The following is a 67,674-nucleotide window of genomic DNA, read 5'->3' as shown; positions in this document are numbered from 1 at the left end:
GATTTTTTCCATAAGAAATATCTGTATAGGATGGTATTGTTTTTCCTCTTCAGGAATCATTGCCTAAAATGGGAAGCTGTTTGTTTAGGTGATCCATATTTTAACTACTGCTGTACAAAGGGCAGTGCTGGCTGAACTGACCTTTGCTGGCATTCCTTTCCCTTTTGCCAGGCAGGTAGGATTTGTGCTAAAGTGACCTTTGCTAAAGGGACAGTAAGGCTAAGATTATACATTTCCAGAATAACTCGGCATTAAGTAGCTCAGAATGAGGGGTGAGAGTTTTCAGCCACTCCTCTACCCACACAGTGTGCCGGTGTGTTTTTCCGAAGAGCTCAGCAAACCGAACAGATTTTGGGAGTAGAGATTTTTTAAAACTCTACTTAAGGTTTCTTCGTGCTTGAGAATCCTGCCCTAAGCTCGTTCTAAAATCTGCCTGTAAGAACTGTGCTGAGCTTGGCTGGAAAGTCTCTTTTCCTGGCCAGGGCAATAGCGTTTATGATGTAGAATTGTCTAAAGGGCGCTGCGTGTGGCCTTCTCAGGATTACCTAGACATTTCTTCTGATGTCATGTAGAAATGTGATTCCCCTCACCCTCCAAATGCATTGTATTTGGACACTACATTCCACTTCCAGCATGTTTGTGTTGTGTGTTGGGAACTGGCAGTAATTTATTTTTATTTTCAATGCAAGAGTTGGGTAACTGCTCACTGTTGAACACTGGGTTAGGAACAATGGTGGCCAGCCTATGTTGTTTCTCTGCCAACTGCAATTTTTAAATGGAGAAGGGAACTGACACACCTCGAATGTGAGAATTCATCGCCCAGAACAAATGTGTGGGTCAACATGTGTTTTATTTTTCTTCTGCTTCTCTCACGTGTAGTGAGGTTTCAGGAAAGTATTTTTCAGTTGCGCATTTTTTCTTTTTGGGCCCATTTGTTCTGTTGCTCTCGCTGAATGTCACATACCCACCATTTTTCTGCATTATTCTAGAGAGAGGAGAATGTCAACATTTTGAGAGAGGACACTTGAAGGGCAAAATGAAGCAGGCTATTTTATGGCATGGGTTTACAGAACCATCTTATGACTTCTGTGGCTGCATTTCCTCTCATATGAATTCTCTTGAGATACAGCTGCAGAAAGTGTGTGTGTGTGTGTGTGTGTGAGGGAGGTGGATCTACTGAATGCACTTTGAAAATGTCATCAGTAAAGTTAACGTAAATTTCTTCTCAAGATCGAAAAATACATTAGGGTGGAGTTTCATTTTCTCTTCTGCCTCCAGAAACCCAAGATTTCTGGCAGTTTTCTTGAAGGACTGTGCTGGTATGACTTCGATGGCCAATATGTGGTCCCTGAGCCAGGTAGTCAAACTGGCTCCTCTCCGTTCTGTCAAAGCAGGACTTCCCTAGGAGGGGAAATGGGGTCCTGTGCCATACAGGGGGACAGTTTGGTGGAGGGGGTGTGCTGGGGGACTATGAGAACCAGGAGCAGTAAGGTGTATTGTGCTTGTCTGAAGAGGAAGTTAACAGCCGAGTGAGCAGTGTTTGTAGCCACAATACAGAAAGCTGGTTTTGTGGTAGCTGCTGTACCTGGAAGGAGGCGTGGAGGGGTCATGGCCACACACACACACACAAATACAGGTGCCATTTAGAGGGTTAGGGAGGAATGGAGTGCTTCTGGCTACCTTGTGGTGCTGGGGCTGTCTCCTGCCCGGCAGGTGTTGTCGTGGTATGGGCCACTTTTTGCACATTCAACCCAGCCCATGTGCTCTTGTTCCTCTCCATCTCCTGCACCCACCTCTGCTGGGTGTCCAGAGCTGGAGGCTCGCTGGACCTGGGCTCCTCAGCTGCACCAGGAGTATCCCTCACCAGCTCCGCTGATGAAGCGAGGGTAATAAGGAAGGTTGATAACCCAGCCCACAGCGCAGATCCCTCCCTTGCATCCATGGTGGCCTTGGATGCTGCAGGGAACCAGGGGGTTCCCTGTCCCTGCCCTGAGCACAGAGGGTTATGTGCTACAGGAAACTCCACCACAGCTTCCTAACAAACATCGAGGAGACCTCTTGACCTCAGCTTGCACCCTCCGTACCTATTTCTTCCCAAAGGAACAGGCAGTTGGGAAAGCTGCTTCACCTTGGAGATCTTACTGGTTTGAGGCTCAGCATGCTAAGGTGGGACAGGGGGAGCTGCACCTTCTCTGAGGATAGTTTTGTAGTGGTGGAGCGGGCCGAGAACCAGGTCTAGCAGAGTTTGCATCCATACCTGCCAGATGGGATCAGGGCACACACACTTTCTAGTCTGTGCATTGCTTCCCTGGTAAGGAAATATTTTGTTCCCTACAAACTAGAGGCCAAGTGCAAACTGATGTGACAGCAGTATGGACGAGGGACTGATGCAGAGGGCTTACTAGTATGGTAGCTCGGGTGCTCATCGGGTTGTTAAGGGGCTGAAAGGGATGCTTTCAAGCAAATTCTTGTGATCAAAGTTATTAATGAGAGAAGAAAAACTGAAATACTTAAAACTGTGCTGTTGGGGTTTTCCCCTTCTTTATGTGTGTGGGTTTTTTGCACTTGTCCCTTACAGAGAAAACAGACGGAGCAGTTTCATTTTCCATCTCCAGAAAGAGCTGTGTGATGTAACACCCCGACTGATAACCACAGCCGTGACACGCTGCCAGTCGCTCTTCTCGGTTTTCTGTAAATGTGAGACTGTCACTTGTGGAATGCTGTGAAAGCAGAAACTCCTTCCTCCCCCTTCCCCCACCCCCCTCCTTTCCCTCTTCCCCCTCCTCCTTTCCCCCTTCCCCCTCTACTCTTTCTTTCCTTTCCCCCCCTACTTTCCCTCCCCCCCTCCTCCTTTCCCCTCCCTTCCCCCCTTTCCCTTTCCCCCACTCCTCCTTTCCTCCCCTTTTCCCTTTTCCCTCTCTCCTCCTTTCCCCCCTTTCCCTCTCTCCTCCTTTCCCCCCTTTCCCACTGCCCTCCTTCCCCCCCTTTCCCACTGCCCTCCTTTCCCCCCTCCTCCTTCCCCTCTCTTTTTCCTTTCCCTTTCCCCCCTCCTCATTCCCCTCCCTTATCCCTTTCCCTCTCTCCTCCTTTCCCCCCCTTTCCCCTCTCTCCTCCTTTCCCATCCTCCCCCCCTTTTCCCTCTCCTCCTTCCCCTCTCTTTTCCCTTTCCCCCCTCCTCATTCCCCTCCCTTTTCCCTCTCTCCTCCTTTCCACCCCTTTCCCCTCTCTCCTTCTTTCCCTTTCCCACCCCCCTCCTTTCCCTTCCTCCCCCCCCTTTTCCCTCTCCTCCTTTCGCTTCCCTGCTCTTTCCCTCCCCCTTCTCCTTTCCCTCCCTTTCCTTCCCCTCCTTTCCCTTTTCCCCCCTCTTCCTTCCCTCTCTGTTTCCCTTTTCCCCCCTCTTCCTTCCCTCTCTGTTTCCCTTTTCCCCCTCTCCTTTCCCTCTCCCACCCCTGTCTTTTCCCTTCCTCCCCCCCTTCCCCCTACTCCTTTCGCTTTCCCCCTCCTCCTTCTTTCCCCCTCCCCCCCTTTTCCCTTTCCCCTCTCTCCTTTCCCTCTCCCACCCCCCTCTTTTCCCTTCCTCCCTCCCCTTCCCCCTCCTCCTTCTCTTTCCCCCTCCTCCTCCGCCCCCCCTTCCCTCCCTTTTCCCTTTCCCTTTTCCCTCTTTCCTCCTCCCCCCCCTTTCCCTTTCCCTTTTCCCTCTTTCCTCCTCCCCCCCCTTCCCCCTTTTCCCTCTTTCCTCCTCCCCCCCCCTTTCCCTTTCCCCTCTTTCCTCCTCCCCCCCCCTTCCCTTTCCCTTTCCCTTTTCCCTCTTTCCTCCTCCCCCCCCTTTCCTTTTCCCCTCTTTCCTCCTCCCCCCCCCCCTTCCCTTTCCCCTCTTTCCTCCTCCCCCCCCCCCCCCCCTTTCCCTTTCCAACCCCCTCCTTTCCCTTTCCCCTCCCCTTTCCCCCAGCCCCACGGCCTCAGGCCGTGCCGAGCAGGCTCCGATGCCAGCCCCGGTCCTCTCCTCCCGGGGATGCCGGTGCGGGGTAGCTCGCATCCCCCTCGGCCTCCCGCCGCCGCGCCGGGGGTGCGGAGCGGGGGATGCGGGCCTCCGCCCCGCATCCCCCGCTCCGCACCCCCGGCGCGGCGGCGGGAGGCCACGGGCATTCCCGTTGGGGCGGGCCGGCAGCGGCGCTCCGCCCCCGCGGGGGCGGCATCGGCCCTATAAGAGTCGCAACGGCGATCAGGGGCGACCAGAACCCGTGCTGCCATTCGCTGCTCGGGTCCGTTCAGCCAAGCACAGCCCGGCCATGCTGCTGCTCCGTGTCCCGCCGGTGCTCCGCGCCGCCCTGTTGCTCGGCCTCCTCCTTCTCCAAGCCGTCGCCGCCGAATCGGTGAGTTCCGTGGGAGAGAGAAGGGCGTCTTCCCCCCCCCCCCATCTCTCTGCACCGGTAGGGAAGGGTGCTCCTGGTACCGGGGGGGGAGGCTCTTACAGTGGGTCGTGCTCGCCCGAGGGCTAATGCTACCGGTGCCCGACCGGGGCCATTTGCCCTTCTCTGGGGGGCAAAATGAGTTAATGGCAATAGGGCAGTTTCCATTCCCTCCTCCGGTTTCCTTGTCTCCTTCTTGGCTTGTACGCTGCTTCCTCCGTTTGATGTCAAAGCAGCGTTGTCCTGGCCCGTGTAAGACCCCCTGTCCTGTCACAAGCTGTCCTGGTGGCTGTGCCGTTCCTCACATATCCCTTATTTCCCCCTACGCGCTGGTGAGCCTCCTCTTGCTCTTCCGTAATCGGGCTCGGTGGAATTAGAGCAGTTCAGGGTACAAGGGTACATGATAGAAACAAACTGCTCTCCATTACAGCTTTGATCTCCAACTGCTGGTCGTGGACTTAAGTCCTCTAATCCCTCTTTTATTGTGAATGTATGATGGGTTAGATACATGCAGGGTGTTACAGCGCCTGGGTAGGCTTTCCAGTCTTACCTGTGTTGGGTTGTGCCGGTACCCGGTGTCTTTCTGTGTGTACCAAACCTTCCTCACTTTCACATGGGAGAGAAAAAAAGATTCATTACCATGGAGGGTTTAAGAGCCTCTTAAATATATAATGAGGCAAAACAATTTGGATGCTTCAAGCTGGGCACATGTGGGATCTTCTCGGTGAAGCAGAGATTTTGGGATTCTGCCTTCCCTGCTGTTTATTTTGTGTGTGTGTGTCGGTCCTGCTGATAGCGCAGTCAGGGCAGATTCCTCTGCCAGGCTGAAAGAGCTGCAGAGATTAAGGTAACTGCGGGAGATCAGGGGGTCTCCAAACAAGGTTTAATCATCCACATTGCTTCCTTCTGGGCAGAAGGCTGGGTGGGCAGATCAGAACTGATAAGTGTCTGCTGCTCCATTGCTCTTTAATAGGGACACGGGGTTGGGGGGGGTTGCTGTTGAGTAGGAAACTCCCACAGAGAGCATCTGTAGTAATTGTCAGCTACTCTCTGCTAAGACCAACCAGCTCAAATCCACTTTACGCTAATCTGGTGTCTTTATCCCTGCTATTAAGCACGTGAATCGCTCATTTGAGAACTGGCCCAAACTAGTAGGGCAAACCTTTGGGGCACACAGCATCTGGAAGTTGCATTGACCATGTTTGGTATGAAATGCAACTTGGTGTCCCTGGGGAATGGAGTGGTCTGCAAGCATCGGATTTCTGCAAAGACAACAAATTTTGCACAGATGTATTCTGTAATCCCTTATATAGAACTTGTATGGAAGATTTGTCCATATCTTTTAAGCTACCTAAGATGGAGCGTGCACTTGAGAAGTAACACTGTCCTACTATAAAGCCTTATCCAAACAAATTGTTTGGGTTACGGGCTGCTGGGGAGGAGACAGTGATGACACACTGTTTGGGAGAGTTCTGCTGGTGCTCCTCCCATATTTTTTTTTACTTTCTTTTTTTAATAGCACTCCCAAAATGTGCAGTGCTGCACAGGATGTGGCTCTCAGTTTTTCGGTGCGGGCAGGGTGAAGACAGGTAGCTGTTTCTTAACAAGACAGGGATTGTATTTCTCCTGCTTATGTAAGAGCATGGCTTCAGAGAGTGATTTGGTGCTTGAATATTTCCCCAAGCCTGTACAAACAAAAATGCCTTGGCTCCTTTCCTCCTGCCTGGCTTTCTGGTGTAGATGGGATTTCTCCACGTGAAGCAATTTCGGATGTGTAAGAGGGTGGGGAATATTACTGAAATGCCGAAATGTGACGTTGGCGCTTGGGCTGTGGGTGGGTTGTGTTACAACAGCTTCGTGTGAGAACAGCCTCCTGTTCCCATGGGTTGGGGGAGAGCCTGGAGCTGAAGCCCAATGTCTCCTGGTGGTCCCCAGCCCTCTCCGGTTGAGTGCTGTAGAAAGCAAAGGCTGTGTGAGGCTCTGCTTGTGCTGTGTGAGGATGAGGTTCATGCAGAAGAAGCTTTAGGGGCCTGCAGCTGGGGATGGGCAGAAAGCCACCAGTGTGGCCAAGAAATGGCATCAGGGGCTTGACAAAGGACTTGAGGCCTGCCTTGCTTGGCCAGAGTAACATCCTTGAGCATTTCTTGCATCTAAAGTGTCCCTGGCAGCACAGGAGGGAAACAAGGGATATTCCCCTGCAGCAGAGGTGTCTGCTTGGGCTGTTCCTGCGTTCGAGCTGCAAGAGGGCTCGAGTGCCCTGAGCCCAGCAGGGCCATAGCACTGCTGATGGCTTGCGAGCTTGTTCCAGCAGTTCTACTTTTCTGCCTTGAATTAAGCAGGAAAAGCCTCCATGCGGCCCCACATCATGTGTGTCCCCCCAGCAGTGCAGACAAGCAAAAATCCAGACCAGAAGCTGCCGGCAGAGGGTTGCTCAGGGAGAGGGGGGAGGCTTCGTGCTGTTTGTGAGCTCTGTTTGCCGGTTTAAAGCAATCGTGCTTGGAAGCCTCCTGATTGGCAAAGCTGGTGTCTTGTTGATGATAGCTGTGTTTGGAAAGTAATGCAGCATTATTAATGTTAAAACCGGTTTGGCTTGTCCTGCTGCCATTGATCCCCGAGGCCTGTTCTTTCTGCTCTTTGCCCAGTTTCTCATCTGTCCCTCCCAATCAAATCAAGACATTGCTATCTGCACGTTTTACTTTATTTTACCTTATGACTTAGCAAACTCACGGGGCAGCTGAACGTGTAGAGCAAATCCTTGCTTTGCTTCAGCCTCCCTAGAACATAGAGCAGGAAAATTACAGTGTCTAAGGCAGTGTCTTAGCGCTGAAGGGAAGGAGCCCATGACTTCTGGTAGCCAAATCTAGAGCTGGCTACCAGAGTCAGGGTGCAAAGCCTGTAATGTATAGAAAGAAGTAGCCTCTCTAGCACGTAGTACCTCATCGAACTGCATGCACAGCTCGTGGGGTGGGAGTCTGGGGGTGCATGGTCCCCCTGCAGCCCAGCACCTTGTCCATACCAGCTGTGGAGGTCCTCAGGCGGGTGGCAGCAGTCACCTGGCGGTGCCTGGGGCACTGTCAGGGAAACAGCACTGCTGCCCAGTTCTCCTCTGTCCAAAGCGCCTGACAGTTCCCATGCTGGAGAACATTTTCTTGTGGTTCAGAGTTTTCCGAACAGCTTACGCAAGAGGCAAATCAGGGCTAATCTTGGTACTTCTCAGACTCACAATACCAGGGACTCATTCGCTCTAGGAAGTTGAGGCTGTTGGCCAACACGATTGCCCTCTTTCCTGCCCCTCCTGTTGTCTCCCAAGGCCCTGGCACTTCGAGGTCCTGCAGACCTGCCCATATCCAGTCTGACAATCCTGAAAATGTTTTTTTCTATGTGTCCAAAAGCTTGGAGAGGAGCCTAATGTGACCTTGCCATGGTTTTCCTATAGTGGCTTACTGCCCTCTTGGTACACTTGTGTCCCACTTCCACCATGAGCTGGAAGCTGCTAACCTGACTTTCAGAGTGACGATGGAGAGGAGGGCACCTGGCTACCTGCTGGGCAGGCAGGCTTCAGCACAGATCCTGCGGCTGCTTTTCCCTTCCCTCCGACTCCCGGTGCTGGTATATGCTCTGTTGAAAATGTGCTGGCTTTAAGTTGTGTTGCATTTTGTTCTCCCTCAAATGGATGGATTGATGGCTCTGTCTTTAACACTGTTTCATTTTTTTAATTCAGCGGTAGTGACTGTACCAACAAGGGGAAGCCCGGTAACTGTGGTTCTATGGTCTGCAATGTACCTGACTGAGATTACTTGGTTGAGTTATTGTGGCTCGTTGATCCCACAGAGCTCCCCAGTTATCACTTCAGCTAGATAAAATGGGAATGTCCATCTTTCAAAACACTTCCTTGCTCTTGAGTTAACACTCTACCCTCTTCAGCCTGCTCTTAGATCCTCGCAGCTGCATTCTCCCCCTCCACTCGGTACAGCTTGTCCCTTTATGCCCTCTAACAGCAGCGGGGTTGTGCTGCTCTTACAGCCTCAAAGGAGAAGCTAATGTTGTTGAAGCACTACAAAACCGGCAGGGACAAACCCTGCGCACGCCTGACCTCCGGGCCCGCCATTGCGGAGCATGTGTGGCTGTTTGTTTGAGACTCGGTGGAATGCAAACGCTTCAGATTAAGGATTCAAATGATTTGCACTAGAATGAGACTCTTGTGATGAGACTTGGCTTGGTGGCTCTGAAGAGACAGGGCAGCCTAGTTAAAGAGTTTAACTTGTGATAAGCCACTGCTCCGAGCGGCTATAAAAGATCCTATGTTAATGAGCTGTTAGGGCAGCACGTCTAGAGTAGTTCAGACTTCTACTTTAATTGGGTTTTTTTGTTGTTGTTTTTAAGCATGTGCCCGAATGGTTGTCCAGTGAATGCTGCTGCCTCTTCCCAGCTCTGCTGTGTATCACCGTCAGCCTGACTCTCAGCAGTCATGCTCTGACTCAGGGTTTCTGGCACTTGCCTTGCCTGGCAGCTCCCCCGAGCCACTGCTGTCACCCTCTGAGTAACAGCCCTGGCCCCTTACCCAAAGCAATGACTCAGGCTTTCGAGGCGCTGCAACACAGAGGTGGATCTCTTCTTACAGGGGAAGAAAGGCAAAATTAGTGCTGGTTGGCAGAGACGGTCTGTCCTGCCCTCGACACCAAGTGCCGGCACTGCTGCCCCTTGTCTAATCTGCTGGGGGCTGTGGCTATGGTGGGCAAAAAGCTATCGGGCTCTGACATACGATTGCTGCCAGTAGCCAAGTTGGCGTTGGCAAAGGCAGATCAGAAAACAGCCTTGTCTTGAGCGGCCACTAACTTGCTTTGGCAGCGCTGTGTTGGTTGTGTTCTCAGACAGATACAGCTGGAAACAAGAGTTGCACGGGGGAGAGAGGAAAGCAGCGGTATTATCTGAAATGACTGAAGGCGTTCGAAGCAAGCTAAAGGAGCGGAAAGTCTTGAAAGAGGGGGTTAAATGCTTAGTCCTGAATCTGGAGAAAATGTCAGCGTAGGAGGGGAAAACACACAAGATGTAGCTGTGTCCCTCTCAATTTCTGAAGGCTGGCTGACTTCAAAAATGCACTTCTTGTAAGAGTCTTAAATTTGCTGAAAATACGCGCTCTTGTCAGTTATAGCCTTAAATCCTTTGAGGCTGAGACTCTGCTTATAAAATGCCAAGTGGCTCTTGTTAGACAAATTATTAGGATAACTTAAAAATCAAAGCAGTTAATTCAAATCTCAGAGAGACACTGCTTGGGGCTGGAAGGAGACTGGGAGACCTGTAGGACTGTTATGTTACCCAAGCAGCCAGTGTCATGTCAAGTGAAAACAAGGTCTCTTCTTGCTTAAACAAATTGCGTTCTGTCAGAGAAAGCAAAGCCTGCCATGGGAAGGATTTCTGTCTTCTGATCTTGCTCTGCCTTAGTTGCTGAAGGGGAAAAGGTGTCTCTACCACAATACAGCAAAAACTGTGCCACTGTTCTTTGTAAAACTAATACAAAGCGATGTGGCCTTGGCCTGTTCACCTTGCTGGGAGGCTAACCCTGCCTCCTGCCCTTCAGCTGCCACTACAGTCAAGCTATAGCAATAAAAAGAAGTGCTACCATGCATTAATGACTGTGAAAGTGCCTTGGACTTGGACCAAAAGTGCAACATGCACAGCTCAGTAACCAGAAATCCTGGTGCATGAGGTGAATGCAGGGAGTGTGGCTGGAAGGAGGGTGCCTGGTGTGATGGAGTGCTGCCCCCTGGCCTGGAGAGGAGTGGGACCCACAGGTGGAGGGATGATGGATCCCAGCCAGCATGCTGCTAGGAAGGTGGCAGAAGCTTTTTTTGTGGGCTAGTGTCCCCCTTTAAAAACAGAAGCTTCTAGCAGTCACTCCCTCAAATGGAAATACAGTCCTTACTGATGTCAGGAGCATTCGCTTGGAAGACTCTGTTCCCCAGCGAGATAAATATTTGTTACAAATCCACAGTGTGCAGTGTAGCAGACTCTGGAGCCAGGATCTTGCAGGAGACTGTTTATGTGCGGGCTGTTCTTGGCGCTAATTCTAAATTTCCTGAGGCTGAGTATGAGGAGCTGGTCCTGTGCGTTGGTTGCTAAATGACTTGCTCGTCCAGCCCAGCACACGCTTTGCGCAGCCAGGGAAGGAGTGACCAAAACAAGAGCTGGGTCCCTCTGCTCCGGGCTGTGACACTGTGGGTGCAGAGACGTAGTTGGGGAGGGCTGGAAAACTGCTGCCAGCTGCTCATCACTGACTCGGAGAGGGGAGGAAGCCTGGCTGGGAGACCAGAGCTCTCTCAGAGAGGAAAACACTCCCAGGAGTGACAGGTTTCGCAAAGTACGGCCGCATTATCCCCAACAGCACACTCTGTGTCTGCTGCTTTCTGAGGCCAAGCCAACCTCTGCACGAGTCAGGAATGTCTCTATTAAAAAAAACAAAACAAAATCCCCACACACGTAAAAGCTCAACCTCTGTATCTGTAGCTAACTAGGAAAATCCCTGCTGTTGAAATGTTTGTTTGTATAATGCTTACATGGGTATAGCCTGATAGTGGAGTGGCAGGGACACACCATCTCGAGTGCTTTTGTGCTGATAACTTCCTCTGCTACAGTGTTGTTTTTTTTTTTTGCTGGTAGCTTTGCCAACAGGGCAAAACTCTAAATAGCATAACTCTGTTGGCAGAGCTCAACCGCCTGGGCTAAGCCTAAATCTTTGGGCTTCTTTGGGCTACTACTAGATTAAAATGGATTGTGGGAGGGGAGGCATTTGTAGGGTGCAGCATTGGGAATCTTGACTGTACAAACAAGCTGAGATTAGCTGTGTGGTGAGGCAGCTAGGAAAGGCACCCTTTGAAGTTGGGTGTCTGCCCGGCTTAATTTTGCTAACATTCTGGCATGAGGGAACATAAAGATCCCGAAAATGCACGTCTCGCACTTCTTGCCAAGTGGAAATTCTGCTTGTGTGCATGTCCAGGGAAATATTGGGGTGCAGCTGTATTCTAGGAAAGGGCAGTGAGGGCAGGCCTCTCTGCGGGGTGAGGGGGAAATACGATGTATGAAGTAGCCCAAGCCTGAAGTATCAGCATGAGGAATCATCCTTGATGGAAAACCTGCTTTGCTTCTGAACTGGGATCTGGGCAGGGAAGTATATGAAATACCTGTGATCAGGTTTGTAAATACCATAAAAAAAAAGTAATCATTTTATGAACTAGGTGTGTATCACTGCCCATGTCCGGGAGAACCTTTCAGGGTCAGGAAGTGTCTCTGCTGCAGTTGTTTTCCTCCCAAGTCACATGAGAGCTCCTGCTTTCCCCTCCTGCAGTTTTCCTCTGAACTTTATCGTTATTTGCTGCGGGGCAAGTGATTGACACACAGCCATCTGCAACTGCCTGCTGAGCTTTATCTCCTCTGGCTGGAGGGGGAAGCAGCCGTCCCCTTCCCACTTGGGCTCTGCAGGTCTCTGGAGCTGAGCGTCGAGTATTTAGAGCAGCTATTTTGCAAGCATCGCAGCGAACAGATCCCAGCGTGTGGCTGCCTGGCAAAGGACGTAATCTTTATGGCTTTGCTCTTGGTTGATAATCAGGCAAGAGCAGTTAAACAAGAATTCATTCCTTTGTAATCTCTTTGTCCTCCTCCCACTGGCTTCTATGGCCCGAAAGGCACGCGCGGACGGGGTGGGCTGAAGAGAGTGGGTTGTGTGTAAGCGAACACGCGGGTGTGAAAAGGTAACTGAGGTTTGACTTTGTGAGTGCAGAGAAGCCTATTTTGAGCAAGCAGAGCCCGGGAGGATTCGTCCCTGCTGCAGGGAAGGCACCCGTGACAGCGTGTTGCTCTCTGGAGCCTAGGATTAGGGTGTAATTGTCACGGGGATTATGCCTCCGCTGCCGCATGAGCCCCCAGGAGAGCTGCTTGCGGCCACACAGCTTAAAGAATCACCCGGGGAGTGGGGGCCAGTGGGGGGGTGACCCGGGCTGAGGCTGTGCTGGTGCTGGACGTGCGATACTGCGCCTGCCCCGTGCAGCACATGGGTTGCCCGGTGTGAGCGCATGGGACTGGTGATGTCGCTGCAGGGAGACGGGTACCTGCTTGGACAGGGACTGGGGATGCTGCTCTTAACTCATCTTGAGTGAGTGACACTTTTGCCAGCCAAACAGTTTCTCAGCCTGCATGTTGGTCTTGGCTTATTAAGCAAGTCCCTGCACCTTGCCTGTATTACTGAGTGCAATTCAACAAATAAATACTTTTTTTTTTTTTCCCCCCCTCTTTAGTAAGAGGCACAAAGAGATATCATGCAGTAACTGGTCCTGGGGTACTGGAGATACAGTGCTGTCTCCCGCTGCCAGCCAGGAGCTGCTTGCAAGCCTCGGTCTGTGCTTCTGATTTCCCCTTTAGTCCTCAGAGGTGCTTTGGATTTACCTTTGCAGCTCACTGTGATGGGAGTGCTCCAGTACAGTGGCTGTTGGAGAGGACATGGGCAAGGCTGGCTTTGCCCAAAGCCGCTGTGGTCCTGCTCTAGGACTGCTTGAAAAATGTTAAGCAAAAGCAGGGTAGTATTTAACCATGTCTGGAAGCCTTGGGGTGAGCCTGTCATGCAGCTAAACAAGCACATGTGCCTGGATGGAAGCTGATTAACTTCCGTCCCTTGGCACAGAGGCCAGTCCAGGCCGTGTGTGCTGTGAATTATGTGGGACAGACTGACCAGGGACGAGCAGGAGTTAAAATGGTACCCTCCAAGCATGGGAGTTAGCACAAGTGGATTTGCTGCCATGGCTGATGTGTTGAAGGGAGTTAGGTGTGACCTAGATTGAAATAGCGATATTTGCTTTGCTCTCAGGACAAAAGTGACTTTTGTCTTTTTTCATTTTTTTTCCCTTCCACGGAGCTGGAGCCTGGAGGGAGGGAAAGGGAGTAAAGGGTGGTTTGAGGGGAAACATAGACCCTTCCCTTACTAGTCTGGCAGGAGCTGCCTCTGCCGGAAGCTCATGTCACTTCTAATAACATTCTTTTAATGCTTATTAGGATGGGAAGATAGAGCTGTCTTTGCCTGTTACCTCGCTGTGTGCCCCCCTCCCTCAGAGGTCAGCTCGCACCCATCTGAGCATTTCCAGCGTTGCTTGGTTCCTCCACTCCCCTGGTTTCGGGGGCTGGTGTGCTTTGAGGGGCTGAGCTCAGCTCAGCACTGCTCCTTTGCATGCTTTGCGTGAGCTTTAAAACCTTCCTGGTTTGTGTGTTCCTGCAAGAGTTCGATGGAAGGGAAGTGTATGGAAATCCCCTCTCTTGGGTTTGGTGTTTTACAGAGCTTTGCATTCTTGTGCTGGAAAGGCCCTATTGGATTCGGTGCTCTTTGGCCCATGATGCAGGACAGCACGAGGGCCAGGCTGGTGGCTTTGCAAGAATCATCTCTTGATAATAACCAAGCTCCAAGGCTGGGCCATGCAGGCAGCTTCTCGTGTTGTCCAGGAGCCCATTCTTGTTCAGTTGATCTGGATGTGCTATCATGGTGGTGTAAGGTGACATCTGCCTGTGATGGCACAGGTCTGGGAAAGATGTTTTGTGTAATACTGCTCACGAGGTGATCCATACAACTGTCCCCTAGTACAGAGCCCCTAACAGAAGCCCCAGGAGCCACTTGTGTTTATCTGTCCCAGTAGGCTACAAAGAATTAACAGGTCTGCACCTCTGCCCCCTCTTCTGCTGCCTCCCAGCCTGGCCCAGCTCCATGTGCTTTTTTCTAGGAGCAAGGTGAAAGTCAGCCTTTCCTGTTGACTCCTAGACTTGCGTACACAGCGCTGGGGAGGGAGATGCAGGAGCGAGCGCTGGGTCTCCACGCCAGAATTATAAACTTGATAAAAGAGCTCTCTGCGCTTTGGGTGCCTGAGTCTCTCCGGGTCTAACTCCCTTTGCATCTTGCTGGCTGTGACCCTTCAAAGAAGCTTTTAATGAACTCTGCTGTGTTTCATCAGAGACAAGGGCCAGCCATAAAAGCCAGTTTCGTGTCTGAAAAACTTTGTCTCTGCCCCAAAACATCATTTGGGTTTTGGTGGGTGGTTTTTTTTTTTCTTGGAAAAGTTTTGCAAAGGCTGTGGTGAGGACGTGGAGCTGCCTGGGTTTGTTACTTCCCAGAACCAGCCAGAGGCTGGGGAAGTTCACACATCAGACAGAAACTTTGCTTGCTGCCCCAATGAATAGATGCTCTCGCTTTGAGAAGAAGCTAGTACTATGCTGGGGCTGTAAGGGAAGGCTCCAGGAGCACAAAGTGAAGTGGGGTGGGCTAGGGATGGAGCCCTGCAAGGCTGCAAGCCCCTGCCTGGGGTGCCAGGGGTGCAATTCCTGTGCCTGAACTGAATAAACAGTGTCTGGCTTCATCCAGTAGCGCAGCCTCTCTCGGCCTCAAACACGAGACCTCTGTGCCCAGCTTTTCCAGGAATGACGCTCATAGTTCACGTGCCTGACGTGCTGGTTGTCTGGCAGGGAATAAACTCTTATTTTTTTGCCACTGGCAGGCAGGAAAAGCTTCTGCTCCCTAGCACATGGGTTAATCCCCCATGGTGCTTACTGGGGATAAAGCTGCCTGACGTGAGGAAGAAATCCTGGAACCAGACTGCTGCAGAAAAGGCTGATTTCTGTACAAGACCCCTCCTAGAGAGGAGTGTATTAATAATAGCTGGGCTCAACTTCAGCTGCTGGGGCGAGGTGGGGCTATGCAGCCGCCCAGTCTGACTCTCCCAGTGAGTCCCTGGCCCGGCTCCAGTGCTGGGATGGCAGGTGGTGGAAAACAGACTCTGGGCAGCGCCGGTGCCCTTCTCCAGCTGGCTGTTGCAGAAGGTGTTAAGCTGAATGTGGCCGGAGACAACTTGTCAAGGGCTGGCTGTCATCCTGCGGCAGACTCCTAGCTTTTTCCTCTTGGCTGTAACCTGCCAGCCGAGAGGAAGCATGGGCACCTTCTGTGGTTCGTCTTCACCTGGTAGGGAAGCTGTAAGGAGGACCAAATCCTCTTGGAAAGGGATGCATTTTTAAAGTAGTCCTAAGAGCTCTCTGTGTGGCACTTGGGAAGCCCAAAGCCGTTGCTGTTAAGTCTGTGAAAGTGCCTGTGTGCCCTCTCACAGGTGTGTATGTGAGGAATGTGCCTGCTCCAGACCTGCCCTTGGAGCACGGCACTCCGGTGTTAACTCTTCCCGGGCTGTCCATGCCCCAGCTCCCAGGAGGAGCCTGCTCCCAAGGAGAGCATGTCTCAAAACCTGGAGGGTAGGTACAGAGATGCCCAGCAGCCCTCTGAGTTCCCTGGCAGAAGAGTTTGTAAAATGAAGCTCACTGCCCACAAGAAAAGTTTCCTGTACGTTTTGAGAAGCTCTCCTGGCTTCCAGGAACTCCCCTGTCCTTGCTCAAGAGTATGATGAAGAGTGAGTTCAGGGAACGCTCCCACATAATCTTATTTACGCTTGTGAGTCAGTAATTTCCTTATGTCCTCTGGCTTGTAAACACTGTCTGTCCTGATTTAAATAGGGTTTTCTGATAGCCAGACCTGGTGCGTTCCACAGTATGTACTAATCACCGTGGCTGTCTGCCACCGCTTTGCTTGCGGCTGGGCTGATCTGATAAGGCCAGTGGGCTGTCCAACCACTCGGTGGCCTAAACGTGGGTTTTCTTGAGCCGCCCTCGTTAGGACATTAGCTGGCCGTGATTCATAACGAAGTATGGCTTGAGCTGGCACAGGGGTGTGGCTTGGCACGGCGCTTTTGCCAACATTGATCTGCCCTGACACAGCAGCCGGGTTATACAGATCTGCAGCGAACGTGCTCCCCAGTGCCCTGGCTCAGGTGAATGGGAATTGGGCTCTTCTTGCCCCTTGATGAAATGGCCAGAAGCTCTCACTCTCATGGGAACAGCTGCTGTGTGCTGGCAGCAGTTTCCATGGCAGGTCTGGCTTTGGCCAGCCTTCATGTATCTTGAAATGAATTTGCCTTGGAGCAAGTGATCCATAACGTTAGGAATGCCTGGTTCCAGGCTGGGAGGGGATTTCTTCCCAGCTGGCCTCCTTCCCCAGCCCCCTTGCCATCGCCTAGTGCCAGGCTTGGGCAGAGCGGAGACAGGGGGTCTAGGAGGAGAGCTGGCCTCAGCACTTCATGCCCTCCAGGCTGTTCATTTGGTTATCCTCCAGCAGAGTTGCTGGGGAAACCAAAGATGCCTCAATAAGCACATCCAGTAGCCACCGCTCCATATGTGAAATGAGAAACATCTTATGCTGACCACAAGACCTTGTTTGTGGCAAAACCAGTATGCTACTGGGCTGGGAAATCTGGGCTGGAAGCAGGGCTGGGGCTGTGGGCACAGGAAGTTGACACATGGCTTATGGCTGATTGTTGACCTTCACTTGTGAGATTGATAGCGGGTGTAATTCATCAGTCAGTGTCACCTCTGGGCTGTAGGATGGGCCACACATGGCCAGGTGAGCAGGAAGGCTGGTCCCAGCCACTGGAGCTGCAAAACCCCTTATCTCCTCCTCAGGGTCTCACTGTTGCTGCCCTGATGAAGCAGCAAGTGTTGGGGCTGGGTTGGTGCCACCCAGCTCTAATTGTCCCAGCGAGTCTCTGCTTTTCATCCCCTGTGAGGCAGTAGCTCGTGGTAAACCTGTACATTAAGAAGAGCCTTCAGATGTGCAGGACTGGAACACATTAAAAATGCTCTCCTGGGTTGTTAAACCTTGAGCCCAAGTTCTGGGAGACACTCAGGGAATGTGTTCCCAGTGTTTCTGTGGGGACAGCATGGGAAAATGCTGACAGTGTAGCCCCTGGCTGTGGGACCCATCTGCCTGCATTGTGCTTCTTGCTGCAGGGTAAGGGGTCGAGTCCCCCACCACGGTGATGACTTCATGGCTGTGGAAGCATCTGGGGCTGGTGTTGAGCAACCCAAGAGCTCATACCTGTGGTACCCTCATCCTGGCTGGCCCCGGGGCTGTGGGGCGAGGAGAAATAGTTCTGGGGAAATTGCATAACCTTGGTGAGGGCAGGAGGCTTGGGCTTGTGGCTCCTTGAAACCAAGCGCAAATGAGCTCTGGTGTTTTAAGTGGCCGTTGTGGCCAAAGAGCTGATTCTCTGGGAGGCTCTCCTGCGCTTTGGCTAATGTGTGTCCGTAGCTGCAGCCACCCAGCCACCAGATCGTGGACTTCATTTTACAGACTTGTTTGTTTACATGTGTTTTAAGAGGTGAGGCAGGGGAAGCTCTTCCTTCGGGCAAGTCATTACTGATAGCAAGTGCTCACATTATATTGCACTGCAATTCAGCTGAACTGACAGGCCAGGTTTTAACCCTTGGGTGATAAAATAGGTTTGTTCTCAATACAAAAAGCAACTAACTGTCGTGGTGTGAAGCTTCAGTGCTTGCAAAAAACTGACCTATAGGTGCCAGGCTTTTTTTCTGGGAATAGTGAGTCCTCCCAGATCCTCTCATCACAAACTGAAGGTATTGCTTTTCCAAATGCTTTTGCTACAAACTCCTGACCAAGATCCTGTTGTGTTATTTTCACCCTGTGGGTTCAAGTGAACCTTCTGAATCCGTAGCCCTCAGGAAATTCCACTCACAGGCAGGCACTCACTTCTCTTCTGAAAAATTCTAGGGGAATTCAGCTATTTCCAAGCTGATGAAGATAATGCTCTTGGTGGAGAGGAAGTTCAGCATTTAATGTTCTTCTGATGGAAGTGATGTGCTCAGCACAGGCTCTGAACTCCTGACCTTTTGTGAAATGCTGCTCAGGAGTTACTTGATGCTAATTGCTTCTCAACCTCTGTTTTTCAGGTGAGAGAAACTGAGACCATGGACGCCGGATGGCTTGACTACCTTGCGTCTGGAGACTTGCCAGATGATGAAGACATTGGCGAATTCAGACCTCACTTAACATCTGATGATTTGGATCTAGATGAGGCTTCTGGGTCTGGAGGTAAGTGGGAAAGGGGGGAAATGGGTCTTCCTCAGTTGATGCTGTGAAATTCTTCCCAGTGCCACCAGTCATGAGTGATGGGCTAAGTGTGCAGCCAGAGGGAACTACAGTGTCAGGTGGAGATGAGAGAGCCTTGTGAGTCGTAGGCACTCACAGATGAGAGCAGCGAAAGTGTTTGTACCGTGATGTTGAATCACTTGGGGAGGAGGACAAATGGAGTCCAGCCAAGCTTGTCTCATTGCAAGTGAAAAGGCATTGCACTGGCTGGACCTCTTTCCTGTTGAACTCCAAAGAACTTCTGAGACACTTGAAGGGAGGGAGGGGGGGAATTTAAAAAAAAAATAAAATCTATTGTTGAGGTAGTGTTAAAAAACTTAAAGTTAGTGTCTCAGCTGAGGCCAAACAAGGTAAAGGACTAACTGGTGTTCAGGTGAACTCTCTGTGACATGCAAAGCCTCCCTGCCCAAACCAGTTTCTGTGCTCTGCGTCCCCTTTATGTGAACATTTATTCTCTGAGAGGGAAAGAACAAGTGCTGAAATGGGTGCCTGACATGTTTGGGCAGAACTCGTAACTAGAGGGTTGGCGAACCACCCTTTGGTGGGGGTAGGTGGCAAGAGCATTGCCCTCCATCTGCATTAGCTCAGCAAGCTATGGCAGACCTGCTTTGCAGGGCAGCTCCTGAGAATCTACAGCAGAGGCCGATGGATCCGGCTGAAGAGCCCTCCCCTGTGAGAGGTGTTGGCCTTAGGATTACATCTCATGGTCTTGTGCAATCAAAGCCATTAATTGGTGAAAGTACTAGTAGATAAGAGGGAATTGTAGTCAGAACATGAGTCCTAGTTTGTCTGCAGTTGCTGGTGTTACAGAAAGTGTCTGAATTCTGGGAAAATAGCAAATAGTAAAAAGAAAATTGTGTCCTCTTCTATTTCTTTTAAACTTTATTTCCCTGCTTCCTCTGCAGACTACCCAGACTCCGAAGATGCCATGTATCTGACCACCATGGATACTCCTGTGGTAGGTATTGCCTCTGCATGTTTTAAACAACACGTAGCTTCTCTGGTGTGTCCATGAAGGTTTCTGAATACCCTTCCCCCTGCAAGACGTGGTATCAGGATGAATCTACCTGCATGAGCAGGAACTGTGTACTCGTAATGCACTAAGCAAACTTTCTTTTCCCTGCACACCCTTCTATTTTTAATTGTGGGCAGGCTAGGTGCTGCTTGCTGATGGGTGTGGTCTGTCTGTATTCTCTAGATATCTGACAACTATATCCCTGGAGATACCGAGGGAAAGATAGAAGGTGAGAACAAAAACACGATGGTGGACAATGAAATCATTCCAGACAAAGCTGTACCTGTCGAAGAGAACCTGTCCAACAAGATCTCCATGGCAAGCACAGCCAACAGCAGCATCTTTGAAAGAACAGAAGTCCTTACAGGTAATGCTCCACCTTGTCCTGATAAACCATTAATACTGTAAATCAAAATGGCTTCTGTCATTCCCTGTTTCTCTGGGGAGCAGTTCCCTGCTGACGAGGGAAGTGAGATGTGTTACCTCTGGGACTGCCTGTAGCAGGGTGACTTCTCCCTTCTAGTCCTTAAACAGCAGAATGTGTTTACCAAGTGCCTGGCTGGGGTAAACAGCTTGTTTTTGAGCCTGCCAGCTGACTGGTGGCTGAAATGCCACGCAAATCACGTGGCAGCTGCTCTGCACCCAGATATGCCTCTCACTGAGGGAGTATCGGGCCATAAATCAGTGACATCATGGACTTTCATATCAAATGCAGGCATTTTCCTTCTAACCTCTGCCCAAATCCTACCTCTTCTGAGCCTTGCCAGGAACCAAACAATTCCTCTGAGGGATTTCAACACCTTGTCAACTGTTACGAATTTATGTACCTTTGTCTAGAGCAAAGCCAAGTGACTGGCTTCCCCTCAGCCTGTGGGATAGCTCTGTCTCAAGGTACGCTTCATCCAGCACTTGGCCTGATGGTCCGAGTCCAAACCTCAGCACATCTTGCTGATCTGCAGCCATCCTTCCAGCTGGAGGAGGGACTGGGAGAGTGGATTGGAAGGCCACATAGCAAAGAAGTTGATTTAGTGCAATGAGGAGGTGTCACAGCAAAGGAAAAACCACTGAAGCCTTGTGGCTGCCCTTGGTGTGAGGAGAGAGAGAATCTTGGTGGCTGTTTGTGGGTTTTTGTTGGTGGGGGTTTTTTTGGAGGGAGGTGGTGGTGGTAGTGGGATATTGCTTTTTAATTGAAACACAGAGTCCCCAGAGTGCGCTCACACAGGTAGTTAAAAACTATTTGAGTCAGAGCTATACCATTTTCCTGGAGTTAAGAGTGTTTGTGGGTTGTGGTGGGGATTTTTGGGGTGAGGTGTGGGGTTTTTTTGTTGTTTTGTCTCTGTGAGCGGAGGATGTCTCTCTGTCAAAACTTCCTTCTTGTGCTAAACTGGAATATTAACACAAACTGGTTAGTGTGGGATGTGATTATTCTGTGGTTGGATGAAAAGCAATTTCTGGCCTTTTCCAATAACATCTGTTGTCGCTGCAGATGCCAGCACATACGGTGAGAGGCACATGGAGGGCATGGACTCTGGAGGCAGTTCTGGGGGCTGGCACTCTTGAAGCAGATTTTTGGGGTGTAGCTGATGGTTTAGAGTTGTCCAGGAGTTTACGCTTATTCCATGCTCTTTTTCCCTCCCCAGCTCTCATCGCAGGAGGGGCGGTGGGCCTCCTCTTTGCCATCTTCCTTATCCTCCTCTTAATCTATCGCATGAAGAAAAAGGATGAAGGCAGTTACGACCTTGGGAAGAAACCGATCTACAAGAAAGCCCCTACAAATGAGTTCTATGCTTAAAGTTCTATGCAGCACCCTGTGCCCATCAAGGGACAAACAGACTGGATGGAAACACTGTGCCCTCAGATGAGATGTGCTGAACAAATCTCTTTTTGGATTGAATTTCAAAGTGACTTTGAGAAAAAACAAACTTCCTACGTGACCCTTCCCATCCTGCTCAGCTAACAAGGGCCCAATGAAATACAAAGAGTCTGAAAAAAAAAAAAAACAAAACCAAAACACCTCAGTGTATTTTTTTGTCTAAACCTAGTGTAAAAAGAATAAAGATGCCAAATTTTCTGCTTGATTTCATAGAAGGTATGTAAACACAAAACAGACTGTATGGAAGCAAACACCATGTGTTTGCATCCAGTGTGCTGTACTCAGATTGGCTGCTTCTATAGAAGGTGGCTTTTTTTTTTTAAAAAAAAAAAAAAACCTTGCTCATAGTTGTCTTCCAGCAGGCTCTTGACGTGAAGCGTTTTTTGTGGAGAACTATTTATGAATCTCTTACACTACAGATAACGTTGCCTTATCAGGGAGCAAAAGGCCCAGAGGGGCTCAGAATCCGTGAATGCCGTAAAGGGCCTATGGGAATGTCTTCCCCAGGAGACTTGTGTCTCTTCCTGTCGGCCCCAGGCAAGGGTCATTAATCCATGAAATCAGGACAGCCAGTTCTCTCTGGCTATGACGGCACCCTTTCCTTGCCTTCAATCTCTTACCTTTTTTAAGGATTGCTTGTAGGATATTTTTTTATAACAAAATTTTAAAGAAAATAGCCTAATGTTTATATAAAAGTTTGTAGAAATTGTTTTGAAATAATAAAAAAAAATTCTACTTTTTTAATTTCCTCATTTATTTTTTCAATCCCTTTGTGTTTCCTTTGGCCGGGCATTTCTCTAGAGATGTTGTTTTATATGATTCACATTCTGAACTGAAGCAGAGTTAGCTACAGTGTGTTACAGGTTTCTTTTGGTTCTATAGCAGCTACTGTAGAGGATAAAGATATTTATGGTTTTCCTGTAACTTTTTTAGGATTTGATTTTTATTTTTTTTTTTAAATAGAATTATTTATAGTTTCTGAAATGGCTGCTCTTCTCATTTGGTAACTTTTATCCTTTTATGTAAAACACTAATATAATGAGTCTTTGTGAAAACTATTTAAGCTTTATTCTGTGAATTTTAATTATAAATTCAAGGCAATAACTTCTAGGATTAATCTGTATGCAAAATTGGATTCATAATATGATTGAAGTAGGGAAAAGAGAATATTTCTAGCCTGTAATATATTATAATCAGTCCTATAAAGCTATATATTATATATTTTACTGAGAAATATAAAGGTAAGAGTGAAAAGGCTGGAGTTAATTCTTCAGCAGCCTTACTGTGTGTGAGAGGCTCGATCTGTTTGTCCTGCTGTTTGTCCAGTGTCTCTCCTGGAGCGCGGGTGGGTTTGTGCTGGGGAAGGCAGCTGGGAGCTGCCACAGCCCTGGGGCTTGGTGGCGTGTCCTGGGAATGGATACGGAGCAGGCTGTGGCCGGTGATGTGCCGGTTGGAGCAGAGTTCCCTAGATCTCTTCTCTTTCTGAAGCAAGCGTTGGAAGGGCACAGTGTGGAGAAAATATCTCTCTGTTTTGGGGCTGGCTGGGCTGCAGTCCCCTGTGGTACCCAGCTGGGTGCCCCCTCCTGCAGAGGGGTGGTGTCGGTGGCTACATGTCTGCCTTGGTGGCAACTCCTGGCTGGGAGTGCTGAGCTCTCATAGACAGCCAGCTCTGAACCCTTGTCCAGTGGGTTTTCCTTAGTATATCCTGTACATAGCTCCTACCTCTGCTGAGAATTAGACAGGTTCCCCCAGAGCGAAGGGTAATGTGTGTGTCTGACCCCTCCGTTTCAGGAAGGTGTTACAGAAGGACTTTGTGCGAGCCGTGTCTGCAGCTCTCTGGGTCTGGTGAGGTTTAGGGCAAAATCTGAGTGTGTGTCCCCAGACTGTGTCACTGGGCAGGCAGGGCAACACCAGAGGGTTGAGAAATCTCATCGACTCCTGAAGCTTCCTTCCCGGGGCTTTGGTGTAGGCTTGAGGCCAAATTTGTTGAGGCGATAGAACAAAGAAATTCAGCTTCAGCTGGTGGCAGCTGCTCTCGGAGCCGGGCAGGGGAGGTGGGGACAGCCAGGGAGTCTTGTATTGAGAAATCAGGGCGAGAGGACTTTTCTCAGGGCTCCTCCACCACCTTGACTCACTTGCTTGGTCCCAGTACCAGCATGTTCGGGGAAGTTGCGGGCTCTGGGAGGCTCTAAAAACTGCACAGAGTTCACTGTGGACTGGGAGGGCGAGGGAGGACTTCACTGCCTATGGACAGCCCTGCCAGGAAGGCAGGAGTGGGGTCTGCTTCTCGGGATGTTCAGATTCTCTTGTGTAATTGCTCTTGGGGATTTTCCACTGTTACTGATTCATTATTTTTTTTTTTTTCCTCAAATAAACTGGTACTTTCTAAAATTGGCTTTTTGGACTGTTTCTGATCTGCAATTACTTTTGGGAGCTGGATAACAGGGAGCTCGTGTTTGTGTAACTTCTTGGTTTACTGAGCGGGGGAGGCATGCTGGGATCTGGCTTGGTGGTGGCCCGCAGCTCAAAGGGGCTTTGTCAGCTGCTCCTGAGCTGTCTTCAGTGTCTGACCCACTGGTGACTCCTGTAGGACCAGCCTCACTGGGGTTCTGGAGCTACTGAAGCTCCTCCAGGCAAGTAAAGCGGATGCGGTGTGGCACAAGGAGGTGAGTCCATCCCTTCTCTGGTGATCGGTTTTGTGGTGGCACTTGGAGAGGGCTGTCCCTTTGCAGCCAGAAGGGACAGAGGGAGGTGGAGATGGGCTTGTGCGTGTCCCCTGGTGACAGCAGCACGTTCCTGTGCCATCAGACATAGGGGAGCAATGTGCAGAGAGTCTTGCTCCATCAAGTTTCAAGCCAACCCTGTTTAACTGATGGGGGCCTTCAAGTAGGGATAGACCTGCAGTTACTCAGGGGGCTTCATGATGTTTTGGGCTAAAGCAGCTCTTCTCTTAAGACCCTGGAGGAAGCTGCCGCTTCTCCAAGCCCCTCTGCTCTGACAGCTTGGTGCTCCCGAAGGATGGGACCCACCTCTGTGTCCCCAGGGGAGGGCAGGCTGTGCGGAGAGCGGGGCTGCTCGCTGGGAAGGGTTGCCCAGTCTCCTAAGAGGTGCTGTATTTAAACGGATTATCGTCCTTGAGAAAATCTAATTCCCTTCTCCCTGCTGGGAACTCCTGCTCTGGGTGGTTAGGATTAGCAGGGATGGAGGAAACAAATTAGGACTAGTACACAGGCTCCCATGGGGGTGAGGGAGAGGCAAACGCTTCCTCTGCTTCATGTTGCCTGCTCCGTCACCGATGTGCTCTCGAAGGTCCTCTGAGAATCTGCTTCGGGTACCGAGAAGAAGCCAAGCGCTCACAGGGCTGGTCTTTGCTCCGTGGGAGCTGCTGTTTGTCAGTAAATGGGTGACGTATTCCTGTGATCCTCATGTTCTCGTGTGGTTGTGACGGGTTCTTGGACGTGCTCCTTGGAACAACGTATGTTTGTGTCTTTTTTTTTTTTTTTTTAATTTTTTTTTTTTCCCCTTTCTCTCCTGGGCTTCATCTCTCTGTTACAAGAATCCCGTGTACTTTCCAAAACTGCCCTCAGCGTAAAAGCACCTTGTTTTTGCAAAGCAATCTGGACGGGTACTCCGCAAATCCCCGGAGCGCAAGCCTGGCTGCCTGCCCGTGCTTGCAGAGCTGCGGTTCCTGGGATGGATTTGTCACTGCTCCCTCTGTCTGCAGTTTTGCCCTCCCTGGGCAGCCGACCTGTATCTGCTGTTAGCTGAGGGGATGATGCCTCGTGAATTCCTGGTGGCACTGACCAGCCCTGACCCGGTTGTTTTTCCTCCTAGCACTGCTCTGGTTTTAAAACCAAACCCCTGAGGACCTGCTGCTCCTGGCTTGAAAAATAGCTGGAACCCTCCTGGGTACTGATGTGACCAAGTGGCCACGGGCAGCTCTGCCCTTCCCAAATGCTCCCTGGCAGCAGGGGCTCGGAGGAATGAGAGGATAAGCTGGAAGATGAGGTGTAACCTTGCTGATCCCCTTTATAGTTTCCAGGGAGGTTTTGAGGTGGAGTTCATGGGTGTTTGGGTCCCTTGTTTTGCAGGGTGAGCCGCGGCGTTGGGGCGGGTGCTGTGTTGTGTGCCACAAGGGTGCCAAAATGGGTCACGGAGATGGTGTGTAATAGTCTTGGTGATTGCAGTGCCTGTCCCCACCACCTCCAACCCTCCAGAGGAGCACAGGGCTCCCACATCTCTGGGTAGGACACCCAGGCTGCCCACAGAGATCAGGAGGGGACAATTCCTGCACCTGGGAGACATGGTGTTTCCCACGAACATCCCCCCAGCCCACTGGATGCTGGGCAGGGGGCACAGATGGGCCCCCATGGCTGCAGGCAGGGGACAGGAAGAGCCCAAGGGGTGGGTGTCCCAGCACAGCCCTCCCCTCTCCACCAGGGCTGGAGGACACCAGTGGGCTCCCAGGTGGCCAAATGAGGAGGTTGTCCTCGGGGCTGCGGCCTGCTGGGTGAGAACCTTCCTTCTTTGTTATCGCTGGGCACAGCTTACCCTTTGCCGCAGGGATGTTCCTGTCACCCTTCTCTGTCCCATCTTGCTGGGTGCCAGCTCCAGTGCTGCTCGGGGGGGTCTGATGTCTTTGGGCAACATGTCTGATGTCACATGTGCAAACCAAAGTGGCTCCTTGAGGGTTGTGTTTCGGACAGACGCAGAGAAATGGGGGGTCTGGCATGTCTGCGGTATGATGGAGCAGTATTTCCCACCCCCCGGGGGTGCGGAGGGCGGGGGCTTTTTGAACCAGCAGTTGCATTTCGGGGTGTAACAGGGCTGTTCTGGATTTCGGCCGCAAACTCTGCACTGCTGCTGCCTGCTTTTCCTGCCCGTGCCCCCCTGCTTGCCCCCCAGCACCCTTTTCCTGCCAGCCCCCGCGGAGCCCCGCGGCCGAGCACTCTGTGCCCACCCGTGACACCCCCCCAAATCCCCGGCACGGCTCCCGGTGCCGTTCGCTCCCGCTCGCCGGGGGTCTGCTGCCATCTCCTGGGCAAACCCCTCCCGGCACGGCCGAGTCCCCCCCCCGTCCGAGCGCTGCCCTCGCACCCCCGCGGCTCCCACTGGGGAGCGAGTTTTGGGGCGGGGGGTGCTTCTCTGCTAGTTACAGGCCTTCCGGCCGCAGGTGGGCATTCCTCGGCAAGAACCGGGATTGGGAATTACAACGGTGCTATGGTCGGGAAATCCAGCCGGCTGCTAAGAGTTTGTCTTTTTTCCTTTAATTTTTTTTCCTTTTTTTTTACCTCCTTTCCCCCCCTTTTTCCTTTCCTCTTTCCTCTTCCCTCTTCCCTTTTTTCCCTTCTCCTCTCTTTCCCCTTCTTTCTCCCCCCTTCCCTCCCGTTTCCCTCTCCCCTTTTTTTTCCCTTTCTCTCTTTTTTTTTTCCCTTTCTCTCTTTTTTTTTCCCTTTCTCTCTTTTTTTTTCCCTTTCTCTCTTTTTTTTTCCCTTTCTCTCTTTTTTTTTCCCTTTCTCTCTTTTTTTTTTCCCTTTCTCTTTTTTTTTTCCAGTGCATTGCAAGAGCCTTAAAGCAGCTGAAGGCCCTGAGCCCTTGCCAGGAATGGGGAAGAGGGACCGAAACAACTTCACACCTGGAGGTGCCACCAGCTCCTGAATCCTCAGACGGCAGCAAGCGCTCCCCGGGGTGCTCCTCAGGGGAAGGATTCAGAGAAAGCATTACTGAGGCATTACTTGTGGTGCTTTTCGTCCCAGCTATTGCCGCTAAAGCTCTTGGGTACTTTTATAGAGGTGTTCTGGGGTCTGAAAGGCATCTGAAAGGGCTGGGAAAGGCTGTGCTTCCCCCACAGCACCCACCAACCTCCTGATGTAAGGATCCACTTTGTTTTGTGTCTGGAGATGATCAGACTTTGCTGTGCCTCACACTGCAGCCCACGCAGGGGGAGCCCCCCAGCTCACCAGTATCCCCTTCCCACGCCAGTGCCATGGGGATGGCCCCTTGCCTTCTCCCTTTTCCCAGCAGAGCAGATGGAGGTGCAGGTGCAGATGCTGATCTCCTGTCCCCACGTGGAAACCAGAAGGGGCAGGGATTTCTCCTGCCATCCTAAAATATTGGCGGCTTGGGAAAAGTGTGGGTGGGAAAAGCTGTAATGCATTCGTCCTGGGAAGAGATTAAACTTAATAATGAGGGGTCACTGTGGTGAAGGTGCATCTGATCAGTGCAATGAGATGAGGCAGAGTTCCATGGTGGGGAACAGACCCTGGGGGAGAAGCTCCTGCGTGTCTGGTGTGACCCTGCTCGGGAAGGGGCTTGGAGGAAGCCTGCTTCATGGAGGAACACACCACCCCAGGGATCCCAGTAGTGGGTGCTGTCAGCCCCAGTGTCTCCCCTGGCTCCCCCGGCTTGTCCTGCCCTGGGACCAGCATGCTGCAATGAGCTGTCACGTTCACAGCTCCAGGAGCCACATCCCTAGAGCCACTGGCAAGCCTGGACCTGCGAGGGCTGTGCCGAGCATCACAGAGGGTGTGGTGGAGCCAGCCTGGCTGCCAGCGGCACCCCCAGCCTTGGGGCAGGGGGCGGTGGTGGCTCAGTGCTCCTGGGCACCTCCAGGGCAGGGACGCTGGCTCAGTTCAGTGTCCCCATCACGTGCTTTGCCACGGGAGGCTGAGTCCGGTGGGGCCGTCCTGAGCCCTGTGGGGGCATCTCCATTCGGCTGCAGGGATGGGAAGCTCCCCCAGGACTGGTGGCCCCTCATCCTGGTGGCTCAAGGCAGGCAGGTGTGTGGGGTGCTGAGCATCTGCCAGCAGCCGGTTCCTGTGTGTCCTTAGCCTGGGTAGTTCTCATGCAGAATCTGGCCACCAAGGCTACTGAGGCTGTTGAGCTCATGGTAGGTTTGTTTTGCAAGTCCATCCTTGCCAAAGGTGATCCGAAACCCTGGTCCTGACGTTGAGCCTTTCCTGGGACTACCAGGAAGGTGATGGCCAAGGTCCCTTCATGTGCATCTCCTTAGCACAGCCCAAATGCAGAGACAGAGCTTGAGGCTGCCTCATTTTGGAGACAACCTGCCGAAACCAGCACAAGGGCCAAGCTGGCGTGCTCTGCCCAGCTGCTACCCCAGTGAGCAGCCCTAACACCAATGACCAGTTCCTTGTTGGAAACCAGTTTGCTACAGCTGCAAGCCCATTGCTGCTCTGCATCCCGAGGGTGGGAGTGTTTCTGCGTGGGGCAGGGCAAGGGCTGGGTGTCCTCAGACTTCTGTGGGGTTTGGCATGGGCAAGGATGGACACGAGTGCGGATGTCCTCATGGCTCTGCCCAGCTGGGCTGGCGTGAGGGCCTGGGGTCCTGGGGGTGCTCCCTGCCTCAACGAGTTCCCAAGGCTGAAGTTACCCCCCCTGGAGACAGGGATGCTCCCAGTGCCAAAGGCACTGGCTCACTGTGGGCACTGCCCTTGCTGCCACAGCGTCACCCTGCCGGCCCTGGGCAGGGGGGAGGCTCGGGGCATTTTGCCCAGTGTTGATGTTGTGGAGGGAAAAGACCTAATTTTTAATCATGGGCTGGTTATTTTGGGGAAGCGGGGGGTGCAGGGGGTGGGCTGGCAGCCCCAGGCGCGCGGGAGGGAACAATGGGGCCACTGTGCGGCCAAACGCTCCGGCTCCTGTCAGAAAGGTCCAGCGAAGAGTTTTCAGCATGTTTCTATTCCCCTGCTCAGGTATAATTACACGGGGGAACAAAGAGCCCTTCAAACCTGCCCACTGCCCCCAGCACAGCCCTGGGGGGCTGCGGGCATGCAGCGCGTCGGCTCTCGATGGGGTGCAAGGGAATGGTGACCATGCACACCAGTGAAGGCAGCCCAGAGGGGCTGGTGGTGCCGGGCAGTGGTGTGGGGACAAACCCTGGGTGCATCCCCAGCTCCCCTGGGAGCCACAGCCGGGTTGGGGTGGGGTGCGGGCTCCTCTCTCAGAGCCATGCTCCTGGTTGTGCACCCCAGGAAGGAAAGCAAGGGGCAAATCTCACCCTGCCCCTCAGCACCGATCTGCTGCTGCCGTTAATGTAGCCGTAAGATGGAGTGGGTTTGATGAAGTGCTTTTTCTTCTGCCCCTGCGGTACCTCAGCCCATGGGTGGGAGCCCCTGCGAGCTCCCTTGCTGGTTTAGGGTTCACCGAGGGGTGGGGGGGATCCAGCTCCCATGGGTTTGGTGCAGACAGTCCCCCACAAGCAGCATGCCGGCGTTCCCGTTTCAGCCCGGCGTGGGTCGGGCAGGTGAGGACCACACTGAGCATCCGCATGGGGAGCGGGTGTCCCAAGGGCTAAAGCCCCCATGCTGTCCCCCCACCCCTGCCCCGGCAGCGTGTTGCCTGGCCCTGGGCCGGGCTGAGCCCCTCTCGCAGGGACCTGCTGCAGCCGGGCTCGGGCAGGGACTGGTGGGGGGCTGGCAGTCTCTGGGCTGGGGCAGCTCCTGGGAGGTTTCCAGGGCCAGGTTCCCTCCCTGGGAACGTGTTTGTGCTGGAGGAGCTCTGCTCACACATCAAAGCTGCAGCATTTCGCTCCCACTGTCTTTTTTTTTTTTTTTTTTTTTTTTTTTCCCAGCCCGTGTCTGCCACTCAGCCCACACCCCAAAATCCTGGGCTGCAGCCAGGAACAGGTCCCTGTTCTGGTTGCAGGGAGTAAGGACGCACCACTGCAACGTTGAATCCCTTTGGCCACTGCTTCTCCTTCCAGCCACGGCTCCGGGCAGAGCCCAGTGCCCATCCCAGCACTCCGGTCCCTTCACAGAGACCCCTTGGAATGGGATGTCCCTTCCAAGCCTGAGGCAGAGGTGAGAGGCAGCAATGGGGGAGTTTGGGGCTGCGTCCCTAAGCTGTCCCAGCCCAAACCAACCAGAGTGAGAGACCAGATTTAACAAGGTGTGGGGTAACAGCGCTGCCTGCTCCCTGAGGTGCTCCGAGCAAAGCCACGCCATGGTAGCAGTGAGCCCTATGGCCCTGGGGCTGTGGAGGAGCACCCAGGGGTGCTGCCCAGCTCCTCTGCTGGTGGCTCCAGAGATGCCAAGTCCTTGCTGGGCTCACCACGAGGGAGCTGCACCCTGTCATTTCTTCCTCAGTGCTGATCCATAACTGCCTGGTTTGCATGCCTAATTACAGCAACGGTGCATGGAAATCTGGCCTGTGTTTTTCAAGCCTCGTTGTTTATTTAAGCTGTTTAAAAATCCACTTTCCTTCCTCAGTGAACCCTGAGAAAACTCCCCGTGTGTTTCTTTGAAAAGGGGAATGAAAGCAGATTGTCAGCTCCTTCCATCCTGCCCCCCCTGAGCCAGGCTCCCCGGACCCCCCGGCAGTGCTGCAGTGTGGGGCTGGCTGTGGGGAGCCGTGTCCTGCGCTGATCCTGCACCCCCGAACTGGCCACCAAGCCCCAGCTGCAGCCCCAGGGCAGTGGTCCAGCCCTGCATCCCAACAGGATGCTGCCAGCCCCCGGGCTCCGTCCTTCCCTGGGCTGCAGGGAGTCCGGAGCTTGCCAGGAGTGAGCTTGTTTCCAACTTGTTTTTCTTGTTTTAAGGAAAAAAAAAAAAAACAACCACCAAACCATCCCACGCCGGAAAACCAATTTTCCACAGACTTTTTGGCTGCATGGGCAGGGCTGAGTGCCCAGAGCTGTGGGCACAGAAGCGTGGCAGTCTCTGCCCCTGAACAGCCCATCTTGGGACAGGGACTAATAATACCTGCTTCTGCCATCGCTGGTGACGCAGGCACTCGTGGGTGTCTCTGGCTCACTCCATCCTTAATGCTATTTGGGGTTTTTTTTTAGAGCCTGGCCCGTGGGGCTGTATGCCTGGGCAGTTCACGATGCGCTTGGAATCTCTTGAGCAGGTAACTGTAATTCTTCAGCGACCCAATTCAGCTTATTTTGGCCCTGACGTAGATTTGCATCCCGCTGCCCAGCTGGGTTATTCGTAGCTTTGTCAGAAAAAGGATAAAGGCAGCACAGGTTTTCTGGGCACTGCCCAAACCAATGTCCCCGCACGCAGGGCTGCAATGGGCTGGGGCCAGGGGCGCCCTCAGAGGGATGCTCGGGGTAGTGGGATCCCACTGGGGCTCTGCTGGTAGGGCTAGGACCAGTATAAGGGGTTGCTGGGGAGGGGGATTTTTTTGAGTCCTAAGGCAGTAACCAGCCCCTTGGTTCAGTGTTGTTGGCTGAGCCCTGTTCGTGCACTGCATCAGCCCCAGGGGCACCATGTTTGCAGGAAAGGGGTTTTTCTCTGCACCTTTCCCCGGCTGGTGGGCAGAGCAGCATCCCTGCATTCCCCCATTCTTGAGGATGGGTGATACAGATGTTTACACTGAGCAGCGTGGGCACCCAAAGGCTCTGCCCAGGGGTGCAGGGCAGGGACAGCCCCAGGCGAAGGGCTTAGGGCTGGGGGAGACAGGCTGCTCTGGCGGGGTTTGCCCCCCTTGCCCCGTGTCTCCAGCGCTGGCTTGTCCTGACGTGGGGCTCTCAGCGACGCTCACCCACAGCCCTGTGCTCCTCCGCAGGGGATGGGCAGGGACCTGGGAGCACTGCCACCGCTCTGACCACACTCCTCAGAGGTGACGAAGCCGCAGCGCAGCAGAGGGACCTGCCCTGGGCTGCCCTTGCCAAGGCAAACACCTTGCTGGGACAGAGCAGCCCTGTTCCTTACAGCCCCCTGGCCAGCCCCCCCCCCCCCCCCCCGCCCACCCCTCACACTCAGGGCAGTGTAAAAATCCCCTTTAACTGGAGTTTTTCTGGCTTTTCTGCAGGTGTGGTTGCAAACGGCCCTACAAGCAAAACAGTGTCGGTACCAAGAACAGTGTCACCAGGCTGGATTTGGGCTGGGTGAGTACGGAAAGGTCATTCCCCGCACCCCCCATGTGCCACAACTGCCCCCTGCTCCCCGAAAAACACTCAACCAACCCATCAGGAAACCTGCCGTATGGTTTCGGGCAAAAAAGCAATGCAGTGGCTGTTTAAAAAACCAGCCAAACCCTCTGAGCTGGGCAGAAAATGTCCCCCAGGGATGGCCAGAGATGCCCGGGTGATCCCCAGCACCCAGTGCGGCTCCCAGGCTGGGTAGCATGGGCACAGGCGGTGTGATGAGTGTGGCAGGGCTCAGCAGGCAGGGTGCTGGTGGCTGGGCTCACTAGATGGCAGCAACTCTTCTTCCAAAGGGCCGGGATGGTGCCGCACAGCCCAGGCAGAAAGGAGGACGGACAGAGACCAGACTTCATGTTCCTCCGGGGTATTGTATCGTGGGGGGAAAAGCCAGGATTTTATTTTCTCCTTGATGTTTTTGAAGGTATGCTCATCTCTGGGACCTGAAATGGCTCCTTGATGTGATGGAGCTCTGGGCAGGAGCAGCTGCACCCCAGCCCGGCGGGGGCAGGGGATCCCTGTTGCCTTTGAGCCTCACCGGCCCCTGGGGATGCTCACGCAACGCCACGGCTGCTCACAGCCTAAGTTACCCTCAGTATCCCTAAGGCATTCAGTGCTTTTCCTTAATCCCCAGCTCTTGGAGAGATGTGAAGGTTTTTTTCATGCTTCATTTTATACCCATGTTTCTGGCTGCCTTAGGGACAGGGAAAAGCTCCATGTACAATTCAGGAGCAGAGAAAAGAGCCTCCAGACGGGCTCTGCCGGGCAGCCCAGCGCTGAGCAAGCAGCCCAGCTCTCCGGAGCCGGTGGGATGGTCCATGTGTGATTCCCTGACACCTGCTGGGTTATTGTAGAATCCAGCAGAGACAGGCACTGCCGACTCATGAGCGAGCAAGAACATACAACTGGATGGCTGGCGCCTGTCCGAAACATTTGTGTTAATCAGTGATTATGCAAATAAACAGCTCTGCGGATGCTACTAGCTCCTCTGCCGCGACGTGGAGCATATGTTCCCTGTGGCAGGGAAGTGGCTCCTCCAGGAGCTGCAAAGCTCCTTGTTTCCATTTGCAGGTCCTGCTGTGAAAAGCAGATTAAAAGCAGCCCGTGGCTGGTTGGGGAATGCAGGAGCCCCTCAAGGCCCCCCCAGTCTGCCCGCCACCACCTCTCCCTTTTCCCCATGTGGCTTGAATTACTGTGGCTGTTTGCTTAATCCATCAGGCTTCAAGAATGAGCCACTCGGTGCTTTCTTGGCCTCTCCAGCAAAGCGCTGTGCCGTAAACATAACAAGGCAGGCTTGTTCCAAGCCCTTGAAGTCCACAAGCAATGCTCCTCCTACCCTTCGGGACCGGGCTGCTGCTAAATATAGCTGAGGGTGCTTTCCATTCATAAAATGTGAATTATGCCCTGGCCTCCGAGACAGGGGAGCGGGTTGAGGAGTCCGTGGGCTCCAGCCACTCCTGCGTGGGATGCAGGCAGAAACTGAAAGGCTTGGCCCCAGCCTTTCACTGCCCTCCAGCCCTTCATAGGGAGATGGGGAGGAAATGCTTTTGGAGGAGATACGAGGGATCCTCTGTTCAGGCTGATTAAAGGGTTTTCTTGCATCTCACCCTCGGTTACATTAGGGTTGGGGTGGATTTGGTGGGGAAGTGAGCATAGGGGATGGTAAGCACGCGCTGATGGGGTGGCCCAAGCAGTTGTCACATGGGGGAAGCCCTGCTGCCCCCAGCACCCGTGTGAGATGCTCGTCCATTTGCCAGGAATGGGAGCAGTAAGATCTCGTACCAACTGCCCCCAACACCTAATGAGTGCACCGGCACCTGCCTCCTGCTCGAGGGATTTGCTTCCTTTGGAACCACCCTGCGGATCTTCATGTAGTTACTATTCCTCTGTCCTCCAGCCCCTTCCTCCACCAGCCCTTGGCTGCTGGCATGCGCTATAATATTCTCCCTGAGTTTTTCCCCCAGAGGCTGCAGCTCCGGATACACACAGATGTGCCTGCTAACAGCTTCTCACCCTCTGTGAGGTTCCTGGTTTGGACCCAGGATCCTGTTAGGACCCTGGAGACCCAAGCTCTTGTGCTCCCATGGGAGCCAGGGCCATGCACAAGCTGCAGAGGGAGGAGGCCAAGACGCCGAGCATCATCATGTGTCTCCATGCTGGGTGGTGCAGGCCATCAGTCCCCTGCAGCCCTGAATTCAGCATCCTGAGCCAGAGTTGCAGGGGATGCACACTGCGAGGCCAGGGCTATCAGTGCAGTGCTGGCATCCAAAATGTACTGGGTGGCACAAAACATGCAGGTAAGTCAGACAATGAGCCAGGGATGCCCGTGTGGGGGTCTGGGCACCCTGAGCTCCTGGGATGCTGCAGGTCGTGGGGCACCTGGCATCCCTGGCTCCCCTGCCCGCTGCCACCAAGGTCAGCGTGGGTTAAACACCTCTGTGGGTTTGGCAGTTGGGCTGTTTCAAAACCCAGCTCACAACTGCCAAACCAGCAGGTTTCCAGGCACACCATGGGCCTTTTGATGCCACAGAGATCTGAGGACTTAAATAAAGCTGTAAGACCCACTCTGTGTAATGCTTGGGTCCAGCTCCAAGAAACCTGGCTTCTTTTTATGGCATCTTCAGATCAGCAGTTTCCTGCTGATGCCAGCACTGCAATTTGTGTGTGTGTGTAAGTGTGTAAAACAGCGGAGATCAGCACAGCCACGCCAGCTAGGAACGGGCTGGGTTTCACGCTAAAGTTTTTCTTTCTCTTTCCCATTTCCTTTTGAAATAACCCCATTTGGGCCTCTTAGAAAAAAAAAAAAAAAACACCAAACCATCTGGTACCAAGTATGTGACTGCTGGAAATCGGCTCCTCCTTACTGAAAAGCACAGAAGCGATGCAGGGATTCCTGGTATAGATCAATAACACTTAAGGTCACATTTGTTCATCATCCATCCTGGCCTTTGAATATATGGACTGAGGACATCAAGGGAGCTGTGATGCTCTGTGCCAGCACGGCAGGTAAATCATGAAGGTTAGTAAAGAAGCAATTGAATTGGTAAAGAGTCCTTGAAGCCTGATTTATTGATGCTCTCATGTGAGATCTCAGCAGGGTGAGATGCTGCTGCGAAGAAGAGACAAGTCGGCAAATCCCAGTAACACGGTGGGCATCCGATATGTGGGGAGGACCCTTTAGCAGGGCCACCCTGAGCCCTGGAGGAGGACTAGTGGCAGGGCTCGGGGCTGCTCCCCTTCCCCAGGGCCAGCGGTGAGGCTGAGCCTCTGCCCCTCCAGCTTGTTAGCTCTGCATGAAGAGGTGGAAGTTGGTCCTGGTGAACTCCTGATGGATGCTGTCCAGTAATTTGTCCGAGTCCTGGGGGACATCCGAGAGGACCTGCTGTCCCGGGATGAAGCTCTGCTCTGGGGTGTAGGTGAATGTGAATGAGCTGGAGTAGATGAGGCCATCATCCCTGATCAGCAGGAGTGGGACCGTGATGGGGTATCGCAGCCACCTCCAGTCACTGCCAAATGCAGAGACATCGGGGACGACACACATGAGGGACTTGGGGCTCCTGGGAGCAGCATGGAAGAAGAAAATGTCCATTAATCCAGGAGGGCCCCGTGCAAGGAGCAGACGGCAGCAAGTGCTGCCACATCTCCTCCAGCCTGGAGCTCAGAGTGCAGCCTCCAGCCAATTTCTCCTCCCCAGTGTTTCATTCCCCTCTGACAGGGTTGCTTGGTCGTTTGCAGCCCCCTGAGGTCCTGTTGTCCCCCAGACTGCATCCAGAGCACAGACACCAGCCAGACTCCTCCCTGCCTCTCCTTGCAGTGCTCATGCTTGGTCCCACAGAACAGGCAGTGCAAGTGCCCCTGTCCCCAAGGTCAGGAGCCAGGTCCCTCCCAGAGCTGCCCAGCACAGCTCAAACCCATCTGCCATTCCTTGCCCGCTCCCCAGTCCCCTCAGCCGTGTTACCTGTACATGGTCTCTGCTTCCACATCTCCGAACCAGACCTTGATGTGTGCATGGAAATACTCCCCCTGCACCTCCAGCATGGCCACGTCCCCGCCACCCGTGAGCTGTGATGGGCAGAGCACACAGCAGCATGTTACATGGTGGCATGAGCCGGACTCCTTATCCCACAGGATGCTCTGCCCCTGTATCCTGTCCCCACCACAGCGGTCCAGACCCAGGTATTCCCACAGCATCCCAAACCCGGTAGGCACCAACTGCAGGTGCAAGGGCTCAGGGGCTGGAGCCACGATGGAGGCAGGTGATGGAGAGGCAGGGGGTGGCCCACAGCCAGCACTGTGGCTACCTGCAGGGCAGTGATGAGCGGCACGGGGCTGACGGGCTCACGGATACAGGCCACGCTCTCGCTGAAGGTGTACTCCACCGTCTCAGTGCCGATGATGGTCCAGCAGGAACCATCGTTCAGCAGCTCCCGGTTGGCTTCCTTTGGGCAGGGGGATGCCTGCAGAGAGTGTCACAGCTCCAAACACACCGCAGGGGACAGGATGTCTGGCTTCTGCCCCCCAGTGTCTCGGTTCCAGCAAGCAACTGGGAAATGGGGATCATGATGCCTTCACAAAGAGCTCAGTGATGCTGTCCCCACCGAAGCAGGCAAGGTAAGGCAGATGGCTTTGCAGTGATTCTGACCTTAACATGGATGCAAACCTCCTTTGCTGGAAGACACCTCCCAGTGACATGTTCCCCAGCCAGCAGCAAAGCAGAGGAGCTTGGAGGATAGGGGAGCACCCCGGGAATCCCCACCCCCTCCTCTTGCTGCTGTACCTGGAACTGGATCACTTTCTCCGTGGAGAGACACAGGTACATGTGGTCACTGCCCTGGAACTGGAAAGCGCATTTGTGGAGCTGGGAGATGGGCTCGTCCACATCCAGCATGGCGTACTGCTTCGTCACCTTCCGGATGATCTGCAGGCAGCAGCATCACCCCAAGGATGGTACCCATCCCTCGGAGGCACAGAGCAGCCAGGTCCATGTGCCTGGCACCCATAGGGATGGAGGCTTACCAGGGGAGGCAGGGTGATGCCAGTGGCAGTGCAGACCAGCTGGACCACGGACCCATAACGGATGTACCCTTCCCGCAGGGGGAACTCGCTCCGGGTGCAGCGCTCATCAGCTTGTGGGGAAGGAGAAAGGCAGAGTCACCCCCCTGAGCATCCACGGAGCAGGTTAACCTGGGCCGCCTTGTTATGTGCAGGTTTGGCCATGCTCCCAGCATTTTCTTACTGCTTTTTCTGCTCTGCAGGTGCTCACTGCTTAGAGAGACCACTGCTCCGGGGGAGCTCAGCGTGAGAGAGCAGGACTAGGACGCAGTACCTCACAGGGACACTGCCAGAGGCAGCATGGGCAGGGATGCTCTGGGCTCTGACCTCTTCCAGGCAAGTTACTTGCTTGGATTCATGAACCTCCAGACTTGTACAGCTCTTGCTGCCCCGGTCACAGCCTACGTCCTCTCAGGGCATGATGCCAACCCTCAAAGCCAGTGGGAAATGGCCATCGGTTCCAGAGCCACACCAGGAACACCAGGCAGAGGTGAGAACTGAGACAGGTTCCCACATCCCCAGGCTATTTCCCACCCTTTCCACCCCCAAGAAGTGGCTTTGCAGGAGGGCAGAGCCAGGGCTGGAGGCAGACAGCGGCCCCGTGAGGCTCCTTACCCAGATGGAGGGTGAAGGCTGCCCACTGCCTGGCACTGGCAACGAAGGCTCCCCCCTCAACAGAGAGGTAGCGGGTGCTGACGGTCTGGGAGCGCAGGCGGTTGAAGAGGGAGACTTTGGAGCCTGAGGAGATGCAGACTGTGGGGAGAAGTGGCTGGGTTAGTGCTTGCCAGGTCTGTGCTTGAGCTATGGCTTTTGTCAAGGAACAAGTAACCAGCCTGGCAGGAGCCAGCATCCCCCGGGATGCCTTTCTCTGTGTGTGAGGGCCAGCCCAGCTGGGCTTTTCAATGGTGCAGGTGAATCCCATAGTGCGGGGAGCACACTGGCATCAGGGCGTTACACATTGTGGTGGGTCAACCATTTGGAAATAAGAGATATGCCCAGCATGCCCATGGGCTTTGGGTCCAGCCTGGACCACTCTGGAACCATGCTGTGAGTGCTCAGAGACCATCCCACCCTGGGCTCCCGTCCTCTTTCCTCCCCGCAGAGCCACCCCCCTACGCACGGTCCGTGTTCTTCAGCGACTGCTTCTTCTGCGAGGGCTTGGAGATGACCTTGATCAGCTTGCTGTGGAAGGTGCCGATCTCCTGCCCGTTGCTGAAAAACAGCTTCAGGACCAGGCGGAAATGTTTGCGCTTGTCTGCATCCGAGATGTACAGTGCCTTGGCACAGCCGAAGCCCTGCCAGGGGCAAAGAGGGGTTGGGGGCAGCTCCATCCCAGCCCCACCAGCCTTCCTTACCCTCCTCACCACCCCGTGAGGACATAATAGCATCCTTTCAAAGAGCCCCGGGTTAGTTAGAGGGGGAAATGGCCAGAGATGTTATTACAGGTGGAGTGAAGAGCTGGGGATCAGCAGAGGCTTTATTTACACTGGGGGCAGAGAATTCCTCATGGAAATGAATGTTCACGTGTGATTTATCCCACATAACATGAGAAATCACTCTGGGTTTATGGTTTCCCCGCCGTCCTGGCCGATAGGCCGTGCCTTAGCAGCAACGCAAGCACTGCAAACAAAGCCTCTTTTTGTAAGGTTTCTGGCCCAGCTCAGACCCTGCACTCTTTGGGGACCACAGATAATGCTTTTTCTTTTTTGCATTTATTTTTTTCCCCTCTATCAAAAGATGCCAGATCTCTGCTGAAGCTCTTGAACTTTGGGATCGATCAGGGGGGTTTTTTAGCTGTTTATCTGCAAACGAAAGACTGGGCTTTCTTTTTGCAGTAAGTGGCAGTGCTGCTCATCGGGAGAAGGTACTGGTGCTGAGGGAGCTGTGCAATTTTTGGCAGCTCACCTGCCATGGGGATGTCAACCTGAAAAAGATGGTGCCGAAGAAAGATGGGGCTTTTTTCAAGGCAGGGGACCCCCCCCAGATGCTTGGCCATATGCCACAACACGGCGGCAGAGCAGGAGCAGGGAGCGACGGCAAGGAAGGAAGGACCACAACACCCCGAGGAAGGGGACAATGTGACAGCCCTGGGTGTGGGGTGACACCAGGGAAAGCCCAGCCCCTGCATGAGTGGGGTCCCCACAGCCCCCAGGGAGCAGCAGGTGTTACCTTTGCATCTGGCTGCTCCTCGAAGCTGAGCTTCTGGGACTCCATCAGGCTGCTGCCCATGCTGTCCAGCCCCATGTACCCGCACACCCGAAATCCCGCCTCTCCCAGGTCCCTGGCTGGAAGAGATGGGGAGAAGCACCCTCCAGCCCCCACCACAGGTGGTGGGTGGCCCGGGCTCCAGCCCTCCCTGGGTCTGGAGCATAGAGGGCTCAGCCTCGAGGGGGAAAGAGGAGTTTGGGGAGGGCAAAGATAAAATAAACTGAGTCACCCTCTCCTTTGCAGACACGGAGGGCAGCTCTCTGTGGCACAGGAAGGGAGGGAGGAGAGGTCCAGGGCTGCCGCCCAGCACTTACCTTTTATCTGCTCCTGTTTTAACTTCCATCCCGGCCCGCTCAGGTAAACGCAAGGTGGGGGGCAGAAAAACCTGCAGAGATGAGAGGACATTTTCTTACTGCACTTCAGCACCCAGAAAAGGCGCTTGGGGGTGACAGGACGGCTGCACTGAGAGCAGAGACCTTCACCCAGGGCTCTCCAGTGCCGGGAGCAGCCCTGCACCCTGGGAGGTATGTGGTGCTGCAGCGGGGGGCTGGGGACCCCCCGGCTGGGGGAGTATCGGCAGGGCTGGCCAGAGGAACGGGGCTCTGCTGCCTCCAGCTGCAGCATCCAGCCCCAGCCTGGGGTGGCTGCCACATCTGACGGTGCCGCTGGTGGCCACAAGCCCACTGGCCACAGGATGGCCCCGGAGGGGAGGACAGGGCACCTTGGCCCCGCTCCTGCCCGGAGCCATGGGGGGATCAGTCCCCCTGCCTCTGCCCCCCTGCCATGTGGGAGTTTGGGCAGGTCGGGAACAGAGTTTGCATTCACAGCCAGGTTTGGAGCTCAACGCAAATAAATCTATAGCCAGGGTTTTGGAAACCTATTTTCCTGTGTTTTGTTTGGGTTTCCACTGTCTTTGCACTTGTGTGAATGGTGCAAATTCATCCTCTATTGATACTGGGTAAAGCGCTACCAGAGAAAACACCAATGGGGGCAGTGTGGATATTTCGGAGCCCTAAAGTCCTCAGCATGGGTTTATTTAAACAAGTAACCCACAGCACAGGCCCCTGGCTCCCACCGTGAAGGAAAACAGCATCAGCACCTTTAAACTTTAACCTGGGAGCACTGTGCTGGTTTTCTCTCCCTCTCCAGACCTGGCATCTGATTTTCACGCCCATCCCTTGCATGGGGTCCAGAGCAGGGGGAGGAGGAGGCTGTCCTGAAGGCTGAGCGACACGGGGGCTTCCCTCCTGGCTGGGAGACCCCGTCCCAAAATAAAACCTTTGTGGACCAGCAGCTCCTGGCAGGAGGTGGATGCAATGAGGACTTTGTAGGCACAGCCTAGAGCTCTCTCCTGGGGTCGCTGGGGTCCGGGTGCGGTTGTGCCTCAGAGGTAGAGCTCGTCACCTCACAGCTGCCCCACACTTGGTAATAACCCAGGATTATTTATATCACAAGGATTAATGGGGGATTAATTATATTACAGTGCCACAGTCTGACATCACTGCCCAGGAGTAGCAATTTTGGAGATTGGAGCCAGAACCTCGAGGTGTTTTTGCAGTGCGGGAAGGATTTTCTAAAATAGCAGCTTTGTGGAGACTGTGGGCATTGATGGAAACGCCCCAGTCCCTGCTGTGGCCGCTCAGATTTTGAGACAAGATTTCCACAGCACTAACCTTTCCCCTTCTTCTTCTTGAATAGTTATTTCCTTCTTTTACTTCATCTTTCTGATCTCCTGTGTGTCATGGGAGGAGCCTAACCACTGGGAATGTCTAACTGGGATGGATGCAGGTGTGGGGTTAATGTCATTAGTTCAAGACTAAGGAATAGTTTTGGACGCACAGAGGTCATGAATGGGTGGAGAGGGGATTTGTCCAATCGTTTGCTTCACCAGCTTAGATCAGAGAAATCCAGCAAGGCTGAAATGGAGCTTTAGGTAGCTGGGTTTGGAAGTGGCTGCCAGAGAAGCTGGAGCGATCTCCTACCTTTTCTCGTTGCCGTATGACTTCTGTGCCACCTTGGCGTGCAGTATCAGTACCGTCTGGTCTGATGGCAGCTGCAGGTATCTCTGCACGCTGTCTCGAAGCAGGTTGTTTTGGTACGGGTTGGACCTACAAGAGAGCGGTCCTCCAGCACTGTAACACCAGCACCAGGCTCCTCGCCTTGCCCCACCAGCCCTGCCCCAAGATGGGAGCCTGGAGCTCCTTCCATGTCCAGCCTGACAGGGTGGGGAAGGTGAGGAAGCTTTCCTATCAGAAAGCCCTGGAGCTCAGAGAACATGTCAGCTGCCGCACGACCAGGGTTGGCATTGAAAAATATAAAGTTTGGATAATTCAGTAATGGTTTCATCAGTTTTCAATCAAACAGACACAGTTTATAGCTCTAAAATGCACATTTCTAAGACTTCCAGTCCCACATGATGGTGGCAGTGCTCTAAGTGATAATTAATTTGTTTTTCCACCTGATGTGCTTGTTGCTGAATGGCTTTTTGGTGAGTTGGGAAACGATGCTGCTGAGCCGTGAGTGCAGCTGGGGAGCTGCCACGTAAGGAGGAGCTGCTCGTTGGCTTCTGCAAGGGCTGCTGGGTGAGAATTGCTGCATTTTTCTCTGAGACCTTAGAATCGGGTGGTTTTGCTGATTGTTTCTGCTCTATTAACTAGAAGGAGTTTCCTGTGCACCCGGAATTTAACTCTGCTAACTTAGTAGGTTGGGCGTTAACCAGCTGGAGAGGAGGTGGGTCCAAGCCCGAGGTGCCCTGCTCTGCTGCCTGGGACACGTGCAGAAGAACTGGGGGATGAGAAGGGAGGGTTGTGGGTTTTCTACTCAGAAGACCTTTTATGATGCTGACTTGCTTTCAGAGGAGGCAAGCCTGCCTGTCTGAAGACCATCAGCGCCTGCTCTACCGAGATCCCCTAAACCCCCCAGGTACCTTTGGTGGGATAAGAAGAAACCAGAGAAGAGGAAAGGGATGCTCTCTGGGCAGGAGACCCTCAATGTGCCGATGTCTGGCACATTGCAGCTGGGCACACTAACGAGAAATTGGTCCTACCAAGGGGACCCAGCCTGGCTGGTTGTGACAAGGTCTTGACTTAAGCCTGAGCTCACTTCTTCCATATTCTGAGCTCCCTTGCCTTGCTCCAAAGGGGTGTTTGTGCCTGCTGGTACTTGGACAATGCCTCTGTGTTTCAGTTCTACATGCCCAGGGGGTGGTTTTGGACCCACCTGGATGAGCATCAGACACACACCAGATCCAGCATCCTCAGGAGGGAGAAAGCTGTATGGAAACCGGCTTCAGGTTCTGGCTCTTGACCCTCCCAAGGCTGCTGGGGTCACTCATGACCACTTCACACTGTGATGTCCTAGCATCTGAGGCAGAGAGAAGCAGTGGCCAGAGAAGGCTGGAAAGACCCAAGCACAGCTGCAAACACACTGCTGATCCACCAGAAGAAAGCGGACGGGGACTGTGGGCAGCACCAGGGGATCGCTCAGAGGAGAAGCGGTGAGGGTGGGGGGGCTCTTGCAAGGGAAAACCTTGCAAGAGGCACTTGGTGGACCATCCCCATTAAAAACAGTCTCTCTTGCTCTTAAATGGGCTAGAAATGGAGAATAACTGAGGGCATGAACGATCAGACGTGGGAAGAGAGGTAAATCGGGTCCCACCAAGTGCCCCAAGGCAGGCCACAGTGAGCTCTTGCTGGGCTCAGAGGCCAGAGCAAGCTCCAAGGGAGAGAAGCAGCAACGACACAAGCCATCCCAAGCAGTGACCAGTTCATCAGCCAGTTTTGCTATTCCCAGTGCAACACCTGTATTTTAAAGAGCCTGTGCCCTTTACAGCTTCTAGGACCCACATTACAGTTAGTCTTAAGCTTCTATCCCTTCACTTCCCGCTTTCCCACGCTGTGGATGGAGCTGATGCTCTCCTGTTTGTGTGTGGAAGACAAACACATCTCCCATACCAGCAAATATTTAACCAGAATCTCCTCTGGGTAGTCCCATGTGAACATGATGCTTTTCACTCCACAGATTTTCCCATCACCGCTGTGTTCGGGCAATATAATTTCCTGCCCTCCTTGTTCTCAGCTCTTTATCCTAGATGTGTTAGCCGGATCGCTGGCAAACATAAATCCACAGAGCTCTGCCACAATCAGATTTACAGCCAGTGCCAGTGTCACCCACAGCATTAGCTGCTGCTCTGTGTCTGAGAAATGAATGTTTTATGGCCACAGCAAGCCCATTCCCGACTGCAGAGCACACACGGCAGCCCAGCTCCTCTCCCCGTGGCAGCCCCAGTGCTCTGGGGCTCTGAGCCCTGGGCTCAGCCCCGGCTGGCACTCACAGCAAGGCAGAAGGAGCTCCTTTGCCAGACAGTCCCTTGGATCGCCCTTAACAGCTTCCAGGGCAGGGCTGGATCTGTTCCCTCCAACCCTCCGTCTGGGAGACTCTTGCTGAAGTTGAGCTTTATCAACCAGTACCCCACCAGTGCCTTTTCTAGGACGAGTTACTTGGAAAGGCTGGAGCGAAGCTTTTCAGCAAGACTATCTACTGAATGGTTTATATCTTTGTGCAGCCCAAGAGATCCCATAAGAAAGTTATTTTATCTTTTTCCATAATGGCAATCTGCAGCTGTCTCCCTGCTCTGCTGCCAGTGGGCTGTCAGCTTTGATCCACCTTTGCTATTTTTCCCTTCATCTAAAAGCACCATTTGGCAATCTCTCTGCAAAAGTCTTTTTTTTTTTTTTTTTTTTTACAGAAATACGGATTGTGATCAGGACGAATGCAGAAACGGATCGAGGAAAAGGCTGCCCCTTGGCCTGACCTTGGCTATTCTTTTATACTAATACAACATGCTGAAAAATGAGTATTAAACCTTGTTGGCTCCATCCAGCAGCATTTCACCCTCAGTTTGCCAGAGGCAATGGGCACGGAGCAGGGGAGAACCAGGCTGGGCGCGTGAATTTTTTCCCTGTGAGTCTCACCATTCGGTATTCAGTGCAAAATGAGGAGCGTAGCTGTGGGGTCCTTGCTCGTGTCTCAGCTGCGGGGACACACGCTCCATCCCTGTTAGTGTCACCCACCAGCACCCACCCGTATAGCCCATGGTCAGCCGGGGAAGGGCCGATCCCCGCAGAGCTGCGGGGCCGGGCGCTGCTGGAGGGAGCCTCTCAGCAGAGCAAGGATAAGGCTGGTACCGAGGCCAGGCAGTGGCAGGGAGTGTTCAGGAGCAAATTGCCAAAACCTGTGGATTAAGACGTGTGCTGACAGCCTGGCCAGCAGCAACGCCTGCTCCGCAGAGCCTCCCGCGGCACCAGCTTGGGGCAGGGCCAGGCTTGTGCCGGTATCGCTGCTCCCTGCCATCCGGACATAACACCAGAGGCACGTGGGCTCCTGCCTGGAGCTTATTAAAGAGCATTCTGGAATAATTATCCACATGCTATTTACTGCTTAAAGCGGGAACGTGCATGCCAAAGGCAAGTAAACAGACTGGAGGTCTTCAGATTTGATGTCTAGCTGGAGGAACGACTACTGAGAAACTTGTTTTTCTTTCCTTTGTCCGCTCTCTGCAGCCATTGCCTTCCAAATTTGGGGGCTAAATTGTTTCAGTGACGCACTTCTGAACAGTGCTCGCCATTCTGCCCACCAAGGCGACCACCCAGCATCCATCATCTGGTTTAAATTTACCTTCAGAAAGTCAAAGGGCTATTGCTAAAGCAGCTCAATATACCCACTTGGCTCCTTCTGGCACCTACAGCCTCCTCGGGGTTACAGGGAATTATTCACTCCTTCTGACATTTATTATATTAGATTATTAAAATGCTTTGATTGTAGTGCAGTGTTAGTTCAGTGTCATGTTAGCGGCACCGCATGGGCCGGGCTCTCGGAGCTCACGCTAAAAGCCTGCTTTTCAGAGCCTGAGGTCTCAGCTGGGACTCGGCTGCTCTCGCACACAGTTGGGCATTATGTGGAAGCTGGGGGGGAGCAAAGGGGGGAGCCACCACCTCTCTCCAACGCTGATTTTTGTAAGCTTTTCCCTCTCCCTGCTCCTCCTGGCATCGCTTACCGACGAGGCTTTTCCCTTTAGCTCAGGCTGTGCCTCAGGAGAGGGTGCGAGCACGCTTGGAGGTGCATCTCCAGGGTGGCTCTGCCCTGGTGGGATGGACCCAGAGCACCCATGGGTGTCTGCACGCCTTGGCCGTGCTGTGTGCCCTCATCCATGGGAAACGAAGCCAAAAAGGGGGAATTCCCTGTGTGCTTTGCGCAGGAGACACACGGCTGGACCATCTTGTGAAGGGCTGTTTTATGTGGGCACGCAGGGAACCCAGGCAGGCACTGAGAGCCTTTGGTAGGGTGGGACCCTGCCGTCACCTTGCTGATTTTAGAAGAGCTGATGTTTAACACCGCAGCCGAAAATTAGCCCTCGCCTTCCCAGCAGCGAGTGTGGGAGCGCCTCGATCAGCGTGTTGTCCTGCCACCAGCTGGGAAACGCATTTTCTCCTTCCTCAGTCCCGGGGGGGGTGGGCAGGGCTGTGCATCGCTGGCTGCCTCCCACCACAGAGCACTGCAGCTCAGGGCGTCCTGCCACCCTGGATGACCATCCTGGGTGACTGCCCTGCCTGGCTCCTGTCAGTGTAACAGACAGCGAGGAACCCAACAGAGGGGCCTTTTCTGTTCGGGTTGCATCGCACTTCCCCTCTGAGATAGACACGCTCATGGAGTGGGACATCTCCAGCTCCTCACATCACCTTCTGCTCTGCAAGGACAGATCAGGCCAGAAGTCCCACAACTCCCTGTGTGTGCACCCTTGGGCAGCTGCAGAAGCAGAAAAAGCCCTTTACGGGCGCTGGGAGAAGCAACCCACCTTCTGCACTGCTGCTTCCCAGTTCGCTGATGTTCACCAGCTCAGTCTGCAGAGGAAGGGATCTGATTTTTTTGGTCCCCTGGGAAAGAAAGTACCCAACTCAGGGGACCAAAATACAACCCCAGCAGCTATTGTCTAAAAACTGGGTCTTCAAGTCCGCTCTTTATACAAGAACTTTAACTCATGGTAATGCTGTCCTCAAGTGCAGGTAACACTGAATTCAAGTGCAGAGATTTCATTTGCTGCTTTTCCCCCCCAAAGGAGTTGCCGTTTGCCTCGCTCAGGAGATGGCTGCCCAGCAATTTGCTGCCACAGAGGGCAAGTGTTCTTTCCTGGGCTTGGGGAAACCAAACGTCCTAATAAAAAATATCCATTTTAGAGGTCTGGGTTAGATTTTGTAGAGAGGAGGGGAGAAAATGCCTGAAGTGCTCTTGGGTATGGAGTCAAGGCAATGTTTATGCAAAAGGAAAAGCCATTAGAAATCACAGAAATGAGAAGCCTGCAGTTTCTGGCTTCCCTCATTTTTCAATACCTCCTTTAATCCAGACCAACCCAACCCACAAGCCCTTGTATATGCATGGGTATTTATAAATCCTATATTTTCCTCACTGCACACACAAGTGAGATTCAGCCTTTTCTGGGCTTGGGAGATTTATCGACCACACCAACGGCAAACACCAGCGGAGAACAGGAAGCACAAACCCCCTGCGGCGCTGAGCTCTGCAGGGGACCGGGGGCCAGGTGGGGTGGTCACCCCAGGCACTGCGCCTGCCCCACCAGCACCAACACCCCTCCCAACGCCCCAGTTTGATAAGGCAGTATTGGCCCATCTGCTAGAAAATTCAGATAATGTGGGTGATTTACTGTAGTCCCCTTTCTCTGTTCCTCACGTAGCTGCTGATGTTAGTGCAAAGAGGAAGGAAAGTGCTGTTAAAGCACTAAAACACAGTCCTCTAAAGCACTAAAGGTGGTTCCTACCACCACTAGACTGATGCAAGTGCTGAGAAGAGGTGGAGGGCTGGGAAGGGTGGCTAAGGTGTTTAAGAAGGTGTCTACAAAGCCTCTGCTAATGATCTCCAGTGCCACAGTCGGGCACATCCGTTGACCTTCTTGCTGGAAGCTCAAGCTGAGGCTCTGCAGCCCTCAGAGCTCTGGTTTCCAGCTCCCTGGTTCAAACCCAGCTCCCTACACTGACTGCAGTCACTACCTTTGGAGCTTCTGAAACTCCCTGGGAATGACAGCTCAAATGCACTGAGCTTGGAGTCTGCTTTTTCCAGGACCTTGCGAGTTTATGGGGCTCCCAGGTGCACTGCCACCGCAGGGGAAGATGAAAGAAAAAAAAAAGGAAAGAAAAAAAAGAAAGAAAAAAAAAGTGAAAAAAAAAGAAAAAAGAAAAAGAAAGAAAAGAAAAAAGAAAAAGAAAGAAAAGAAAAAGGAAAAAAACAGGAAAAAAGATAAAAAAGGGGGTGGGGAAAGAAAAAAAGAAAGAAAAGAAAAAGGAAAACTAAAATAAAAAAGCCAAACAGAAAAAAAAAAAAAAAGGAAGAAGGTAAAAAAGGTGAAAAAAGAAAAAAAAATAGGAAAAAAAAAGGAAAAAGGCGGAAAAAAAAAGTAAAAAAAAGTAAAAAAAGCCAGCCTCTCCCCGGCCGACAATCGTCCTGGCCGCAGGGGCTGTGAGTGACCCCGGGCTGTGCCCGGCTCGGTGCCGGTGCCACCGTACCCCTCTGGCGATCGCCCTTTCCACCTGCGCGCAGGTCCCGCTTGCCCGTGGGCACCTGCAGAGACACGACCCTGTCAGGGCACCCCCCCCCCGCCGGGGCAACGGGCCGAACTCCCCCATCCCAGCGCTGCCCCGGGGCCGGGCGGGGGCGCGGCGGCCGTGCCCGCCCCCCCCCCCCCCCCTTTCCCTCCCCCGCTCCCCCCGCCCCGTTAAAAGCCGCGCGGGGCCCCGCTGCTTCCGAGCGCTGCCGCCGCCGCCGCCGCGCACCGAACCGCGCACCGAACCGTCCCTCGCCCAGCTCCGCGCCCCGAACCGCGCAGCTCCGCGCCCGCCGTACCTGAGCCAGCAGCGCGGCGGGGAGCGGCTCCGCGGCCGGCACGGGTGAGTGAGGGGCTCCGCGGGCCCCGCCGCCCCTGCGGGAAGGGAAGGGAGAGGAGCGGGGTGAGGGTGAGCCCGGCCCCCCCGGGGGTTGGCAGCATCCCCGGGGGTCGCTTTTCCCTGGAGGGGGGCTGGCAGAGAGGGGGGCAGCGCTGCTGGGCGTGAGGGGCAGAAAGCAAAGCCGGGAAGGGGTGAAGAGCAAAGCCTTTAAAATGCGTTTTTCCCCCAAAGCTGTGGGCTGGAGCCCTCGCGAAGCCCCCCGGCTGTGTGCTCTTGCCCCCCCCGGTAGCGGTGCCAGTGGTCGCCCTCCCTCCCGGGGGACATGGTACCCCGCTCTGTCACCCGGTGCCTGTGGGGAGGATGTCGGCATGGCGCAGTTTGCCGTCTGCTCCGTTCACCTTTTCCCTAGCTTTCGGGCAGGTTCCTGCTTATACAACCCAGGATCTCTTTTAGCAGGGAATAATGAGGTCTGGTACACCTGGGCAAGGCATACCGAGCAATAGGAGAGTGAGATCCTGCAAAAAGATAAGCTTAAAAGTGTGCCTGGAGTTTGTTACGCGCTGTTTCTGCAGGACTGGAAAGTTGGGTCTCTGCGTACTCGTAAATAAGTTTGCACAAGCAATCCCCCACTTTTGGCTTATAATTCCAACCCTTTCACAAGGAAAAATTAGCTTTGGGCACTTCTGTTCCAAGCAATTACGTGGGAAAACTCGTTTGGAAAATGAGATTATTCTGCACTCATCGTATTTGTGATAACACACAGCCACCAGAGAGCTGAGCAGATACAGGATGTGGTGGTGTACCCCATGCTCTGCTGGGGTTCCCCCCACCTTGTTCTGTGAGGACAGCCTTTGCTGCCGTGCAGGGAGCTGCCGAATCCATCTGGGAGGCAGGGCTCCAGAGTGGGAACCAGTGTTGGTGAGGAGGCCGGGATGGAAACGGGACCATCCTGCTTCGAAAGAAGCCACCACGTGTGTGCAGTGGGACTGGGGATGGGGGGGGATAAGAGGACGAGGAACCTGTTCAGAGCCCAGCCTCTGAGACGAGGCACACGACTTTACCTCTTCTGCCTAAACCCATAGGATTTTTGCTTCAGTCAAGCCCAGTTTATTTATAAAGTTACTATGAGGCCCTCCCTGTGGGACCCTCTGTAGCGTCACTTCATAGTAAAGATATTTTTCTTTTCTTTTTCCAAGAGCAGGAGCAATTAACCACAGGCAATGAGTGTGCAGGTTCTCCGTAACAAGTAGAAACTGCATTTCACATGCAGGTTCTTGTGATCTCGGCAGGGATTCACTAGATTGGCATTTGATATCAGCAAAAAGTGTGTGTGGGGGGAAATCTGCTCTCGGATCTCAGCCCTGATATTTGCCACCAGGAGAAGGGTAAATTCGGCCTTGTCCAAAATACAAATTCCCGTCTGCAAAGCACGCAAGAGATCTTGGTGTTTGTAGTAAAATGACACTTGCCATCAGAGCAGGCAGGGTATGGCTGCATCCAACTGGAAAAGGCGGTTGTTGATTTTTGTGGAAGTTTTAACTTTTTTTTTTTTTTCTCGAAGAATGAAAGAAATTTGATGTGATTAGTCCAAGATGGGCTCGGGAGCTGCCCTTGCTGGCGACGGCAGCGAACAGAAAAGACGAAGCCAACAAGGCAGCCCGTTGTAGGCAATCTGCGGTCACAGAAGATGTTTGTGCTCCCATTGCTCATAACATAGCATTTCCCTTGAGGTTGGCATTAGGGGTTAAAGGTTTTCAAGAGAAGCCTTTGTTTAAACATCTTTAAAGTTTCCAATAGGGGCCCCTTTGTTCGCCTCCCGAGCAGTGTGCCTGCCTTGTTAGAAACTCCAAGCTCATAAAATGCCATTTACAAATGCTTGATGAATAGGGCTGGAGCACAGAGGGGGAGAGAAGTAGCATTTGTATCTCTACGCACATGAGAATTGCAGACAAGTCCTACCACGAGTGAATTAATGGCACCTAGAAAAAACACAGCAAAAAAGAAAAGAAAACAAAACAAAAGTTTGAGTGGCGCTTATAAAGAAACTTACAAAAATCAACTGCTCCCCCTGAAACAGTCAGTCCCTCTCGTGCCAGATGTCACACGTGTCTCCTCCAGCCGTGCCTCTCGGTAATCGTGTGTTTTTTCTCCACTTTTGGTCCCAAACAGTAGCAAATTGATGACTTGGGCTGCCTTGGGTGGGAGGGGGCTGACACTGCTGCCATAAGGGCCCCATTGAGCGGCGGGACCAGGGGACCCGGGCTCTGCGCTGCCTGCTGTGGGCTGGCAAGAATCGCCCCTCTGTAGGGTCTTCCAGCGCGGATGTGCCTTTAGGTGTCGAGTAACATTTTTAGCACTTTGAAAGATTTCGTCCCCTCTCCCCTCCTGGCTAAACGTAAAGGGTTTCAATACGTCTCTGTTAAAGCAGGGGAGGGTCCGGGTGTGTGCGCAGGTTCTCGCTGAGACTCCAGAGGCTGGTGCACAGCTATGGCGGTGTTTCCACGCGGGACGTCCCTGGGCTGCCGTGCCTCATCCTGTGTCTGGAGCTTTTCTGGTTCTTGGGCAGCTTGTCATAGAGTCATAGAATTGTCCAGGTTGGAAGGGACCTTTAAGATCATCTAGTCCAACCATCAACCTAACTCTGATAAAAACCATCACTAAACCCTGTCACTAAGCTCTATGTCTACCCGTCTTTTAAATACCTGCAGGGATGGTGCCTCAACCTGGGCAGCCCATTCCAAGGCTTAATAACCCTTTCAGTGTAAAAATTTTTCCTAGTATCCAATCTGAACCTCCCCAGGCGCAACTTGAGGCCGTTTCTTCTTGTCCCATCGCCTGTGACTTGGGAGAAGAGACCGACCCCCCCCCCGGCTACACCCTCCTTTCAGGGAGTTGTAGAGAGTGAGAAGGTCTCTCCTCAGCCTCCTTTTGTTTTATACTGGAGGCCGGATCCTTCTTCCTTAGCAACTTTCTACCTTTGCCTGTGTCTCTTTGTCCGCAAACTTCTTGCAGGCCCGTGGTTGCGCACATGGGGATGATGCTGAGGCACAAGGGTCCCCAAGGCACCTGCTCCTCATTGTGGGCAGCAGTGACTGCCACACTGCTGGGAGTTCTTCTCTGGTGCATCTCCCTATGGGCTGATGGCATCCTGGTCCTGGAATAGCAGTTCTCCTGCCATCCTGCTGTCAGAGGGACCTGGCAGCCGTGAGGTTTGGTGGGAGCAGTTTCCCGTGCTACCTTTGGGGTTCTCCCTGTGAAAAGTTTCTAGACAAAGAATTCTACCAGCTTGCTTTTCTCTCTTGAGGAGGGCCAAAAAGTCTCCGCGTGCTTTTCTGCGGGTGCCAAACACTCCTCGCTTTCTGCTATTTCAATTAAACACATAGCAGGATGGGTAGGATAAAGGAGAGAGGCACAAGAGTATTCTCCTGGCGTGTTTCCTTATGCCAACACATTGAGTCACGTCTCCAGAGTGAGAAATATGATATAAAGATTTAGAGAAGGAGGTCAGGCAATGAGTCCATGATTGCGGGGCTGAAATAGCAGGCGCTCTCTGTGGTTGTCTGTGCCGTGATAGCTTGCTGGAGGTCAGTTGGGGATATTGGTCCCAGCAGATTCAGGAGACAGACATCCTGCTAATACCTATCAGTCTCACTGCTTAGAGGTACCGGCTCTGCTGCCTCAGGAGCTCAGCTGACAAACTTTACACCAGCTCAGGAGCTGCTCTGGGCTATTTCTCTTTCCTTTGTGGTTGAACATGCATATTTCTGGGGGGAAAAAAATGCTCTCTAACACCTTCCTCCCAGAACAAGAACTTGGGCAATGGATTGCTGCCTCAGCTTCTGGATGGCCCAGACCTCCTTCCCTCCAAAGTTTGAAGTCTCTTGGCCCAGTTCAGCTGTCCTCCAGGGGCCTGTTTGCAGAAGAGCATTTGCTTTTTAAAGAGAGTCAGTAAGGTGGGTCTTTCCCCTGTTGATCGCTCTTCATTAAAATCTAAAAGTATTCCAAGATCCCTCTGGTTTTGCTTAAAATACCAGTTAGGAGCAGGGCTGAGTCTGCCTGTCATGCAGCCCAGGGGACAAGCGCAACCTAAGGTCTTGAGTGGGACTGAGAGGAACAGAGGAATGCCACCAGCAGTCCTGAAATAGGAGCCATCTCTTGACATGTTTAGTAGAACGAGGGGAATTGGCTGACCGTGTTTTCCTCTTGGCTAGATCTTTAACACGGGCTTCAAAAGGCCGTGTTTAATTTGCAAGTGAATATGGCATTTATTCTTGCCAGCTTTTGCTGCAGCAGCCCAGGTACAGCGTGTCTCGGAGGAGAGGCTGGCTGGGCAAGGGCTCTCCTCCTACGTGCACTGCAGAGCACTGGGAGGTCTTTTAGGAATAAATTGGCGGCAGAGAAAGACCTCATGTGCTGTCGTGGAAAACGTCTAAAAGGGGATTCTCTGTCTGTTGCTACACCCAGCGTTTCCCTCCCAAGGGGACTTCAAATGTCATCCTGACAAGCCTGTCAGGACATGTATGATGTTAAGTCCACGAGCTGTGAGATGAAGACATCTGTCACTCAGCCTGCAAATGGACCTGGACAAGAAGCCCGTCTTCCTCCTGCCCTCCCTGCGAAGATGCTAATCCTAGTGAGTGCAGGAGTGGGGCCCATAAAACAGGGAATTGGCTTTTTAGAGGAGCAAAGGGAGAAAAAGAGAAGTCCCTTCCTCATCCAGCAAGGTTTTCCTGTTACAGCACTCCTGATGATTTGCTCCTGGTGGGTTTGGAGCCGTGATGTGCTGTTTGAGAAACACAGCCTTGTTTTGTTTTGTTTTTTTTTTTCAAACAACGTGTCCTTCCAGGTGGCACTTGGCCCAGTAAAGCTGCCACAGCGTTGTAACCGGAAAGTACTGCCATGTCCTGGAAAGAGTCTGCTCTTGTCCTCCCACACGTGTGTTTGGGAAGAACCAAGGACACAGCAGTCCTTAAAAGGAGAGAAGAAAAACGTTTTCATCCCATTTTCCTGATTTCGATGTGCTTGTGCTCCCTGATGCTTCATTGCTCTGAAAACCTCATTGCTGTCCTCTCTGGTGGGAGTTGTCACTCATCACCCAGCGGCTGTGGAGGATGAGCATCGAGATGCTGGAACTGTGATGGAGTGCAAGGTCAACACTGCCTGTAAAATGGTCCTAAGGGTGGGTTCAGTGCTCCTGAGCAGCAGAGGCACTGCTGAGAGCCATCACCTGCAGGCAAGGAGTGCCTAGAGATTGTGGCTTGTGCTGGAAGAAACCAGCCTTTGGGCAAGCCTCCCAGGAGAGGGTGGATCCAGCTCCATGACTGGGCCTCATCCGCTCAGATGGCTTGAGGGTCTTGCAAATATATGGACAACATGCCAATGGTCCATCAGGGTTTTCACAGCAAAAATCTGTCATTGAGAGGTACCTCCAGGTTGATGTAAGTTGTCTGTGTCTCTCCCAGCAGCTCTGGTTATTTCCTTGTCCCCCATGTCTGGGGTGAGACACACTTCTGTCATCCTCTCTTGGTCTTACATGCACTTTTGGGCAGTCTTTCTCTCGGGCATGGACCCAAAGGATGACTTCTTGTCCCACCAAGGACAGATGCAAATTTGTTCCCCTGTCCCTCAGCCTGAGGCCAGCTCTTGTTGTCTTTCTGCTGTTGTCCTGGCAGGACTCTGGTGTCCTAAGCACAAGGAGTTTGTGTCCAGGCTCCTGACAGCCCCCCTGTTTTGGGGCTTTTTTGACAGTTTCATCAAATAACACTCATGTGGGAGTTGAATTATGGCCTGCCAAAGCAGCCTGATTGGGTCTCCACAAAGAAAGGCCCTGCGGAACAGAACAGGGCACATGGAGAGGCAGGCGAGATGGGTGAGTCTCAGGAACATCACATCTAGGGCTGCTCCACCATGGGCCAAGGTTACCAGCACAGAAATAGGTGCTATTGGCTGGTAGCACGTGTGGAATCAGTATCAGGCAACCCTGCCATGCATTCCCAGGCACATGGGCACGCTGCATGGGACAGCCCTCTGGCTTTACTCATGTTGGGTAGCAGCATGCTCGGTCAGAGACCCCTGGCTGTTAACGTATGGCAATCCCCTGTCCTAGCTTCTCACGGGGTCTGGAGCCAAGGGCAGAGCTGCTGCTGCTTCCACAACGTGCCAAAGGTCTGCCAAGCCCAGGCAGGTGGCTGGAGTCATGTGTTTTGTCATAAAAATTTCAACTAAAAGCTGATGTGCCCAGATATACAAAATCTTCCATGTGTGTACGTGAGACCTGGCTCATGACTCCATAGCCATTGTCCACAACCTGCTTTCCTCCTGCTGACACTATGGTCAGGGCTTTTCCTGGGCTGTGAATCCACTGCCGTCTCCTGAGCCTTCCACCCCTTCTTTCTCCCTCTGCTTCATCCCCTCTACAATTCAATACATAAAGCCTCCACCCCTGTAACAGTGAGGAGGGTACGGAGCTGGCTGCATCCCTCATCCTGCTCCCTGCCGTGTCCTGTCCTTTGGGCTTGCCCAAGGGAGGGTGCACCCAGGTCCGACCAGGGCGGATGAACCAGAAGGGGAATATTCAGAGCGTTTCTGGTAACCTGTAGCCAGGAGAGATCTGCCAAAGAGGCCGCGCTGAAACCCGAAGCGGCTGTTTTTCCCGAGACTCAGCACTTGGCAGGGAGAGCAGACGGACAAGCGGCAGCGAGGGGAGGGATGTGAGCACCTTGGGGGGCAGCACTGCCAGGGAAGGTGCCCAGGGAAGGTGTGCTGGCTTACCTATTTGCCTCTGCGGATTCATCTCCATGTCTCCTCCTTGTCTGAGATCACGAGGGGAGCTGAGAGGAGGCTGAGATCATTGCTGTCCCTTCCGTCCTTACATGTGGCTCTTCCCTTGGTCACCCTCTTCGTGCCATGTGCTGAGCATCTCCTTCAGCAGGGACAAGCAACGGCTGTTTTTCTCCTTGTGTTGCTCAGAAAGCTCAGGGAATGATCCGAGTGTCCCTCTCGGCTCGGACGCTGCGGGGTTTGGCAGAGCCAGCCCGGCTGGCAGCGCTCACCCTGCCTGCACCTTTTTTCCTTTATAGCTCAACGTTATCTCAAGGTCTCCGGCGCGGCGGCCGGCGCCGTGTTTGCCTTGCCTCACAGCACCTGCCTGCCAGCCGCTCGATTCCCACCCATCTTCCTCCCACTCCTGGCTGGGGGCAGGAGCCTTGAGGGGAGGGGGGGGGTGGGCATGGGACCCTTGGGCTGGGGGGGGACCCCCGCTGGGCTGCAAGCCAGCCCCAAGGGAGCAAGGACAGCAAGGAGCAGGAGAAGTTGCTCAGCACAGAATGGTGGGAGGGATACTCAGGGGCATTTGTCCGATCAACTTTGCTTCTCCGTCCCCGTCAGCGGCAGGGCTGGGCGTTATATTGAATTGGGGACCAGGGCAGTGCCCCAGCCTGGGTCTCTGCTGCCGGGACCAGTGCTGGATGCATGGCTGAGCTGCCGTGCCCTGCCCTGTCCAGGCAGCATCAGCCCCTCCAGCTGCGGGGAGTGCCAAGACTTCATCCAAAGCTGAGATGCTGTTAAAAATAGATCAGTCATGAACTGCTTTTCTCCTCCTTGGTTCCTGGCCCAAGAGCTCATTCCTCTCTCCAGGCTGGCTTTGAAGCTATCTGGATGCTGCGAGAGGCAGGCTGCGTGCCAGCCTGCCATTGCAGGGAGGCTTGGAGAGCTGCAGGAACGTTATAGGTGGCATAGCTGTCCCCAAAATATTTAGTGGTTACTGAGTGCTTTCTCCCAGAAAAAAAAAAAAACCATCACTGGAAAAAGAATTTTGTGGGGGAAATTGTGTGGGAAGCTGGGAGATCACCAGATCATGCACATGGTGATCTTGTGAGGGGGCACAGGAATTAGAAAACTCCCGGCCACAAAGCAATGCTTGCCTCAGTCCTTTGGCTTCCTAGAAGATGCCTGCCACGCTGCAGCCTCCCTCATCTCCCAGCCCGGAGCGACCCCTCCACTGCACGGCTCTGCAGGAGCTCCTGATGCCCACAGCACGTCCCAGGCTGGCTGGGCTGCTCGCCCTCCCCAGGAAAAGGCCATGTATCCCACTTTGAGACTGGTATTCTGGATCCCAGTTCTCTCTTGTAGCCCTTTTCTGTCCTTCTAATTCTTCAATATCATTTTTCAGGTGTGAACACTGAGTCTGGAGACAATTTTAAGATGCAGCTGTGAAACCTATTATCAACATCGCTGCTATCAAATGCATTAGGTTCAGGGCTGCACGTAACCATTGAGCAATTAAATAGCAACCCTGGTGATGAATTACAGCTGAGACCTCCTGGGGCTAAATAAATATCGGCTGATAACTACCGATAAAATGAATTTCCATGTGCTTTTTTTTAAAAGCACCCTTCCAGTATCCATGCCCAGTCGCGGCGCTGCGTGTCTCCTGGGGAAAACTGCATTAACTCTGGTATTTCCTGCCCCCCAGCACCTTGGGTTTCCAACCAGAGCTGGAATAAAAATAAACCAAATAAATCCGTGTCCCTGCAGGAGCCAGGCAAGGGCAGGGAAAGGCGTAAGGGAGGACAGAGGTGGGCAGGGTGGGAGATGAGTGACAAGCTGAGGTTTTGGGTAACTGGTCTAAATATTTTTTCCCCCACCTAAAACACATGAAAAACCTGTCGAGTGCAAAAGCATGCCTTGGAAAAGCCAGCAGGATGGGGAGAGCTGGTGAGAGAGCAATAGGGTCCCCCGGGTTGATGCCTCCCTGCAAAGAAGGAGAGCAGTGGGCTGTCAGTGCTTCTGCCCAGGGTGGGGGGACTGGTGCAAGCCCATCTCAGAGGCACCCTGACACCCCATGCCTGCGGAGGCTGCTGCTCTCTGCTCTCCAAAGGTAGTTTGGAAAAAGGCAGAGAATCAATTTCTGGAGCTTCTTGGGAAACGCAGTCTTTGCCAGTGACTTCAAGAGACTTCTGAGCAGGTTTTGTCTGTGCTGGCATTTCACCCGGGGGCTTCTCTTTCCAGCATGTTGTGGAGGGAGTGTCAGGAAGGCCGGTGCTCCGCGTCCCCGGGTGCAGCTTTCCCACTCTCCGGCTGGCTGCAGGGAGCAGCCGCACCGCCAGTGAAAAAGCATTTGGCTGAACATCCCATCCGCCTGGTTTGCAAGTGAAAATAAGGCTTGTCCGATGGCCAGCTCCACCCAGAACAGAAAATCAGACCCTTTGGCAGATGGTTGCTACTGTAATGAAATTTAGCTGTGCTGAGACTGCCAGTCCTGGAATGGGAAAAGTCCCACGTGGGTTCAGAGAAGTTTGGGGATGGAACTGTCACAACTGCTGCTGCTGCTGGTGCCCCGGGGTTTTTGGCACTGCCTGGGGACACCCTTCACAGGCGAGCATGGCCCCGCAGCTCAGCCCGCTCTCAGCACTGATTGCACATCATCTTCTCCCCGCAGCGAGTCCCCCCAGTCCCAGAGCCGTGTGGTCTGGCAGAGCCATGATGAAGCTCCTGTCCATTGCCCCTCTTCTCCTGCTTCTCCTGACGACGCTGGAAGCCAGACCAAAACCTGCAGGTGAGCCCTGGGCAGTGGGAATTGCCTGGAGGAGAGAGAAGGGAATGTGTCAGGGCAGTGAAGCCCTCGGAGAACAGCTTGCTCGTTGAGATGGGGGGACCTGCTGCCTCTTCTTCGGAGGCATCCCTGGGAGGGTGGAAGACACTGCCCCCCCTCCAGGCGTGGGACTCGAACTTCCCAGTGCTGCCCAGGGGAGTGGGAGCCCAAGCCTGGCCTCAGCATGGTGGGTCTGGTGCCACTTTCTCCTGGCACATCCTCAGCCTTGGCACAGCCCAGCTCAGGGCTTGTCACCCTCCTGCCCATGGGCTCCAACCACGTGAGGGGGAACGCCCTCCCTCCATGCGTCTCCTGAAGGGGGGGACAAAGCAAACCCAGGGGCACCAGCCTCTCTCCTCCCAGGGCAGAGGGAACTAAATCGATTCCAGTTTGAAAACAGTGAAGGCACTGAATGGAGAAGAAAGCTGGGTATATCTCGAAGACCTTCGGAGCAGTTGAGATGACAGCCCGGGTCTGGGCATCATCCCAAGGGGACTCAAAAGTGTTTGCTTACCAGCAGGGCCAAATTCTCCCAGGCTTGGGTACACGCAAGCCAAGCAAAATATGTTCATTGGCATTTCACTTGCTAAACACTCTCCTGGTTTGCACTGGAAGTTGCACCCATATGTCCAAGAGAGGCTCTTTGGCTCGGTCCCTGCCGTGTGCGTGCCCTTAGCTGTGCTTTGCACTGTCTCATTTTCTGCCCTTAAAAAAAAAAAAAAAAGACAGAACAAAGCAAGCCCTGGTTTTAGGCAGAAACTGGCAAAATGCGGTAAAACCAGAGGGGGCTGGAGCTGTGGGGGAAACAGAAGAATTGGCCAGAGCAGTATTTTCTGATGCCGCAGCAGCGGGAGCCCGTGCAGCGCAGGGTCTGGAGCGGGAGCTGCAGCTTGCGGAGGGCAGCACGAGGCACCGGACTGTTTCACACTTTAATGCTCTGATTTGCTGCAGAGATGAAGATGCCGCTGCCTAAACCTCTGCCTAAACCTTGCCAGGGCAGATGCCGACAGATGGAGAGGTGTTTCTGCAGCCCCTGGGGCCGTCGGCTGTGGAAATAGAGGGAGCAGGAGCTGGGTCTGGCTGCAGGGACAGTGTTGGAGAGGAGGGGACGCTGCCATTTCCCCACAGCCCCACAGCCAGGGCATGTCTCTGCAGCCTGTTGTCCCTGCTCCCTCTCTGCCAGCACCCTCCATAGGTTTATTTGGCACTGGGAAGGTGCTGGTCTGTGGGGGCTGACCAGACCTGCCCTCTCCATCCCCCACTGAGCGCCCCTCCAGCCACCTAACAGGGATGTCTCCACTCCCAGCCCTGCTCCTCCCAGGCAGACACAAAGCTGAACTGTCTCTTTGCCCCCTTCCAGCCCTGAAGTGCAGGACAGGTCCCCTGGACATCGTGTTTGTGATCGACAGCTCCCGCAGCGTGCGCCCCTTCGAGTTCGAGACCATGCGGCGCTTCATGATGGACATCATCGGCAGCTTGGACGTGGGCCCCAACGCCACACGGGTAGGGGTGATCCAGTACTCCAGCCAGGTGCAGAACATCTTCTCCCTCAAGACCTTCTTCACGCGGGCGGACATGGAGAAGGCCATCAACAGCATTGTGCCGCTGGCCCAGGGCACCATGACGGGGCTGGCCATCCAGTACGCCATGAATGTGGCCTTCACCACGCAGGAGGGCGCGCGCCCCCTGCACAAGAAGATCCCTCGCATTGCCATCATCGTGACAGATGGGCGGCCCCAGGACCGTGTCACCGAGGTGGCCACCCAGGCCCGGAATGCTGGCATCGAGATCTACGCCGTGGGCATCCAGCGGGCAGACATGAACTCGCTGCGGGCCATGGCCTCGCCGCCATTGGAGGAGCACGTCTTCCTGGTGGAGTCCTTCGAGCTCATCCAGCAGTTCGGGAAGCAGTTCCAGGACAAGCTCTGCGGTGGGTGAGAGCTGTGGGGTGGCAAGGGTGGCCCTGGTGCCTGCTCCTCATCCAGGCAAGAAGATGACCTTCAGAGGGATGTCTGGGGTGGCTGCCCTTGCTAGGAGCAGTGTGGAAAGGGAAGGAACCTCCATGATGGGGTGCTGACACAGGCAACCTTTTTTTCTTGCTCACCTCTCCTGGGGGGAGATAAGGAAAGCTTTGAAAGCATTGCAAGCAAGTGCTTTTCTTCACCTGTGCCCAGTGGCTCTGCCCCAAGCCAGGACATCTTGGCAGCAGTGACAGGAATATTAAAGAGCAGGAAACGTGGAGCTGGTTTCCCTGGGTGCGATGGGGATGGGTGACACGTCCCAGAGCCCCGTAAACATTTCGACGTGGCTCTAGCAGGGTCTCCTCCTACGCAGACACATGCATGGCATCTGCTGCACACACATTTGTGTTTAATAAAAACCTGGCTGCCTGGAGGTGCTCTGGAGCATCCGGCCGGTCTCGGCAGGGAGCCGGGAGGCTGGTTCACACCATGGTCGTGCTGGCACGGGTCGGGAGCTCACGGCGTGGGACCTGTCTGTCCCCTGCCATGCTGGCGGGCTTTGCCGGAGACCTGGCACTGCAGCAGGCTGGCAAGACCTTGCTCGCCTGCTTCAGCATCTGTCGAAGGGCAGAAGGCAGCTGCCAGCATCTTTCAGGCAGTGTTTCCCAGCCAGGGGCACATGCCTGCCTGCAGGGCTGCGTTAGTGCCGTGGTGAGTCCCTGCTTGCTGGGGTGGGGGGTCCAGGGCTGACCAGGTATTGCCCCCCCAAAGGCCCTGATGAGCTCCTGATGCCTTTGCTTACAACACCCTGTCCATCGCCTGCCTGCCCTGGTGCCCGCTTCCCGGCCGGCTCCGCAGGCTCCTGGCCACACGGACACAGACATGGCTCCTTCAGCACGTTCTGGCTGAGCTCAAGCTTTCGCTTACTCAGCTCAAAGCTATCGACAGTGTCAATTAATACTGAGTGTTGATTTAGTGCTGGGGTAGATCAGAAAGCTGAGGGAGTTCAGAAACCTGCCCCATGCGGTGACTGTGTACTGTAAATCAGCGGGTGAGCGCTGGGACTGGAAGGACTGGGGCCGTGCGGCTTGTCCCAGTGGCTTCGGCTGCAGGGACAGGCACAATGCTGAAGCTGGGGACCCCACACGTCCGTCCTGCCCGTGGGCTGCTCTGACATCCTTTCTGTCTTGCAGGGGTGGACATGTGCGTGGAGCAGGAGCACGGCTGCCAGCACAGCTGCGTCAGCACCCCCAGCTCCTTCTACTGCGAATGCAACCCGGGCTACAGGCTAAACGTGGATGGAAAGACCTGTTCCCGTAAAAACCCTTCCTTTATCCTGACTCTTACAGAGGGCTCGTAGTTACAGGTCTCACGGAGGGAAACTGGAGAGAACCCAGTGAGCCAGCAGCAGCCTGGGTGCTCTGGTCACTGGGGATGCTGTCCCCCCGGGTCTGTAATGACTGCGGACACTCAGCTTTGCTAAATCCTGGTCACCTCTCTGGGATGGGACACTTGGGGCTCATGTGGGCATACCTGGCTGTCACCTGAGGGAGCTGCGGGCAGTGGGTACCGGACGATGCGTGTCCCAGCCACCAGTGTCCAGTGTTTTGCCCCTGTATTTTGAGAGCAAAGAGGTATTAGTTGGTTCTGGCCACCACCCCGGGGCTTTTCCTTCTTGTCTCAGGGTGCTGGGAGGTTCTGGGAAGCCCTGGAGCAGTCCCTGCTCGGCTGCCCTGGGGAAACCAGGGCAGGAGGGTGACTGGTGTCCTGTCCCCCCGCAGCCATCGATGCCTGTGCAGACGGGAGACACGGCTGTCAGCACCAGTGCGTCAGCGCTCGTGGCTCCTACTCCTGCCGCTGCCGCGCGGGTTACTACCTCAACCAGGACAAGAGGACTTGCTCCAGTAAGTGTCCCTCTCCCGTCCCGCCCCTTCACTTGCTTCTCAATCTCCCTTTTCTGCCCACCCCTCTCCTTCTCTCACCAGTGATCGATTACTGCAGCTTTGGAAACCACAGCTGCCAGCACGAGTGTGTGAGCATCCCCAACGGGCACTACTGCCGCTGCCGCAGCGGCTTCACGCTGCAGCCTGATGGCCGGTCCTGCAGGGGTATGTCGCAGTGCGTTGGCACAGCAGACGCCTTTATGTCCTGCCCTGTCCCCAGGGGAAGGTCTCTTCCCGGGCCACCCCACCTGGACCTGTAGGGATAACCCTACACCCTATGTCTTCCAGCCACTGACCTCTGCAACGGGGTGGATCACGGCTGCGAGTTCAAGTGTGTGAGCACGGAGGGCTCCTACCGCTGCGTGTGCCCCGAGGGCCAGCAGCTCCAGGCTGACGGCAAGGCATGCAGCAGTGAGTACCGGGACGCGGCTCTTGGCGTCCTCCTCCTCTGGGATCTGTGCTCCTGGTGAGGGCTTACCTAAAACTAGGTCTAGGTGGGACTTTGAGCTGGGTTGGAAGGAGGATGGAGAGCTGGCTGGGCTTAGGGTGGATGTGGGCTTTTGTCCTCAGAGGCATGGCCTAGAAGAGGTAACAGGAGCTTTGAGGGAAGGTTCAGGAAAAGGGAGACCTAGCAAAGACTTTCAGGGGATGCTGGGATGGCAGTGGAGGTTTTTGGGCTGAGAGCCGTGGGCGCTCTTTGCCCTGCTTCCTGGCCTCACCCCAGCTGCGGATCCAGAGGGTCCACATGGTGTCCTCAAGCTCTGCCCCAGCTCTGGGCATCTTCACCCTGACAGTGTCCCAGCCGGGCTGGTCCTTTCTCACCTTCCTCCTCTGCCCACAGAGTGCGGGGCTGGGCACGTTGACCTGGTGATGGTGATCGATGGCTCCAAGAGTGTCCGGCCCCAAAACTTTGAGCTGGTGAAGCAGTTTGTGAACCGCATCGTGGACCTGCTGGAGGTGTCCCCCCATGGCACGCGGGTGGGGCTGGTGCAGTATTCCAGCCGCGTCCGCACCGAGTTCCCCCTCAACAAGTACCACAGCGCGGATGAGATCAAGAAGGCAGTGATGGAGGTGGAGTACATGGAGAAAGGCACCATGACGGGCCTTGCCCTCAAGCACATGGTGGAGCACAGCTTCTCTGAGCTGGAAGGTGCCAGGCCTCTCTCCCACAACATCCCCAGAATTGGGCTTGTCTTCACGGATGGGCGCTCCCAGGATGACATCTCTGAATGGGCCAGGAGAGCAAAGGAGTCAGGTGCTTTGGGCCGGGGAACCCCACATTGCAGTGCTTTGGGCATCCCAGGATGGTTCCTTGAGGTGATTGGCTCTGGGGGAGGCTGCAGCATCCAGCCTTGGAGTGCTGCATCACCTGGATCTGCAGGGGCAGACGTGCCTCTGCGGTGGTCACAGGGTGCTCTGAGCAGCTCATGCAGCAGCCTGCCCTGTGGTGGTGGTGCCACGCTCCTTCCCGTCCTTCCCAAATTCCTGCTATGTATTTGGGAAGCCCTGGGGAAATTCTGCATCCTTGGCTTTGCTCCCTTGAGGCTTGGTGCTGCTTGATGCAGGGTGGCTGGCACAGGGCTCAGGATCCCTTCTTGCCATGCAGGGATCGTCATGTTTGCCGTGGGTGTCGGCAAGGCTGTGGAAGAGGAGCTGAGAGCGATCGCCTCTGAGCCAGTGGAGCAGCACTTCTCCTACTCGGCCGACTTCACCACCATGACCCATCTCGTGGAGAACTTCAAGCTGAACATCTGCCCAGGTGGGTGCTCCTGGCCACACCGGGGGGCTAAGCCCCAAGCTAGGGGAGCCCTCCTCTCCCTGCAGAGCTGGTGGGGCAGTTTGTGTGTCTGGCACCCTGTCATGTACCCTGGGGCTGAGCTGGGCTGGTGTGAGCCTAGGCTGTCTCTGGACCTCACCAGGCTGTTGTGGGTATAGAGGTGGGTCTCAGGGAGGCATTTGGAAGAGAAGAAGATGGAGCTAGGGGGTTTAATAAAAAAATAGTCATTGAGTGGCCACCGCAGTGCCACTGGGCAGAGGCTGGGGTCACACAATGTCTTGAGGGATGCTGCCCCAGCTCTGAAGATGACCTGTGTCCTTGTCCAGACTGGCACTTCTGCTGCTGCTGGGTGCACCATGGAGGACCATGATGGGTTACTGGGAGGGTCTCACTGCCCTGGGGCAGGCTGGGGCTCCCCACTCCCCTTGGGACCCCACCAGGCTGCAGATGTGGGGTCAGCATGCCCTGTGCCACCCCAGCTCGATGGCAAAGTGGAGCTCGGCACTGGCTGTCCTTGGCACACTGTGGCCATGTGTGCAGCAGCTCCATGGGGTGCCTGGTGGGATGCCTGGCAGCGAGTTTGCTGGGCTCACAGGGGTGCAGACTCAGGAAAGGAGCGAGGCTGAAAAAAGAGAGGAAGATGGGGGTGAGAGCCCTGAGGCTCCGGTCCAGTGGCTGCAGGGACAAGGGACTTACGCTGTGTGGGAGCAGGGCAGAGCCAGGCACCGTGGGACTGTGGCTCTGACTGCACCCAAACTCCCTCGGTCACAGAGGAGGGCAAAGGGGAGATGGAGATCCGCAGCCCATGTGAGTGCGAGGCACTGGTGCAGTTCCAGACGAACACTGTGGCCATCCTGCAGAGCCTGACCGAGAAAAATATCCTTTGGGGTGATGCCTGGGCTTGCCGGGGTGCACGGCAGCCTGGGGACAGCCTGTGCACAGGGAAGGGAGGGATGGATAAATGGGAGCGGGGAACATTTTAAGCTTCTTCAAGGGGAAGAAGCTTTTTGCCCACCAGACTATCTGGCTCACAGTGTTTCCTTAGCACGTGCACTTGCTCAGATGATGGCCAGACTGGAAGATCTGGAAAAGCAGATTGCCAACAAGAAGTGATCCTTGCAGGGGGCTGCAGCACTCGGATGGGGCACGGGGACATACAGTAGCTACGTGGCATTGTTATTGCTAGGTTATTGTAAAGCATCAGTGTTTGTTCTTGTATCACAAAATCCCAGGGGGATGTGGAGTGTATTTAAAAAAAACAAAAATCCTGAAAAAAAAACCACAAAAAAGAACTTGAGCAAAAACCCCTGCTGCAAAGCCAAGGGGTTCAGCCGTCGCTGTTGCCTCGTTCCTCTGAACTGGGAACACTGGGATGAGGTGGGATGACTGCGTTGGCAGGCTGGGCATTGGATGAGGAGACATGACACCCGGCCTTTTCCCTGGGATGAACCAGCCCTTGCGCAGCCCCCTCGGCCCCCAGCGCCCAGCGAGCTGCTTTGCAAGAGAAAATAAACCTACAGTGATCGCACCCTGAGAGCTTCTGCCATCTCAGCGCCTGCTGAGCGGTGGGACAAGGACAGCCAGGTGCCATGGGCAGTGCATGGGGATGTGTGCCACCCGGCTGGCTCCCAGCATGGTGCCCGGGTGTGCACGCACGGGAAAGCGGGCGGCAGGAATCGACAGATCCCCTTCCCCCTGTTTTGGCAGAATTGTTTGGGAATTGGTCATTATCATGGTTTTTTTATCACATAGCAAAATGGTAATAATTCTATAAATATCTACATGTGTGTATGTATATATATTTCATTTTGAGAACAGGGTAGTGCTATTTTTAAACACTTCTTTTATATAAAAAAATTTCTATCCTGACAATAAACACCCTGAAGGTTTGTATGACAGGTCCCTCTCCTTTTGGCTGGGCTGCAGGGCCATGAAGCATCTCTGAGTCATAACAGGGGCCTCTGGCTTTTGCGAAGGTCCCCTGTCCTTGGGCTCCAAAATTCCGTTGGGAAAAATCTGTGCTCTGGGGTGCTCTGTGGCCACCCCAGGATGCTGCAGACCTGGCCTTGGCTGGAGGGAGCCAGTGTGGCACTGATACTGTGTCACCATTCCCAGTGCTGCTTTGGAGCCTGCACTTGTCGGAGCATGGGGAGCTCAGCGCCTGCTTTAGAGGGGTGTAAATGTGCCAGGTCAGTGGTGCAGGGTCACCTACACCCATGGGGGACATGGCCCTGGTGCTGGGATGTGTCTGCTTAGGGCAGGAGAGCCGTCCGTTGAGCGCCCTGGCTGGCTGCATGGGGAGGGATTCTGGGGCAGCTGGGGACCATCTCCAGCAGGTACATAGGGCAGAGGTGGCTTTTTAGTCACGGAAGCCCACCTTGGTGTAGTCCCCATATCCCACACCCTGGGGAAAGGAGGTCTCCACCTAGTCCTGTCTCCTGCATGCAGGCAGAGGCTGCTGGATAGGGACAATGACAGGTTTTTGGAGGGGTCCTTCATGTACCCACCTTGCTTGCTGGTCCGGTACTCAGGAGGTGAAAGCAAAGCAGGACTGAGAGGAGCTGTTGCTCCTGGACTTGCAATATGCGCAGGAAGGATTTGTGTGCCCAGGGGGCTCACAGGGCTGTGCAGGGTGCAGTGCAGCCCCTGGCTGGTGGGAAGAGGAGGAGAAGGGTTACAGCCCTGGGCTCATATCACTTCAGCACAGATCCTTCTCCCTGGGGACTTGGTGGCTCCAGCACCCACTTTGGCCAATTTGCTTTGCAGAGCCTGGGTGTTTCCACTGCTGTGAATATTGCTGATGGGTTTATAGGGCACTTTCAGGGGTGGCTGCAGGCCACATCCTTCTGGTCCTGTTTCCAGGAGCAGTTTGCTCAATGGGAGTTGTGTTCTAAGGCGTGTGAGCTGGGATGTGGAGAGGTTTTGTGTGCTTGAGGCTGGGATTTGGAGCTGAGCAGCAGGAGGCTGAAGGCAGGTCCTGGGCTGGGGTGTGGGGCTTGCTGGGACTGCTCCCAGAGGAGCTGGGAAGTGCTCGGGTATTCGCTTTATGAGGTGAGGAGTAGCTTTTTCCACAGGCAATCAAAAGCAGCGGTTCCCTAGTTCAGCATGGGGCTTTGATGGCTTGTGAGCAGGGCTCTTGTCCCAGTTGGCACAGACTGGGGCATTAGTGGCCTCATTATATCTGTTTGCTGGGCTGGCAAATAAAGGGCTGATGATGAGCACTGCACATATCCCAGCTGGCAGCCCCACGGCCCTCCTTGTCAGCCCTGTATCCCACCCATCAGCCCCACATCCCATCCATGCACCCCCTCCCCATCCCTCTCACCTCCACCGCAGGCCAGCAGACAGCGTTGGGGGGTGTGAGGTGTGTGTTAGGAAAGTGCTGATGATCACAAGCCACATCCAAGCCAGATCCTGTTGCTACAGCGTGCAGCGACCAACAAGCCACAGCAGTGTGCTGCAAGCTCGAAATTGGGGGCTGGGACTTCCCTGCTTTGTATGTGACTCCCTAAAAAAAAAATCACACAGTAACTACAGGGAAAATTAAAACAAAAAAAAAAAAAGGAGGGGAAAAAAGGAAGCAATTAGCTGAGTTCAGGATTTAATAACAGGCTTGATTAGGGCAGATAACGGCATGGCCTGAGGGCATGATTAAGCCTCAGTTGGCCCACTGTAATTTTGGCAAATATTAAGTGGTGTTGCAGACAAAGTGGCGCTGGGCTGGCACTATGGTGTAGCCTCTGGGATGGCAAAGCATCGGTGGGGAGGTGGGAGGGAGAGGGGGCGCGGGAGGCACAGGGACGAGCAGCAGGAGCTGGGCATCAGCTGAGGTGGAATTTTCAGGAAAGCATCCCCAGGACAGGCTGTGGGATTGCATCTGGGAGCAGGACTGCGTCTGCATGGTGTTGCAGAGCCTCATTAGTGGCTTTTCACTAGATGGCACCAGACACCAGTGCTAATGAGGGTGCGCCAGGCTTGGGGCACCCTCTTCTCC

The 67,674-nt window shown here is 53.9% G+C and overlaps 3 protein-coding genes across 4 annotated transcripts in view; 2 read left to right on the top strand and 1 right to left on the bottom strand.

The window, feature by feature from the left end:
• The window catches only part of SDC4 (syndecan 4), a 26,333-nt gene extending 2,638 nt beyond the window's left edge, over nt 1–23,695 (top strand). The window contains exons 1-5 of one of the 2 annotated variants that reach the window (XM_074157282.1): nt 4,195–4,373; nt 18,222–18,363; nt 19,326–19,378; nt 19,619–19,802; nt 21,076–23,688. In XM_074157282.1, the coding sequence (XP_074013383.1) occupies nt 4,290–4,373; nt 18,222–18,363; nt 19,326–19,378; nt 19,619–19,802; nt 21,076–21,227 (615 nt within the window). In that variant the 5' untranslated portion in view covers nt 4,195–4,289 and the 3' untranslated portion in view covers nt 21,228–23,688. Of the gene's footprint in view, nt 1–4,194; nt 4,374–18,221; nt 18,364–19,325; nt 19,379–19,618; nt 19,803–21,075 lie in introns of those variants that run through there. The other variant, XM_074157283.1, reaches the window with a different exon arrangement.
• Nucleotides 23,696–35,479: 11,784 nt separating this feature from the next.
• RBPJL (recombination signal binding protein for immunoglobulin kappa J region like) lies at nt 35,480–48,777 on the bottom strand. Its single transcript, XM_074157595.1, has 12 exons — nt 48,750–48,777; nt 48,367–48,442; nt 41,439–41,564; nt 39,771–39,841; nt 39,418–39,533; nt 38,369–38,543; nt 37,864–38,001; nt 37,213–37,322; nt 36,974–37,114; nt 36,498–36,653; nt 36,155–36,258; nt 35,480–35,753 (listed from the first exon to the last, which is right to left on the bottom strand). The coding sequence occupies exons 1-12, from the start codon at nt 48,775–48,777 to the stop codon at nt 35,480–35,482; spliced, it is 1,515 nt and encodes a 504-aa protein (XP_074013696.1).
• A 9,110-nt stretch (nt 48,778–57,887) lies between these two features.
• MATN4 (matrilin 4) lies at nt 57,888–64,793 on the top strand. The gene is made up of 10 exons (XM_074157254.1): nt 57,888–57,963; nt 59,360–59,929; nt 61,154–61,276; nt 61,742–61,864; nt 61,946–62,068; nt 62,192–62,314; nt 62,745–63,158; nt 63,510–63,662; nt 64,452–64,556; nt 64,735–64,793. The coding sequence occupies exons 1-10, from the start codon at nt 57,888–57,890 to the stop codon at nt 64,791–64,793; spliced, it is 1,869 nt and encodes a 622-aa protein (XP_074013355.1).
• The last annotated feature ends 2,881 nt before the right edge of the window (nt 64,794–67,674 follow it).

This window comes from Numenius arquata, chromosome 12 (genome assembly GCF_964106895.1).
Source record: "Numenius arquata chromosome 12, bNumArq3.hap1.1, whole genome shotgun sequence".
Classification (NCBI taxonomy): Eukaryota; Metazoa; Chordata; class Aves; order Charadriiformes; family Scolopacidae; genus Numenius; species Numenius arquata.
Note: the sequence above shows the minus strand (reverse complement) of the source record. Positions and strands in the feature narration are given on the sequence as shown.

What these genes read in the sequence shown, in the direction of transcription:
- RBPJL (XM_074157595.1), bottom strand. Translation starts at nt 48,777, where the DNA reads ATGCCGACATCCTCCCCACAGGCACCGG. An exon ending in TCATACGGCAACGAGAAAAG is followed by an intron (nt 39,842 to 41,438) that starts GTAGGAGATCGC and finishes TCATCTCTGCAG; the next exon opens with GTTTTTCTGCCCCCCACCTT. An exon ending in AGAAAGTGATCCAGTTCCAG is followed by an intron (nt 36,654 to 36,973) that starts GTACAGCAGCAA and finishes CACTCTCTGCAG; the next exon opens with GCATCCCCCTGCCCAAAGGA.
- MATN4 (XM_074157254.1), top strand. Translation starts at nt 57,888, where the DNA reads ATGATGAAGCTCCTGTCCATTGCCCCTCTTCTCCTGCTTCTCCTGACG. An exon ending in GTTCCAGGACAAGCTCTGCG is followed by an intron (nt 59,930 to 61,153) that starts GTGGGTGAGAGC and finishes TCTGTCTTGCAG; the next exon opens with GGGTGGACATGTGCGTGGAG. An exon ending in GGACAAGAGGACTTGCTCCA is followed by an intron (nt 61,865 to 61,945) that starts GTAAGTGTCCCT and finishes TTCTCTCACCAG; the next exon opens with TGATCGATTACTGCAGCTTT.